A 72,089-nucleotide genomic window follows, 5' to 3' on the forward strand; every position below is an offset into this window, starting at 1 on the left:
ACCAGTAAGGTAGAACTTTCTGAGCCATAGGAATGACACTGTGGAGCAGCATGTCATGCTGCCTTTTGTTAAACTGCTAACTCATATCAAGATGACTTTTCAAGTCCCTGCTTCTTGGCTTCTGATCCAGCTCTCCATTAATGCACTTGGGAAAGTAGCAAAAGATGGCCCAAGAACTTGGGTCCCTGCCACCTAGAACCCAGAGAGGCAATTGGAGTCCTTATTATATATAGCTAATGACTTGATAAAAAAGATGAAGTGACTTGTTCAAGTCACATAACTAACTGCTAAGTACAAGTGAGAGATCCTGACCTTCATTACATAACATTGTATTTATGGTCTATTTAATAGCTTTCTTTCTTTACAAGAGTGATAAATAGCTTAATCCTTGATCACAAGGATGCATCAATCCAACAAGTCAAATATGACACAGCTTAGAATGTCCATTTAGGAAAGATGTTTGCCTTATTTGGTTTACACAGCAAGGAAGTTGAAATAGTTAATTTCAAAACTAATCGACATGAATTACATCTGATGAAAAACAAATAAGAAAAAAACAGAACAACCTCTAAATATTCTAAGCAGTTAAAACTTAATAATACAATTTAGAAACATGTCAAAATGTGTTTTGTGATTCAATGAAAAGAAATTCAAAATTCTTAATATCAAGTCAGCTTACCAAAAGATTAAGAAAGTAGAACATAAATCCAAGTAATGATAAAGCACTGTGATCATTAATCAACAAAATTAAAGTCCCTTTTTGCTCAACTTTTGTTTTAGGTCCAGTCGACATGAAATAAAATGGAATGTAACTAGGCCTAATGAGAAAGAGTTTAGTGTATACGTTCCATACTAGATTGCTTTAATAAATAGTAATATCACAATGGCACAGTATGTTCAGAAACTAAATATAGATATTAGTAAAATTTCATTAATAAACACAGAGAAGTATTTTGGATACACAGGTTTGATCTCTTAAATCCTTAAAGATGAAAATCTAATCCTTGTGAATTTCTTGTCTCACCCAAGGAGCAAATCATTACAGCCACAATAATGTGAACAATAAAAGTACTTATTTTTCACATATAAATTGATTCCATAGATAATTGACAATGAGTATATTAAATATTTATAACATCTTTGTGTTTTGTACCTAAGTTTGTATATTGAGTTAGGAGACCAAAAGGAAAAATCCAAAGGATAGGATCAAAAAAATGGAAATGGCATAGAAAATTAATTATTTTGAAAAAAAATTATGTAGGATCTCTGTCTTTAATGTGCTGTACATTGCTATTTTATGCTATAATTAGTAATCCAATGGTAGTTTTTTCACTTGATGTTGCTATATGGGCAAAATGTTGAAATCTTTACCTAATATATACTAAACTGATCTTCTGTATACAAAAAGAATTGAAAATGAATCTTTACACGAATGGAGGGGGAAAGGGAGCGGGAGGGGGGAGGGTTGCGGGCGGGAGGGAGGTTATGGGAGGGGGGAAGCCATTGTAACCCACAAGCTATACTTTGGAAATTTATATTCATTAAATAAAAGTTTAATTAAAAAAAAATTAAAAAAAAAAATGTGTATGTTTGAAATAATAGAGAATAAAACTTCAGATTTTTTTTCAATTTAGAAGCTTGATCTATGAAGCAAATAGAGTGACAAAAATACATTAAAAGACAATGCCAGTGAGAATTAAGAGAAATTCTTTTCCATAACGAACAAATTACAGATGATGTTTACCTCTTTGAAATTAAGAAAGGAAATTATAATGTATTACTTGAGATATAAAATTAGCCATGACAAAAAGAAAGTACTTAACAATATCTGTTAGTAAGAATGAGTCAGGGTGGGCATATTGGCACAGTGGTTAAAGATACCTTTGGGATACCCACATCCCATATCAAAGTGCCTGGATTTGAGACCTGACTCTGCTTCTGATCCAGCCTCCTGCCAAAGGAAACTCAGGTGGAGTTCCTGGCTTCTACTTTAGGGCTGACCACATCCTGGATGTTGCTGGCACTGGGGAGTGAACAAGAGGATAAAAGATCTCTCCGCCGGGATAACTCTATCATTCTATCTTTCAAATAAATAAATAAATAAAATATATCACATTGAAATTAAAGAGATTACGTGAGCCCTAGGGAATGCAAAAATAGATTTTTTATATATATTTATTTCACAGACATATATATCAATGACAATTTTAGATTTGATTGAATGAGTAACTCTGACTTAATTTTATCATGAATATAATCCATTATCAGTAATCAAAACTCATTAAAGCAAAACAAAATTATAAAATAAATCACCATTCTAACAACATTTAACTAATATATTGTTAGAAAGATAGCCCATGTCTTGGAATGAACTTAATTGGCAGATTGATAGTTATTGCATATACATTAGAATAAATGAAAACAGTCCCCAGCTTATCATGAATATTAGGAACAAACCAGTAAAAATGCAAGCTAGTTCATTGGTGAGTATATTAATTCAATCTCACTGTTCTCTGTGTTAAAAAATGTCTTTTAGAATTGAAATTTTAAATAACACTTTGAAATTAGTTGAAGATCATACTCTATATAAAACTGACTAGAATTGTTAGACGTTTTGAGAAAATAGATTTATGAACTCTAATAATTATCATCCTGTATATTTTTATTATTCACTCAGTGGGAATACTTAGCAACAGAAACAATGTTTTTCAAACGAGTGAGAACAAATCAGAACCATATATTCTAAGTGATTAAAATTAACCCATATTATTTTAATATTATTAATATTCTATTAATATGTCAGAATGCCAGAGTCAGCATTTTTTTTGTTCCTGGCAAGCATTTTCATGCATTTTGAAAGGTAGGAATATTTCAGTTCTTTTTTTTTTTTTTTGACAGGCAGAGTGGATAGTGAGAGAGAGAGACAGAGAGAAAGGTCTTCCTTTTTGCTGCTGGTTCACCCTCCAATGGCCACTGCAGCCGGCGCATCTCGCTGATCCGAAGCCAGGACCCAGGTGTTTCTCCTGGTCTCCCATGCGGGTGCAGGGCCCAAGCACCTGGGCCATCCTCCACTGCCTTCCCAGGCCATAGCAGAGAGCTGGCCTGGAAGAGGGGCAACCGGGATAGCATCCGGCACCCAAACCGGGACTAGAACCCAGTGTGCCGGCGCCGCAAGGTGGAGGATTAGCCTGTTAAGCCACGGTGCCAGCCAGAATATTTTAGTTTTTAAGTACAATTTTAATTATAATATAAATGATGGAATGCATTTTAAGCAAGATGCTAAAATTTGAAATGATGTATTATAAAAAGTCTCAGATTAATTAAGAATTAAAGCAGTACACATGTATTATTCTGTCCTATGGAACATGTTTGCATAGCTATTTATACGTAGTGTAAAAGTTTCTGTTTGTGAATCTGACAAAAATATTTCTTAAGGTGAGTTGAGTGTCAAGAAATCTTTATTCCTGGCTTAGCTTTGCAAGTACGTGGTTATGTGACAGTACACAAATTAGTCACCTCTCTACATTCATTTCACATCATTTTAAGTTATAAAATTCTAACCAATGAATATATTTCTAAGTTTTTAAATTGTCTTTTATATTTCTTAAGGTACAAAATAAATTCTAAAGTCATCCCCCAGGACAAATTGGTCATTATAAGCAACTAAAATAACCAATGTAAAAAAGCCAAATGCCTTACATTAGCCCTATCTATTGAATGATGACAGTAGGTTCCAGGAACTTCTAGCAAACTGTAAAGTCTACTGCAACTAGAAACATAATGTAAATAAATTGAGCTGAGGTGTAAAACAGTAGGAGTTGAGCTGTAGAGAGCATACTTAATAAAAAAAATGGGCAGGTTCATTTCACTGTGGCATTGGGAGGAAGTAGGCCTGGGATTTCATGTCTGGAATTTCTGCATAGAATTCATAACTCTGTTTCTTTTATATGAAATTACCAATTTTTAAATAGAGTAAATAAATTTATATTAAGAGAGTCAAACAAAACAAATCTACTGTCCATGGTGGTCCCATTGAAAATAATATTTTTCATGTACTTTTTCTTTTAACGATCTCTTTCTTTACTTGAAAGACAGAAAATGAGAAACACAGAGAACTTTCATGTACCAATTCACTCTTCTCAAGTGCCAAAAATAGGCGGGGTTTGGTCAGGCCTAGGTATGGAACTTGGAACTCCATCTGGGTCTCCCATGTTTGTGGCAAGGACCCAAATAGTTGGACCATTATCTACTGCCTTCCTGGGCATCACAAGGTTGCTGAATCAGAAGCAGAGTGATTGAACCAGCACTTCCATATGGGATGTGAGTGTTTTAAGGCACAGCCTAACCCACAGGGCCACAACACTCACACCTGCCACTTTGCAGTTAACAATTAAGAAATTTTAGTCCAATGTTACATAATAGAACACTTTATAGAAATATTTTAGCATGCTAGTTTTAACTAATGTTTAATTTATTTGAATATACCAATTTAACACTGAGGTTAAAGTAAGGTACTTTTCCAAACTTATGATATGCTTTGCTTCCTATTGAGATAATATCTGATTGAACCATTACCAGGTATGTGCATTTATAGATGCATTTTATCCAAAGAACTTTCCCACTTATCAGCCTCTAAAATGAAAAAACCTATATGTCTTTGGATCATAAGGAAGCGAAAATTGATTGTGAACTTGAAAAGGTAATGGTGAAGGTACTTCAAAAAGCTCAAAGGAAAATGAAATTAAAAGGTAAGTTCATTGTTGTGCAAAAAGATTGAATTACATGCATAGTTTTTTTTATTGGTAACACACATTTTCCACGAAGTTTTAGGAGACTGTTCACATGCATGGCTTTAAAACATTTTTGCCTTAAAATAAACTTGCATTGTAATCCCATTTTTCAGGACCTTTTGAAGTCCCTAGTATTATTTTAATGTAATTCTGTGAGATGCATGAAATATGTCAATGTAGCATACTGGAGTATAATACTTTTCCAGTAGTTCAATTTGGATGGTATTTGAAGTAGAAAAATAATGCTATAATTTACAGTGTTATGAAATAAGTAATGTTATATTTACAATTATTCAGCATTCCAAAAACTAAGCAACTGTAAACAAACACACACAACACTCTGCCCATAGGGGTCTAACAACAATGCTAAAACCATATTCATCTCCAACAAAATTTATTCAATAAAAAATTGAGCTCAATGTTCAGACTGTATTATTTGTGTGTGTGTGTGTGTGTGTGTGTGAAGCCCACTGTATATACAAGTGCCTAGAATACTGACTAGCATGTGGTCAGTGTTCAACAAATATTTTTGGAATATATAAATACATGACACTCATTTGAGGAATGGCTTTTGTCTTCCCCATGGGTATAAATGTACAATGGTAGCATTAGAGAAATTGTTGAGAATTGTAGTAGGCAAAAAACCTTCCCAGAACCATAGGCATTGTGGGAGGGCAACAACAGAAAAGACAGTCTTACAAACCCTCTGCACAGAAGGATCTGAAGGGAAGGGAGTTCGCTATCTCTATAAGAAGAGAAAGGTGAACGAAACAGGCCATGCGGATTATCTACAGCAGAGAAATAAAACAGCTTTTCTATCAGTGAGCTTATTGTATCTTCTGTTTGTTTTGAACCAAAAGGTGAAAAGAGTGCTGTGTTATTCAGGTTCAAACCCTTCACTGGCCTCTCAACTTTGACAAGGTACATTAACAACTTTAGACCTTTTAGTTATTGGTTCAAAGATAAAATGGTATGGGTGTGCACAGGGTTTGTCGCCTCAGTTGCAAATAACTTGCAGCAAAACTAATTCAATTTAATTTTACTCTGGCACAGTGAGTGAGTGTTGAGATTGGCCATTTGCAGCTCAAAGAAACTGAACTATGCTGTGCTTTTTGGATAAAACTTTTTCTACCACATGTATCCCATGTGATATACTTGTACCACACTTAAATAGCATTTCTTCTCATTGCCTATTAGGAAAGGGATTATAGTATTAATACAGCCTTGAAGGTTTTGAATGGAAATGTTTAATTTCAGTGAAATTTTTCAAATAACATGACACTATTTGTTAACTCTTACAAGGTTGATGGTATCTAAGGTGCCCACATTTCATTAAAATTACTAAATTCTTTAATTTCTACATTTTAGAATGTCAAATGACCCAGATATTATCTATTTTACCTGAAGAAACTCTGAAAAAAGTACAGACAATTGGTTTTTGGTGAATTAAAAAAACTGAATGTCCCAAGTTCTACAGTATAGAATGCATCTCTCTGGCTTTTTTAGTTATTTTTTTCTACTTTCTCTCCATGCGGTAGATAATTATTCCATTGCTCATTACAAGCTAGGAATCAGTTTTCAGAGAACAAAATCACCATCTGCATTTGCAGTATCAATCAGTAACATATATCTTTAGGTCTTTAGATCTGACAGAGACCTTGGATATCACCTTAGGCCAATTTGACATTTATATTTATGTGTGTGTGTGTGTGTGCATGTATATATCATGGTTCTACCATAGATCTACTATGAACTATACATACAGTGTTCCAGCTAGGAAGAAAAGTCAAGTTTAAGTAGATTTCTGTTCTCCAGAGATACTAGTCTAGTAAAGAATCAGAATTTCTCACTGCTATGATTTGAATGTGGTTTCTCTCCTCAGAAACTGATCTTGAAATGTAATCTCCATTACCAGATATTCCAAGAACAAATGTGGAACCTGTAATAGGTGAGTAAAGCTCTGCCCCCATGAATGGATTAATGCATGCATGCAGTCAAGGATTAATGTGTTGGATTTCCTCAAGGGTATTTTTTCTAATATCTTTATGAGAGTATTTTTCTCATACTTTGAATCAGAGTATTATTTTTCTAGAGGTTCTGGATGACACATTTCTGAGTTTCTCCCATGCCCCTGCCTTTGCCTAGGTGATGCCCTACACTGCCTCAGGACTCTGCCAGCAGGAAAGCAGTCCCCAACTGGGCCCCTATTGTTGGGCTACCAATGTCAGCCAGAATAAAGGTTTTCTTTTTAGAATTTATTCAATCTGTGTTGTTGTGTTGTTAGCAATGGAAGATGGGAATGAGAATAAGCACCAATATCAGTATTAAAATGTTAATTAAGATGTTGATGAAGTCACTTTGGCTCAACCATGGAGGTGATGAATGAGAATATTGAGTGAATGAAAATAGTAAGTTTGCTAATTCAACAAACCACTGATTTGAAAACCACTCATCTTGTTTAATCTCTTTATTATTTTAAGGCTTTTTAAATCCATAGGGAATTGGTATAGAGCAAAGGGTGATATAAAATCCTAGAATAGGGGCTTGTGTTGGGGCATAAATCCAGTTAAGCCAGCAAATCGAAGCATCTAATATGAGCACTTATTCTAGTTCAAGCTGTTCCACTTCTGACCTAAATCCATACTAATGCATGCTGAAAAGCAATGGAAAATGGCCCAACTGGTTGGACTCCAATACCCACACCAGAGACCCAGATGGAGTTTCAGAACCCTACTTTCATCCTGCCTCAACCCCGAGCATTACTGCTATTTGGGGAGTGAACAGATGATCTTTCTTTCTTCTCTCTTCTCCTTTCTCCTCTTTCTTTTCCTCTTCTCTCTCTCTCTCCAACTCTATTTATCTCAAATAAATAAATAATTTTTTAAAAAAAATTTCTGACAAAATATCTCCTTTAAAACAAGTCTCAGCAGTATAAGCACAGAAGTTTACACCATTAATGCTTACATTAAAAAAGAGAATTGGGGCTGGCATTGTGGCAAAGTGGGTAAAGTAGACACTCGAGATACCTCTATCACATATGGGTGGTGGGTAGAGTCCTGGATGCTCCACTTCCAATCCAGCTCCCTGCTGATGTGCCTGGAAAACAGGGAAGGATGGTCCTAGTGTTTGGGCCCCTGCACCCATATGGGAGACCCAGAAGAAACTCCTGGCTCCTGGCTACAGATCTGCCCAGCTGTAGTGGCCATTTGGGGAGTGAACCAGAAGATGGAAGATTCTCTCTCTCCCCCATTCTTTCCCTGTAAACTCCATTTTTTAATTTCTGTTTGCTGTGAAAGGTCTTTATTTCACCTTCATTCACAAATGAGAGCTTTGAAGGATATAATATTCTGAGCTGGCAGTTTTTCTCTCTCAGTACCTGGGCTATATCTCGCCATTATGAAAAACTCATGGCCAGCATTCTATTGAATGGGGAAAAGTTGGAAGAAATTCCACTGAGATCTGGTACCAGACAGGGATGCCCACTCTCACCACTGCTGTTCAACATAGTTCTGGAAGTTTTAGCCAGAGCTATTAGGCAAGAAAAAGAAAGTAAAAAGATACAAATTGGGAAGCAAGAAGTCAAACTATCCCTCTTTGCAGACGATATGATTCTTTATTTAGGGGATCCAAAAAACTCTACTACGAGACTATTGGAACTCATCGAAGAGTTTGGCAAAGTAGCAGGATATAAAATCAATGCACAAAAATCAACAGCCTTTGTATACACAGGCAATGATGCCATGGCTGAGGAAGAACATCTAAGAACAATCCCATTCACAATAGCTACAAAAACAGTCAAATACCTTGGAATAAACTTAACTAAGGACGTTAAAGATCTCTACGATGAAAAGTACAAAACCTTAAAGAAAGAAATAGAAGAGGATACCAAAAAATGGAGAAATCTTCCATGCTCATGGACTGGAAGAATCAATATCATCAAAATGTCTATTCTCCCAAAGCAATTTATACATTCAATGCAATACCAATCAAGATACCGAAAACATTCTTTTCAGATCTGGAAAAAATGATGATGCTGAAATTCATATGGAGACAAAGAAGACCTCGAATAGCTAAAGCAATCTTGTACAACCAAAACAAAGCCAGAGGCATCACAATACCAGATTTCAGGACATACTACAGGGCAGTTGTCATCAAAACAGCATGGTACTGGTACAGAAACAGATGGATAGACCAATGGAACAGAATAGAAACACCAGAAATCAATCCAAACATCTACAGCCAACTTGTATTTCATCAAAGATCCAAAACTAATCCCTGGAATAAGGACAGCCTATTCAATAAATGGTGCTGGGAAAATTTCATTTCCATGTTCAGAAGCATGAAGCAAGACCCCTACCTTTCACCTTACACAAAAATTCACTCAACATGGATTAAAGAGTTAAATCTATGACAAAAAACCATCAAATTATTAGAGAGTATTGGAGAAACCCTGCAAGATATAAGTACAGGCAAAGACTTCTTGGAAAAGACCCCAGGAGCACAGGCAGTCAAAACCAAAATTTACATTTGGGATTGCATCAAATTGAGAAGTTTCTGTACTTCAAAAGAAACAGTCAGGAAAGTGAAGAGGCAACCGACAGACTGGGAAAAAATATTTGCAAACTATACTACAGATAAAGGGTTGATAACCAGAATCTACAAAGAAATCAAGAAAATCCACAACAACAGAACAAACAACCCACTTAAGAGATGGGCCAAGGACCTCAATAGACATCTTTCCAAAGAGGAAATCCAAATGGCCAACGGACACATGAAAAAATGTTCAAGATCACTAGCCATCAGAGAAATGCAAATCAAAACCACAATGAGGTTTCACCTCACCCCGGTGAGAATGGCTCACATCCAGAAATCTACCAACAATAGATGCTGGAGAGGATGTGGGGAAAAAGGGACACTGACCCACTGTTGGTGGGAATGCAAACTGGTTAAGCCACTATGGAAGTCAGTCTGGAGATTCCTCACAAACCTGAATATAACCCTACCTTACAACCCAGCCATCCCACTCCTTGGAATTTACCCAAAGGAAATTAAATTGGCAAACAAAAAAGCCATCTGCACATTAATGTTTATTGCAGCTCAATTCACAATAGCTGAGACCTGGAATCAACCCAAATGCCCATCAACAGTAGACTGGATAAAGAAATTATGGGACATGCACTCCACAGAATACTATACAGCAGTAAGAAACAATGAAACCCAGTCATTTGCAACAAGATGGAGCAATCTGGAAAACATCATGCTGAGTGAATTAAGCCAGTCCCAAAGAGACAAATATCATTTGTTTTCCCTGATCGGCGACAACTAACTGAGCACCAAAGGGAAAACTTGTTGAAGTGAAATGGACACTATAAGAAACAATGACCTCATCAGCTCTTGTCCTGACTGTTAATGTATAATGTAATACTTTATCCTTTTTAGTATTTTGTTGAGGCTGTTGTTGTTCTAGTACTAGTGATTGAACTCTGTAATTAACACACATTTTTTTTTGACAGGCAGAGTGGATAGTGAGAGAGAGAGACACAGAGAAAGGTCTTCCTTTTTGCTGTTGGTTCACCCTCCAATGGCCACTGCAGCCAGCGCACCTCGCTGATCTGAAGCCAGGAGCCAGGTGTTTCTCCTGGTCTCCCATACTTGTGCAGGGCTCAGACTTGGGCCATCCTCCACTGCCTTCCCTGGCAATAGCAGAGAGCTGCCTGGAAGAGGGGCAACCGTGATAGAATCGGCGCCCAAACCGGGACTAGAACCCGGTGTGCTGGCTCCGCAAGGTGGAGGATTAGCCTGTTATGCCACGGCGCCGGCCAGTATTATTCTTGGGTGTTTAAATTTTAACTAAAAAGTGATCCCTGTTAAATATAAGAGTGGAAAAAGAGAGGGAGGAGATGTACAATTTGGGACATGTTCAATCGGACTTGCCCCAAATGATGGAGTTAGAAATGGGCCAGGGTATTCCAATACAATCCCATCAAGGTGGCATGTATCAATGCCATCTCACTAGTCCAAGTGATCAATTTCAGTTCAAAATTTATGGCTCTGATAGGTCTAAGAGTCAAAGGGATCACACAAACAAGACTAGTGTCTGCTAATACTAACTGATAGAATCATAAAGGGAAAAAACGATCCAACATGGGAAGCAGGATACACATCAGACTCATAGAATGGTAGATGTCCCTAATAGCACTCTGGCCTCAGAATCAGCCCTTAAGGCATTTGGATCTGGCTGAAGAGCTCATGATAGTATTGTAGGCATGGAAAGCCAAGACACTCTGGAAAAAAAAGGAGACCTAAATGAAAGATCTCTGCAAGTGAGATCCCAGTGCAAAGAACAGGGCCATCAAAGAGGGAGGTACTTTTCTCTGAAGGGAGGAGAGAATTTCCACTTTGACTATGACCCTATCGGAATAAGATCAAAGTCGGCAAACCCTAAAGGCTTCCATAGCCTTGGCAACTCATGACTAGAGTCTAAGGAGATTACTGATGCCATAAACAAGAGTATCAAATTGTTAAATCAACAACAGGAGTCACTGTGTACTTATGTCCTACGTGGGATCTGTCCTTAATGTGTTGTCCAATGTGAAGTGATGCTATAACTAGTACTGAAACAGTATTTTTGCACTTTGTGTTTCTGTGTGGGTGCAAACTGATGAAATCTTTACTTAGCATATACTGAATTGATCTTCTGTATATAAAGATAATTGAAAATGAAAAAAAAAACCTGGTGTTAAATTGGATATTGCATACAAAATTAATCAATTTTTTAAAAATATCAGGTAGGATTTCTGTCTTTAATGTGCTGCACACTGTTATTTAATGCTATAACTAGTACTCCAACAGAATTTTTTCACTTTGTGTTGCTATGTGGGGGAAAACTGTTGAAATCTTTACTTAATATATACTAAACTGATCTTCTGTATATAAAGAGAAGTGAAAATGAAACTTGATGTGAATAGAAGGGGAGATGGAGGTGGAAAGGGAAGGGTTGCAGGTGGGAGGGAAGTTATGGGGGGGAGGCATTGTAATCCATAAGCTATACTTTGGAAATTTATATTCATTAAATAAAAGTTAAAAAAAGAAAGAAAATAACACAGATTTATAATATGGAAACTGGGAATAAAATGAACAGAATTGGCATTTGTCTTAGTGCAGTTTCTAACAACACAATACAACAGACTGGGCCAAGTACACAGGAAAAAGACTTACCCTGGTTGTGACAGTGGCCCAAGTTTGGGAGGCCACATCTGGTGATGGCTTTCTTGCTGGTGCAGACATCATCTTGCAGGTGGAGGGCACCAGTCACTACGGAGCTTCTGTTGCTGGTCTGTTCTCAAGATAATCTGTTAACCCAACAATCACATGCATAGGTTAACCCAGTCATGAGAAGGTCCCACCTTGGTCCCATTTCTTAATATCTCATAATGGAGATTAAATTTCAACAACTGTTTCAGAGGAGGTAGATACATTTAGACAATAGCAACAATCTATAACTGTTTCAAATATCATCTGACCACGTGCTCTTCTTATAAAATTTTGCAGAACTCATTACTGAGACATTTTGTAAGCTTCACATGTCATGTTTTAGGTCCAACATACTTTTTAGTTTATTTTTGTTTATTACACATAATATTTTATTAAGCCATGAAGCTAAAATTATTACTTGTCATTTGTATAGGAATTATTTTGAAAATATAATGAGACTATAAAAATATCTAGAAATAACAGTTGCTGGAATAACCTTAATCTATTTCTCTGCGGTTTGAAGGATTTAAATGAGGTACATAAAAGAAGTGGTAAGATGGAATTGGGTGCTATCTATATATTTTATGAATTATTTTTTCATTTTTAAAAGTCAAACATGCAAAAGTACCCCAGGCTGTACTTGAGTTCACTCTACAAAGACTTTATGCCTCCCAGTAGATTTATGCTGGGAAGTGGCACTGAGAACTAGGGAAAAGGTGAAATAGGCAAATCTAAGAAAAAGAATAATTTTTGTGAATAATTAAATCACTAGGGATGAGACGAGCTAACAGCATGAAAATTTTCCAGAAGGAGCTTGCCTAAAATGGACTTGGAAATATTCAAGGTGCCTCCTTTGATGTTATTATGAAGTAGTCAAATTAAAATTAACCAGTATTTACAAAAGAATTAGTTTGTCAGATATGTTATTAAATAACACTCCCATTACATGGCATGCTTTTGTGATGACAAGTGTAATTGTCTCCCAGCGATTGAAAGTGAAGGGAGAAATGTGGATTTCCAGACCAGTGAGATCTCTTAAATAAAGGGAATTGAATGATCATTAGAAAAACAGACAACTAAGAGGGTCTCAGGATTAGACAATAAATTATATATAGTAAAAGTTTATGAGATCAGCATATTCTTTCTCTAGGAAATTGGACCAAATGCTCACAGAGCTAGGATTGAATGCTGAAAGTATCTAGAGTGGTAGTGCTATTAAGTTGTGGCAACTACCTGAAATTCCAGCCAGTGACTTCTCAGAAGTTTCAGCTGAGCAGTTCAACCCACAGCCAAAATCAGGATCATGAGACCACTGGAAATATTCCTGGTTGGACACAGAAAGAACCCTATGATAATGATGGGGTTGCTAGAAACAACATCTGAGGTTTGTTAATACATCTCTGTTTTTTAAGAAAGCATGGACAACACTTACTCTATCAGCAACTGAAGAATTAACCAGAGTAAAATCCATTTTGTGTGTATATTCCTCTGAGGAAATTCATAGACCAACTTTGTGATCTATTGTTTTTGGAACTGCTCCACATTAGGTATGCCTTCATACTTTATTCAAGAATTATTTTATTTGTAATAAAAAAAATTCAAGACACCAAGAAGAGAAATCTAGAACAAGGTTGGTTCATATTCAGTTTGTTATTGTGAAAATAAATACACAATACACACAATACAGTTATCTAGTATGTGCCTAAATGTTGAAAATAACAAGAGTTTGGGGCAGACATAGTGATACAGCAAATTAACCGAGTGCTTGGGATGCTTGCATCCCATGTTCGACTACCTGGGATCAAGCTCCACCTCTGCTTCTAATCCAGCTTCCCATTAATTAATCCTAGGAGTCTGGGGCTAATGGCCCAGGTGCCTTGACTTCTGCTATCCATACAGAACACCAAGGTGGATTTTCTGAGCTCCTGACTGTACTTTGGCCCAATTCTGGCTACTGTGGGCCTTTGGAGAGTGAATCACTGAGCCAAAGTTTCTATTTCTCCCTCTATCCTTCTATCTCTGATTTTTTTTCCTGTCTTGTTCTCACATTTTCTGTCACTCTGCCTTTCAAGAATGTGAAAACAAACAAGTAAAAAAAAAACAAAAACAGCAATTGTCCAGTTGGTCTTGAACCCCAGCTGGCATTCCTTGTTGAGGTAGTGATTTATGAAAAGGCAAGCATCTGCAATTTCCAAGAAAACTGCTGATCTTTACTATTACGAAATTCCTGGATACTAATGAATAACTTCTAGGACCTGAGAAGACAAGATTCACCTGTCTCAATCCCACTCACTTTTCGTTTTTCTGACAGATTTATTGTTTTTAGTTTATTTGTTTATTTGATAGACTAAGAAACAAAGATAAAGAAATCTTGCATGCATGGTTTCCCTTAGGAATTCCTGCCACAGCCAGGATTGGGCCAGTGTGAAGCCCATGCCTAGGAAAGCAGAGGGAGGCAGCCCAAGGACTTAGGACCCTGAACCCACAATGGAGTATTGCATAAAGTCCCTGGCTTCTGCTTCGGCCTGACCCAGTCCTGGCCTTTGTAGCCACCCGTGGGGGGAACTCCCAGATGGACAATCACTGAGAGAGAGAGACAGACAGACAGAGAGAGAGAGAGAGAGAGAGAGAGAGAACTCACGATGCCCCCTGCACTGCTTCTCTCCCCAAAAGGCTTCAATGGCTAGCCTGAGCCAGGCAGAAGCCAGGAAGCAGGGGCTCCAGTCAGGATTCCCACGACAGAAGCAGGAAGGGTCCAGAGTACCTGGGCCAACAGTGGCTGTGTCCCTGGGTCAAAGCCTGGAGCAGTGGGCCTAGAAGTGGCCCGGCGGCATTGACGTTGGATGAGGCAAAGCGCATAGGTGTCTGCCGGCACCATGGCGGCCTCCCATGAGGAGTGCGCCTGCGCTGATGCTGTGACCTGGAAGTGCAACCGCACAGGCAGCCTCTTCTGCCCCGCGGTGCTCAGGTGGGAGTCCGTGCCCATTCTCACCTGTCCAGGGCCTGCGCAAGCCCTGAGGTGCTGTCCTCCATGCTGCTGGCTGATGCTGCAGGCCAAGCCTGGGGGAGACCCAGCACCCCCAGGGTCAGGCCGGGATCAGGAGAGGCTGCGGCAGGAGGCGGCGGTTTTGTTTCCTTTGGCTTGTGGAAATATCTGGATGCGGTCCTCTTCTTCAGCCCCTGTGGAAGTCTACAGCTCAGGATTCAACTTTGGTTCCTAAGGAGCAGAAACGTTCTCTCTGCCAGGTGTTTAGCGCAGTGGCATTCCTGTCACTGGGTAGGCGGGTCCCGGGTGCACAAAGCGGGGAGGGGGTGTATGTGAGCGGGGTCGGAGGAGGAGCCAAGGGGGAGAACGAAAAGGGGGCGTGAAGGTGGGGAGGCGAGGAAGGGAGGGGGAGAGTGACAGGAGTCCCGGTGGGCGGCGGGGCCGGGGGGCGGGGAGTCGGGAGGTTGGGAGAGGAACTTTTCCCACAGCCCCAGTTCTGTTTTTTGGGGTTTTCTGTCCTTGAGTGGAAGTAGCCTTGACCGCGTCAGTGAGAAGAGGCCGTGATGGCCTCCTTTATCCGGGTTGTTCGGAAGTGTAACGTGTGTGCAGGAAAATGGGCACTGGGCGTTTGAATTAATTTGCACGTCATCTGGTGAATTTTCACAGACCACACACACTGAAGAGAAAGCTGAAACGTAAGAGGAACCCCAAGAATTGCTCTGTGCTCTGTTCCAGGCTTCTGACACTTCACAGTAAGTACTAGTTCTTTTTTTTTCTTTCTCTGTTTAAAGATTGGTTTGAAAGGCAGAGTTATACCTAAGGCGGTGTGGGAGAGATCTTCAATGTATGAATTCTCTCCCCAGGTGGCTACAATGGCCAGAGCTGGGCCAGGACAAAGCAGAAGCCAGGGACTTTACCAGTACTCCAGTGTGAGTTCAGGGGCCCAAGCCCTTGGGCCGCTTCCTCTGTTTTCCCTGGCATGTTAGCAGACAGCTGGATCACAAGTGGAACAAAAGGGAAGGGGGGGTGCGGAGAGCAGATGAAGCCACCGCATCCAGTACGAGCATCCCATATGGGTGTCGGTTCACGTCCAGCTGCTCCGCTTCCGTTCCAGCTCTCTGCTAGGGCCTGGCAAAGCAGTAGAAGGTGGCCCAAGTCCTTTTGGGCCCTGCACCTGTGTGGGAGTCCTGGAGGAAGCTCTTGGCTCCTGGTTTCAGATCAGCTTAGCTCTGGCTCTTGCGTCCATTTAGGGAGTGGACCTGCAGATGGAAGACTTTTCTCTATCTCTCTTTCCCTCTGCCTCTCTGTAATTCTACTTTTTAAATGAATAAGTAAATCTTTAAAATCCAGTTGGCCTCTATATGGAATGACATTGTTCCAGGCAGTGTCACAACCTGCCATGCCACAAGGCAGGTCCCTGTAAGTACTTTTCTGCCCACTGCTTCTTTTTAGCTGAACAAAAACAGGATATGTGAATTTAATCACTAATATATATTTAATAATTTTGATTATACTGTATAATTATGTTTCTATAGTTATTATAAATTATAACGTAGTAATTATGGAAGCATTGAAGTTTTTTGTTTCTCTTTGTGTGAATTTTGGCATATTCTACTTTTCAAGGAATTCACACAGTTCATTTATCTTATGAAATTTTTGGTCCTAGAGTTGTTCATACTATTCCCTTACATTATCTTGATCATGGGGTCCTGGTGTCACCGTTTCATTATTAATATTGGTAATTTGCACCCTTTTTTTCTTGGTTGGTCCTGATAAGAAGTTCACGAATTTTGTTGATGTTTTCAAAGAACCACATTTCAGTTTTGTTGATCTTTGTCTGCAGTTGTACTTTTTACAGTTCCATTAACTAGTACCTCTAACTTTCATGATTTATTTTCTTCACCTTGCTTTTTGTGGTTAAGTTGCTTTTCTTCCTCTCACTTCTAGGGTGAAAGTGTAGCTCATTGATCTTGGTTCTTCTTTTCTAAAATATGCATCCATTCATATAAATTGGCAGGATACAGTTTCAATTTAGTTTGAAATATTTTTTATTTGAGATCTATAAACGTGTTATTTTGAGGTTTGTTGATTTTTCTCCAAGTTTTTGATATTTTCCAGCTTTTTTGTACTGACTTCTCAGGTAGTTGCATTGTGATCTGAGAGCTTACATTGTGTGGCACCTCTTCCTTAGGAGTTGAGGTCTGCTCTACACCTACAAACGTGGTCAGAGTGGATGTGCCGTGTGGGTCTGAGAAGTGTGTCGTGTTCTGTTGCTGTGAACGGAGCATCCTCTAAGGATCCATTTGGCACATGGTTGATTTAGGTGCTTTTCTGTTCAGCTACATCCTTACTGATTGTCTAACTGCAGATCTGTTAACGAAAGAGATGTCTTGATGTCTGTGAGTGTGATAGTGCATTCGTTTATTTCTCTTTGTAGTTTAACAATTGTTGTTTATGTATTTTGGCATGAGGTTTGTTTTTGGACTCACAATCATACTCCATTGAAATGTGTATCTTCTGTTCTTTCACGAATCCCAAACCATCTTGGTTATTGTAAGTCTTGAGACGCAGTATTGTGATTTCACCCAGTTCATTGTTAACATTGTGGACATGATAGTCAATTGTAGGAGGTTTTCCTGATTACAGTCAGGTTTGTTTTTTTCTCAAAAACCTCTTGCTGGAATTTTTATTTAGAGTATCTTAAACCTATAGAACCATTTTACAAGATGTGGTATCTTAATAATATTCAACCTTCCAATGCTAAGCACAGCAAATTTACTTAGATCTTCTTTAGTTTCCTTCATCAGCCTGGCCCATTTGGTCTCCCTTAGGGCAGATCACTGTACAGAGCTGCCTGTAATAGGCCTGCCACCTATCTTTACATTGCTTCTCATGTCCAGTTTTCTTTTCCTCCTGGATCTTATTAAAGTAGACCAGAGAATGCAAGTCAAGGGAGTGCTCAGTCCCACTTCTAATTTTTGTTGTCTAGACTAGGAGTCCAGAGGTATAAGCATGTTTCTTATGAATATTTAGCTGGGCTGAGTTACTCTGCTTTCTGAACATGGTTGACCTTTAACAGAACTGACTTATGTCCTTACCCAAACAGCTATGCAAGGATACTGCCAGACTGTCACTACAAAATCTTACCAGTTACCAGCCATGCTTAAAACACCTTGCACCACCAGAGGCAAAACAGATATGTTACTGTGCATGGTGTTGCCTGGCAGCGGCTTTAATTTTCTACACTAGTCTTTAATCCAAGTAATTAAGTAATCTCACAAGGAATAATCATATATGGCAATAGGGTCAAAAAGGCAGGGCAGTTCTTTCATACACAAACATTTTAAGAGTAATATCAAATGAAAACTTAGGAAGCAGATTCAATTATTAGACAACAACTTAGGAAAACACCTACCAGAAGGTCCAATGTCCTTCACAAATTTTAAGAATACATGTACTCGGAAACATCTCTTAAATACCTAACATGGTGTAGCTTGTTTAACTGGCAAATTTAAGCACAAGTATATAAAATATTTTCAGTTTTTTTTCTTTTAACAAGTTTACAGATATTTAGGTTACATGAATTTTTGATCACCTTTAGCCTTTTACGCGAAACATTCTGTTACAGATTATAATATAATCAAACTCTACAGCAATATGTAACACTTGAAATAACTTTCTTGTATACGGAACATTTAGACCAGCAGAGACATACATACATAAATGATACAGAGGAGTGTGCCTCTCCAATTCCATGGGGAATATACAGTCACATCAGAATATGAAAAGGATAATAAAGGCCTTGTTCAAAAGCGCCGGGATGCTGGTTGCAGGAGAAAGGAGGGAGCAATTAGCACATATGTAAAATGAGAAATAGTAGTGACAAAGTGTCCGGACTACCCATTCTCTTTTTGTATTATGCGCTAACTCTACCCTATTATTGATAGGAATGCTTCAACAGATTATGCTTAGTTTACTTTACAAAAAAGTGTAATAATTACAAATAATAATAGGCTAATTCCCTCAGATATGTTTCAATTTATCCTTAAAACACATTGACAATTATTATGTTTAACTGCTGGATGTATGCTTGTATGAGAAATTTGTATTGTATTCTTACGATGTGTTAATTATGTCTACCTCTCAATGCAACCCTAGGGCCAAATGTAAGGACAAATTTTTGGGATGGAGAGGCTTGTATCTAGGTTCAGCTCTGGTGGACAAGTAACTTTGTTGCCAAATGACCTTCTCCTGCTCCTTGAGAGCCTGGCCAGTTCCCCAGGAGAAGGATAAAGGAATGTTTCTGATAAACAGATGGGCACGCTTCGTGTCTTGGCTCTCTGGCATCGAGATTCATTTTCAATTCTCTTTATATACAGAAGAGCTGTTTAGTATATATTAAGTAAAGATTTCAACAGTTTGCCCCCACATAGCAACACAAAGTGAAAAATACTGTTGGAGTACTAGTTATAGCATTAAATAACAGTGTACAGCACATTAAAGACAGAGATCCTACCTGATATTTTTTAAAAAATGATTAATTTTGTATGCAATATCCAATTTAACACCAGGTTTTTTTTTCATTTCCAATTATCTTTATATACAGAAGATCGATTTAGTATAAAATTAGTAAAGATCTCATCAGTTTGTACCCACACAGAAACACAAAGTGTAAAAATACTGTTTCAGTACTAGTTATAGCATCACTGCACATTAGACAACACATTAAGGACAGATCTCACATAGGATGTAAGTACACAGTGACTTCTGTTGCTGACTTAACAATTTGACACTCCTGTTCATGGCGTCAGTAATCTCCCTAGGCTCTAGTCATGAGTTGCCAGGGCTATGGAAGCCTTTAGAGTTCGCTGCCTTTGATCTTATTCCGATAGGGTCATAGTCAAAGTGGAAGTTCTCTCCTCCCTTCAGAGAAAGGTACCTCCCTCTTTGATGGCCCCGTTCTTTCCACTGGGATCTCACTTGCAGAGATCTTTCATTTAGGTCTTCTTCTTTTTTTTTCTTTTCCATGGTATCTTGGCTTTCCATGCCTACAATACTCTCATGGGCTCTTCAGCCAGATCCGAATGCCTTAAGGGCTGATTCTGAGGCCAGAGTGCTATTAGGGACATCTACCATTCTATGAGTCTGATGTGTATCCTGCTTCCCATGTTGGATCGTTTTTTCCCTTTATGATTCTATCAGTTAGTATTAGCAGACACTAGTCTTGTTTGTGTGATCCCTTTGACTCTTAGACCTATCAGAGCCATAAATTTTGAACTGAAATTGATCACTTGGACTAGTGAGATGGCATTGATACATGCCACCTTGATGGGATTGTATTGGAATACCCTGGCCCATTTCTAACTCCATCATTTGGGGCAAGTCCGATTGAACATGTCCCAAATTGTACATCTCCTCCCTCTCTTTTTCCACTCTTATATTTAACAGGGATCACTTTTTAGTTAAAATTTAAACACCCAAGAATAATACTGGCCGGCGCCGTGGCATAACAGGCTAATCCTCCACCTTGCGGAGCCAGCACACCGGGTTCTAGTCCCGGTTTGGGCGCCGATTCTATCACGGTTGCCCCTCTTCCAGGCAGCTCTCTGCTATTGCCAGGGAAGGCAGTGGAGGATGGCCCAAGTCTGAGCCCTGCACAAGTATGGGAGACCAGGAGAAACACCTGGCTCCTGGCTTCAGATCAGCGAGGTGCGCTGGCTGCAGTGGCCATTGGAGGGTGAACCAACAGCAAAAAGGAAGACCTTTCTCTGTGTCTCTCTCTCTCACTATCCACTCTGCCTGTCAAAAAAAATGTGTGTTAATTACAGAGTTCAATCACTAGTACTAGAACAACAACAGCCTCAACAAAATACTAAAAAGGATAAAGTATTACATTATACATTAACAGTCAGGACAAGAGCTGATGAGGTCATTGTTTCTTATAGTGTCCATTTCACTTCAACAAGTTTTCCCTTTGGTGCTCAGTTAGTTGTCGCCGATCAGGGAAAACAAATGATATTTGTCTCTTTGGGACTGCCTTAATTCACTCAGCATGATGTTTTCCAGATTCCTCCATCTTGTTGCAAATGACTGGGTTTCATTGTTTCTTACTGCTGTATAGTATTCTGTGGAGTGCATGTCCCATAATTTCTTTATCCAGTCTACTGTTGATGGGCATTTGGGTTGATTCCAGGTCTCAGCTATTGTGAATTGAGCTGCAATAAACATTAATGTGCAGATGGCTTTTTTGTTTGCCAATTTAATTTCCTTTGGGTAAATTCCAAGGAGTGGGATGGCTGGGTTGTAAGGTAGGGTTATATTCAGGTTTGTGAGGAATCTCCAGACTGACTTCCATAGTGGCTTAACCAGTTTGCATTCCCACCAACAGTGGGTCAGTGTCCCTTTTTCCCCACATCCTCTCCAGCATCTATTGTTGGTAGATTTCTGGATGTGAGCCATTCTCACCGGGGTGAGGTGAAACCTCATTGTGGTTTTGATTTGCATTTCTCTGATGGCTAGTGATCTTGAACATTTTTTCATGTGTCCGTTGGCCATTTGGATTTCCTCTTTGGAAAGATGTCTATTGAGGTCCTTGGCCCATCTCTTAAGTGGGTTGTTTGTTCTGTTGTTGTGGATTTTCTTGATTTCTTTGTAGATTCTGGTTATCAACCCTTTATCTGTAGTATAGTTTGCAAATATTTTTTCCCAGTCTGTCGGTTGCCTCTTCACTTTCCTGACTGTTTCTTTTGAAGTACAGAAACTTCTCAATTTGATGCAATCCCAAATGTAAATTTTGGTTTTGACTGCCTGTGCTCCTGGGGTCTTTTCCAAGAAGTCTTTGCCTGTACTTATATCTTGCAGGGTTTCTCCAATACTCTCTAATAATTTGATGGTTTTTTGTCATAGATTTAACTCTTTAATCCATGTTGAGTGAATTTTTGTGTAAGGTGAAAGGTAGGGGTCTTGCTTCATGCTTCTGAACATGGAAATGAAATTTTCCCAGCACCATTTATTGAATAGGCTGTCCTTATTCCAGGGATTAGTTTTGGATCTTTGATGAAATACAAGTTGGCTGTAGATGTTTGGATTGATTTCTGGTGTTTCTATTCTGTTCCATTGGTCTATCCATCTGTTTCTGTACCAGTACCATGCTGTTTTGATGACAACTGCCCTGTAGTATGACATTCATCATTTAAAACTTTGTACCAAACCTCCTTTGTAATCAAAAATAATTAATTTTTGAATGTATGTTTCATCTCTCACCTAATGTTGGGCTGGAATTGTACTCAGTGACGGGTAAGACGCTCAGCATCCTGTACCAACCTAAGACAGCGCTCTAGGCCAAGCTGCCAGAGTTACCGATGACAGGTAAGGACAATAATGACTGAGGGCAACCTATGACAGAGGCCATTCTCAATTAAATGAAAAAGGGGGAGATGTAGGCAGCTCATAAACAAGTCATAGACCTGCCTCCCTGCCTAGCCCTGCCTGTAGACTGATGTGAAGTAAAACAACCAAATGTTCCCACCGTTCCAATGTGTGCAGAGAGGCTATCAAAAGGACAGTACATTCCCTCAAGGACTCTCTCTAAAACAGGGGGCTGCGGTATGTGATATGCTATGGAAGCCTCGATCTCTCTCTTCCTAACTGCCTCATTGACCGCTTGCTCCTACATTGTTCTTAGGGTGGACCTGTAGTCAACAATGGGTAAGCACTTGCAGGCTTCTCTAGCAACCTAAGACAGAGGACAGGACATGCTTCCTGTATCCTTGATGACGCGTAAGCAGAGTAAGCACTGCAGGGCACCTAAGACAGGCAAGAGTCCACGCCATTCAGCGTTTAATGCGAGGGACTTGTGGGGGATGGATCCTCCCCCGTGGCCCTCTGGACAGTGTAGACACCGGTTACCATAAACACCAGGCCATTATTGTACAAACAAGAAGGGGGAGATGTCGGGGCTAGTGGCCCTGGCCATGAGATGCAGCAGGCTGAGGCTGTCCCTTATCTAATCCTGTTTCCTGTGCCTATTGTTCTGAAGCCACAAGACTCTTCGTCCCACATTCCTGCAGGCAGGATGTGACTTCTGATGAAGGTTTATGATGTTCTTTGCTCTATCAGCAGAGCTTGTACCCTGATCTTTGCTACCTTGTAAACTTGTTTTGTTCCTGTGCTATGCATGATTGCACACAATGAATGTTATCTGTATGGGGCCTGGGGTATATATCCTTGTCTTTCTGTGTGCTCCAGGCTGGAGGTTGAAGAGTTTCCCCAGGGAGACGGCCTCCAGTCCCTCATCGCCGCGCCCCCTACCTTGGCCTGGAACGTGATGAGGCAATAAACGTGGTGATGAATTGACTGAGTGCTGCGTCTCCATGTGGTTTGTCGGGTGGCCTCCGACAGAGGAGTTGATTAGATAGATGCATTTAGTTTCATAGCAAACTACAGTGTCATATACATCAGAACAATAAAGCAGTTTCAGTGATAGTTGTTAGAATCTTTAACCTTTTTTATAAATCACCAACTGATTTGAATTACTTTCTGATCTTAGGAACCTCAGTTAACTATACTTTTTTTCCAGTTGGTACCTGTAATACATTATTGGCTTTATCAGTTTACAGAGTCATCCCAAAGTACTGAATACAATAGATGTAGCTGGAAAAAGTCCATTGCAACTTATAGGAGGACAGTTAAACACAGAACCAACAATGCTTTAGTTTTAGGAGCAATAAATCTGATATACAAAACTGTGGATGACAAAAGACCTTAAGTTGTCATATTTAAAATTACAAGCTTGTAAACCAAGAAGAGACACTTGTTTAGTTTACATAGCATTTTTGAAAGCACCTGTAAGATTTTACAAGGCACACTTAACTCTTTTAGGCCTCTGGGGCCCCTTCACCAAGATGACTATTATGTTTAGTAACACTAGATTACCAGACTTTATAATTTTCAGACATTTGTATCAATACTATTTTATATCATGACATAATACTGGCCAAATTTGATCATTGTTACAAGGTGATTATTTAAATGGTGAAATGTTTAAAGTAAGTTGAAGAGGGTGTGTGGAAGTCACAAAAGGTTATAAGAAAAAGAAGTGTTAAACATGCTAACTGCTGCTCCAGGGGGTATCTGTGCCATGCTCCAGGAAGAATGTTGTCTCTGAGTCAATCAGACTGGACAGGTACAAACCCAAATTTGTACTTTTCCTGGACAATTCCAAACAGCTCCAGGGCCAGGCCAAGCAGGGCTGGGATTTCTGGCCTGACATCTGGTCATGGAAATCCTGACTATTTCCTCTCCTTGGCCCAATAACGTCTGTAATCTTGCTGCTTCTCTTTGGACTGTGTGTTTTTAATGCCCTTATTCCTTTTGTCTCTAACAGACCAAAGGCTGTCAAACTCCAAATGGTCATCAGACAAGCCTTCCAGCCCATTCCATTGGATGACCTGAGCAACCCTCTGGACCAAGCAGGACAGTCTTTCCAAGGCCACTGTTGCACACCATAAGACAGATAGCAAGAGGAAAATACCCAAATCTCCCTCGATGCCCACATGCCAGCTTTGAAGAAGTTACAGAAGACGGAACTCCATCCATAATCCCAAAAAGAATTTTGGGTATTACCTCTTGGGGGGGGAATGTTAGGTAGGAAGTCAGTTATGAGCTTATGTGTGTGTAACAGGCCTAAAGAGAAGACATCTATGTCCAGCATATGCATCTGCATCTCAAAGTCATCCCGATAATGTTTCAGGGGCAGCCTGGCCCTGGCATCCTGCCCTGCCCCCTTCTGCCTTCCACAATCTCCCAGGTGCAGCCTAGTATCTGCATCTCAAACACCCTGCTCCCTTCCTCTGGTCTGATAACATTTGCATTCATAAAGTCCTTTGTTTCAGACCTTCAAGAGAAGTTTTTCTATTTACATCCAAAAAACCCTTTGTTCCAAGAGGAGCAGAAGTGGGGAAGCCAAGACCCATCTCCTTAAAAACCCCCAGCCTCAACTGGACTGCGCGCTCAGCTCTCTGCATCTTTGCTGAGCCGCCCGCCTGGCCTGGTCAGGTGAAATCTCTCCACTCAACATGTAACCTGTAACCTCCCTCCCCCCCCCCCCCAGTCTCTCAGGCTCTGTCGGGAGAGGTGCCCATCCGTCCTTACAGATGTCCCTTCCTAATAAACCTTGCTGTTTTACCTCCCACTTAAAAAAATAAATAAATAAAGGTTTGAAAATTAGCACATGTTTAAATAACCCATAGCTCTTACTAAAAACTCAGTTGTTTTTAAACAATTAGAATTTAACAGAGACATCAAGAGAGCATAATAGATTCTTATTGCTCTAAAAGAGAATCAGTAATAGCTTTCGTATCCAAAATTTTTTTCTTATAACTTTTTGTGACTTTTACACACCCTCTTTAACTTACTTCAAACATTTTATTTTTATACTTGTGATGTTTTTCATCTGTCAATTTTCTTGCTTTACATTTTGAAACAACCTATTAAAATATTTAAATCAAGACAACATTTTTAAACAAGGTAACACATCAAATTTCAGCATTAATTACTTTTAAGTGATGTTGAACTATTTTTATATGAACAATCTATGAAAACATGTTAGCAAATTCAAGTAGTTTTTCTATAGAACGTAAGATGTTGAAAGCACCAAAGTTTACATTTAGATACTTACCTCATTTGTCTTTACCCAATTTAAATTAGCAGTTACACCTAAATGACTTAAGATGGTGATATTATATATATCTCTATCTGAATTTAATTTAATTTAATTTAATTTAAATTGTATTTATCTAAAACAAGTGCTAATTACCTACTACTATTTCACTGAGTACTGACCACCCAGAAATTTGTTAAAACAAATTGCAAAATAAGTTCAGCAAGCTACAAACATTATATCCTGGCTTGCATGAGATAAAAGAGAAGAGCCATCAGAAGGGTGGGATACCCGATTTGTTTCATTGATAAGACAGGGAGAGTAGACTTTGGACCAGACCTGGTTCTAAGGTAAAGTTCAAATTCTGAGATAAGGCAAGGGGGAGGAGAGTTACCCAGTCCACACCAGTCTCTAAGGCCAAATTTGAATTTTGTGCCAATCTTGCACGCTGCCACTTTGAGACCAGCCAACAGAGCCTGGCGATAGACATGGAGTCTTTCCTTTACAGAAATTAACCCAATTGTAATTGTACTTTTTAACATTTACATTGTTCCAACATGCCAGAGGCTGTTTACCTTGGAGACCTGCAGTAGATATGGGTATGGCCTGGCGAGAGATTTACACCCTCTTCCCCAGATTTTTGAGGGCCAGCAAGAGCTCACCGGATGCTGCAGCCGGCCCCCAGGGCTCCTGCTGGCTTCTCCGCGCTTCACTGAATTTTACTTTGACATTCAGAGCACTGGGCAGAAATCACATTGTGTCAACACCCGCCACCGGCCCTCACTATGCTTTGTTTTACTTAAACAGTTGGAATCCTCTGGTCCGCACCAGTTCTAAGTTGGCTGCTAGGCGTTGGCCAAGGCGAGGCACCTGGCAGTACTGCGGCCCCAGGGGCGGACCCGGGGCAAGGGGGAGACTGCGCGGCACCACAGCGCCAGGGGAAAAGGAGAGGAACAAACACGGGCCTGTACAGAATTTCCGCGGACAGATTTAGATGGTCATATTACAGAAGGTCTCAACTGCTCCAAGGGCGAACCTCCGAGAGTGAACCTCCGAGAGTTTGAAGGAGATCAAAGACCTTACAGATGGGACAAGAACTCTGCAGCAGTCCTACTTCGTCCCCAGATACAGATTGGATCTTCCCAGGTGCCCAGATACTCCTTTTTATAACTGCTCACTAAACATGGGTTCCAGATTGCCCCTGAAAAGGTTCAAAAGGTACACCCCTTTAAGGTTCTTGGGGCTGTCTTAGAACTAGATACGGTCTCCCCCACTCGACTGCAGCTTCAAATCCAACAAACCTATTCTTTATCTCAGCTACAAAAACTCCTCGAGGAAATTAATTGGATGAGACCTTGGATCCCTATTAGTACCATGGAGTTTACTCCCCTGTTTGACCTCCTTAAGACAGGTACCTTGTATAAGACTATTACTTTAGAAAAAACACACCAACACATTCTCCTTAAGCTCCAACAGGCTATAGATTGTTCCTGCCTGAGGTGTTATGACCCTTCCACATCCCTATTCTTCTATATCTTCAGCAGAAAATCCCTCATCACGGGCCTTTTGGCACAAGGGGGAGAGCCCATCCACTGGGTTCATCTGTCCGTGGGAGGGGCCCCCTGGATCTATGCCACCCTAGACCACCTCGGTGACTGCATCATAAAGGGTAGGGAACTGTCTAATCGTCTCTTTGGTCATCAGCCACATACCCTTGTTGTACCGTTTCGGTTGACTAATTTCGAGTAGTTACAACAAAACAATACCCGCATTGCAATTGCTCTAGAAGGCTTTGCAGGAAAGATTGATTGCCACTATGGCCCCTATAAATTGGTAAACTCCTTCTCCAAACTTGACTGGATACTACCCAAATTATTTTTGGCTGAAGCTGACCCATCCTTTCACACTGTGTTCACCTACAGGGGAAAAATAGGAGCAGCAATTGCCATATTTCTGCCCCATATGCAGGGACAAGAAGTGCCAAAAACTGTAGTTCATTGTGTTCAAGGGTCGGCCCAATTCAAGGAACTTTATGCCATTGTCCTGGCCTTGAAAACAATACAGGGACCCTTTAGCCTGTTTACTAACAGTCTTTACCTGGCCAATCTACTCCCCAACCTCCCTTGTTCACACATTAAACTTGATGATAACCCTATCACTCCTTTAATGATTCAAACCAGAAACTTTCTAAAGTCAAGGACTAAGCCTATATTTTTACAACACCTCCAGGGACATCAACATCTCCCAGGTATTTTGTCTCAAGGTAATGCCATTGTGGATTCATTGGCGTCCTCATCCCAGTGCTACCTTACACAAGATGAGGCTATCTCCTTTCACGACCTTACTCACGTCAACTGGAGGGGATTACAACATTGATACCCCCTTGTCCCAACTAAAGAATTAAAAAAAATTGTCCAAACGTTTGTAAGACCTGCCCACCATTCATACAGCTACCTCCCTTACAGGGGCCTGGGGCCAACCCTCATGGACTGGCACCCAACCACCTCTGGCAAACTGACGTCACACATTTCACTTCTTTTTGAAAGCTTAAGTATATTTTTGTAACTGTTGACACCTTTTCTCACACCTGCTGGGCTACAGCCTACACAGGCGAAAAGGCTAAACACGCTAACAATCATTTATTGCAATGCTTTGCGGTTCTTGGCATTCCTAAACAAATTGAAACTGATAATGGACCTTGTTTTACCAGCGCCTCATTTGCTACCTTTCTAAAGTGTTGGGAAATTAAACATGTCAGTGGTATCCCCTACAACCCTATGGGCCAGGCAATCATTGAAAGACAAAACAAAACATTAAAGGCCCAACTTTTAAAACAAAAAGGGGGAGCAACACCCCCCATGACCAGCTAAAGATAGCATTATGCACCTTAAATATTTTAAATTTTTCAAAGACTGACAACTTCCCTCCTTTCCAGAGACACTGGACAACTACTCTTAAGTACTCCACTGTTAAGGTCCAAGGTCCAATGGAGAGACCCAAAACACCTTCCCCCCACTGACCTTAATGACCTTAACCCAAGAGCCCAGCCCTCTTGAAGCCCTGTCTCTCTCTCTCTTTCACAGGAATGATGAGATACCTATGGCTACCTGTTGCAGGGGCGGTCCTCCCAACCCTGCTAGTGGAACTGTCCCCTGGTGAGACGTCATCCGGCAGGGGACACTGGGAATATCGGATCTTGGCTATTGGGATCAATCCTCCACTAGTCCTCAACACTTCCAAATGTACCTCAAAGGAAGTTGAGCTTTACTTTGATGCTTGCCAACACACCCCAGGTGGGGATCCTGTACAGATTGGGAAAAAACTTATGCAACTAACCATAAATACATATGCTAGAAAACATTACAAAAGGGAGATTGTGTGAATAGCCACGAATATATTACCCCTACTGGAGCTGCCCACATTCACACACAGGGTTGCTTAAGAGTCCTTTAGAGCTAACTCCACCCAACGGGGAGCTCCTGTAAAAGAAGAACTTGCAACCCAGTAAAGTATAAGAAATTCCAATGATCCTAAATGGCTCTCAGGAGAGGATGCAGGAATTCGAGTGGATGGGAAAGGAAGAGACCCATATGGCCTCATTAGAATAATAAAGGTATGGATCCCTGCTCCTACTTCCTCCCCCATTGAGGAAGTACTTCAACAAGCAAAAATACATCCCAGCTAATCAGTAACATGGAAAACGAAAATAGCCCATAACAGTCAATAACCTTTTTGACCTTACTAGAGACGCTTAACCTTACTTACCAGCTACTTAACACCTCCACGTTACCTGTCCAGCAAGGCTGTTGGCTATGCTTACCTCACCAAAGGAGACCCCCTATTATGCTCTCGTTGGCATGGAGTTAAATGCTAGCTCTCTTCTCCCATGCCCCCCTGACAAATTCCCTGACCCTTGGGCAGGGGGCGTGTCAACCAATGTCTCAAAAATAGATAATACAGCCGGCACCACAGCTCAATAGGCTAATCCTCTGCCTGGGGTGCTGGCACACCGGCTTCTAGTCTCGGTTGCTCCTCTTCCAGTCCAGCTCTCTGCTGTGGCCCGGGAGTGCAGTGGAGGATGGCCCAAGTCCTTGGGCCCTGCACCCGTAGGGGAGACCAGCAGAAGCACCTGGCTCCTGCCTTCAGATCAGCGTGGTGCGCTGGCCGCAGCAGCCACTGGAGGGTGAACCAACGGTAAAGGAAGACCTTTCTCTCTCTCTCTCACTGTCCACTCTGCCTGTCAAAAAAAAAAACCATAAAAAAATAGATAATACAACTCTACTGCCTAATCGGTCTTACTGCACACCCGGAAATGCTTCCTTCCAATGCCAGCATCTATTAACCCGTACCATGAGAGGTGATAAAACCTGCTCCCCTGTCTTGTTGCTTCTCCACAGGCTGAAATTGCCTTGGCTACTGAGCCCCTTCCTATTCCCCTCACTGGAAAAGCCCAGATAGCCCGGGCGTTGGCCCTTATCCCCTTGCTTGTGGGGTTGGGTGTTTCCGCTGGGGTGGGTACCGGTGTGGCTGGGATCTCCTCCGCCTTTTATCTCAACAACCGATTACATTCTCAGGTTGTCAAGGACCTGCGAGAAATAACCCAATTGCTTAGAGTCTTACAGGAACAGATCTCCTTCCTGGCCTCAGTAGTCCTTCAAAACAGAAGAGGATTGGATGTACTAACGGCAAAGGAGGGAGGCCTTTGTGTCTTCCTCAAGGAGGAGTGCTGCTTTTTTGTTAACCAATCTGGAGTCATCCAGGATTGAATTAAACAATTTCAAGACAGCCTTGAATGTCGCCGGTGACGCCTAAAGGACTCTTATAATGGCTGGAGAGGGATGTGGGGAGGGTGGCTGCCCTACCTCCTGCCGTTGTTTGGTCCAATCACTGCCATTATTGCACTTCTGCTCATAGGCCCCTGTGTGGTTAACGCCTTAGGTTCCTTTGTTAGAAAACAGTTTCGTTCAATCCATGTCAACCAGCTGGAAGTCAGGTACCAGGCCCTTGTTAGTCAACAGGATACCCCCCGGGTTACTAGCCAAACCTCTCTGCTTACCCCCTCATCTCCTAAATAGGGGACTGGTAGCCAATGACAGGTAAGATCCCCCGGGAATGGTCAACCTAAGACAGGATGGCCAGGCGGGCAACTTCCAGCTCCTGGTGGGGACAGCATAAGACAGGCACGGTTACCCTCAAAGTAAAAGCAAAGTGGGAGATGCGGGGGGCTCCAACTGAAAAGGAAACAAGGCCACTAAGCCTTTGCTAGAGTTTGCCACACTTCTGCATTCCAGTGACTCAGCATTTCCAACAACTCAAGATGGCCCCCGGGGGAGGTACCTAGCCTGAAAGGAGACTTCCATACAGTATGTGTCCTCGGCTGTGATAGGCCCTTGAGGGCATGCCCAGCTCGTGTCCTGCCTGACCTTTCAGCTGGTTGGCTAGGTTCCCTGTGCCTTGGACAGCCCCCTTTTTGTGTCTATAAAAACTTTTCCCCCTCCCAATAAAGTCGAGAACCTGGCTGCATGCGCCCTGGGCATTAACCGATCTCCTGGCTCTGGTGTGGTTCCTTTGCTGCTGACACTCATCATCCCGCTTGGCCCCCGAGCTCCCTAGGCTGGCCCTGAGGAGCTCCATCGGAACTGCTGCCCCATAGTGAGCAGCAGGCAGAAGCAGAAATAATGAAGGGTCTGCATCACCCTCACATTATAAAACTTTTGCAGGTAAGGCACACGACAGAGAGAGCCTACACTTTCATGGAATATGCTATCAGGGGGGACCTTAGGTGGTACATGATAGAGCAAGGCTGCCTACAGGATGAAGAGATACATTGGCTGTTTAACCAAACTTTATTAGCTGTGCATTACTACCATGAGCAGCGTATCATGCACAGAGATTTAAAGTTAGAAAATATCCTTCTAGCTGCCAATCTAAATATTAAGTTCATTGATTTTGGGCTCAGCTGCAAATTGGCTGATGGAGAAAACCTGAAAGATTTGTGTGGGACATTTGAGTATTGTACCCCCAAGGAATTCTTAGAGGAGAAGTTCGGTGGGTACAAGACCGATGTCTGGAGTCTGGGCATGGTCCTGTACACCATGGTGACATGGGCACTACCTTTTCACGGGGAGGATTTTGTGCAGCTCAAGGAAAACATCTTGTCCAGACACTACCAAATTCTCACCTATGTAAACCTAGAATTTAGTAATCTGTTGGAAAGGTTACTGACCCATGACCCGGAGGTGAGGCCCACAGTGGCAGACTCCATGGACTACCAGTGGCTCAGTGTAGGACATGAAGTACCTGAAACAAGTGAAGAGTTTCTGTCTCTCCCCCAGGAACAGGAAATACAGGAATTCCCAGGGGGCCTATGCTCTCAACTGTGCCTTAAAGAACGGATGACCCCTTGTCTTCTGTGCCACACTGGGTGAAATCCCAACAGCAGGGCTATAGCATGCATGAAATCATGCATGAAATACGTGGACATAGTGAAGTGGAGCCTTTAGTATCTCCTCAGGGTCCTGAAGCTCTAAGGTCTTTTGAGGACCTGGGATTCCAGCTGGACCATAAAGCAGGCTCCCTGCCACTCAGGCTCCAAGCCAGTGCCTTGTCCCCAGGACTTCAGAAGAACCACAACAAAGTGAAGCCCATGCCTCATGCCATCCCCAGTGTTCAAAGCTGCCCCATTTCCATTGCCTCCAGGGACACTCAGGCTGCAACAGCAGAGCCCGTGAGTGTGCTTCTCTCAGCTCCCAACCACTGATGCTTGCAGGAGAACAATCGGGGCAGAATCCTTGCCATGGGACTCCCAGTATGAGTAGCAGTGAGTCCTGCAGGACAGATAGTTCCCAACTGGTCATGTTGACAAGGACCCCCACTGCCTGTGCAGTCCTTAGCCAGGATCCTCTGACCTCCCTCTCCACCACACTGAGCACCAACAGCAGTGAGGATGATTTAGAAGTCAGGAGCTGCTCCCAGGCAGCATCAGAGAAACAGAGCATCCCAGGCAAACAGCAGCAGGAGGAGGAGCAGGAAGAGGAGGAGGAGGAAGCAGGGACCTCAGACACTCAGGCTAAAAAGAGCAAGGGTCACCCGGGGATTGGCAGAAGGATCATCAAATTCTTCACCTGGATGTGTTGTATCCGGCCAGCCCCAGAGGAAAGCCCTTGAGTCCAGAGTAGAAAGTGGCCTCTCAGTAGCCTCTTGGGTAATGCCCAAGAGGAGGGGCCCTTATATGAGAAGTGAAACAATGAAGGGGTATTCATGGAATCCTGTCTGGGAGGAGGGAAGGTGAGGAGGTAGTAAGAGAAATTATAGGCAGAGAGGGAATATACTGTCCCATTTTTCAGATGGTCAATAAGGTAACATTTTTTCATGGTTAGGGGTCATGACCATTTCCCAAGAGAGAAGATACAGACACGTGGTATTCGATTCTGTTTAGAAAATGAATCCATTAATATCACTCCCTAATTAAACTTCCTGTACCCAGGCCTTATTGGACCCCTCCCTTAGTCCCCCTCCTGGCTAGCAGGAGTATCGTTTTCTCAAGAAAACCTACTTTTGCTTTTGCTCCCCCACCCTCATGATCCATGTTGGGATTATTTACTGCTGTGAGACAAAGAATGGACTTGAAATTCCTGCAGCATCATTGGTGCCATGACTTGGATGGACTCAGATACATTGGAAAGGTGAGTAAGGCAGACTGTTTCTCTGGTTTTTGTTGAGGGACTATGTAAATATTTAAATATCAACCATACAACTGGTACTCCATATTGCCCACAACCCCAGGGAATGATAGAGCTAGCCAATCAAACATTGAAAAGTACGATGGACAAATTTACAGACAAGGTACAGACTATTGAGACTCAATTACAATTGGTACTAATAGCTCTTAACAAAAAAAGAAGGGGAGGAATGGGAGGATACACCCCAATGGAGAGATATTATTATCAACAGTGGACTGTTTCTACTCAAAAGCTAGCATTACAAAAACTACATGTAGAAAAATATTCTTGCTTTTATCGATTACCAAACAGTAAAGAGTGGAAAGGGTCCACTGCCATCCTCTGGAGAGAGAAGGAACAGTAGTGATTGACACACCTGAAAAGGGGATTATTAGCTTGCCCCAATGACATGTTAGGATAGTTCCAGCTCCAGAAGACACAAGTTAGAGACTGCACAAGAATAGACCACAACCGAATATGTTTATAAATTAGAAGATCCATACGAAATCTTCCATGGAAATTTAATGAAAAATTGTATGATCATTGGCCATGGACTAGTGCTATTCTAACAACCAAAGATCCTAGGACTATAATAATAGCAAATGGAAAATATGGGAAATTTGACAGGGATGTTAGACCATCAGCAGAGCAACAATGGGTACCTGGAATATATGGGCTTGCTTTGAGGGCAACTAGTTGCTGGTATTGCAAGAAAAATAAAAACTGGAAAAAGGTGACCAGAACAGGAAAATTGGAAGAAGGTGTGATATGTAGAATATTTTTGGTGTGCTGCTTAACACCTCAAGGAACATTGCAAAGATTGGCAGCCTTAGCGTACACATTGTAACAACCATTGATTTTCCTTTTGAAGCATGGACACATAAAGGAACCCTTGGATATTCTCGCCTATAAGGACATATATAAGTGTTGGTCTTACCTCAAGAATTGGGAATTTCCAATTAGGCACTAATGGAATATCAACTGCAATTATCCTGTCAAAAGAATTCATGTGTTTGTAAGGAATGTAGATACCACTGTCAGTTGTGCTTTTTACAGAAAGAATTAAGGATTTCATATTCCAGAGCTAGGACTAAAGAACTCCAGAGATGGCAACAGCAGCAGCAAATGGAGAAATGTACATTAAAAGAAGAGAAGCAAAAGACCACTATGAACAGTATATACTTAAACAATTAAGTGAGGAAGAAAATCCACCACTTGTAAATCCTTTTGAGGGAGTGTCTGAGGACCAACAAGATGAATTAGCAGCCCGACTACAAGAGCATCTACAACAGGTAAAAGAAGAACTAAAGAGATGGGACCCAGATAAAGGTAAGTTAATTGAAGGTAAGCAAACACTTAAACAATTTAAAGTATTAGGTAACTTAATGAGATTGTGGGAAAGATCTGAACTACCTATGCTCAGAGCTTATGGATTAATAATGACAATTATCATCTTAATTATATTACCCAGTGTAAAAACAGAAGAACAAGTGTTAGGCTTAGTAGAAAACCCACCAGCCTATACACACCCTGATATTAAAAATGTACCCTTTACCTGTGAATCAAACATACCAAGGTCAGGATGTGAGCCCACAGAGACTCTATCCATCATTCAGACAAAAGTTAAAAATTATACTATTCCTTGGGTAACCCATGCTAAGGAATTGGTGGGACCTTGGAGAGATTTAATTGAACAATTTTTCTCTAGCAACTGTAAAAGGTCTGAAATAGAATGCGGTAATTATACTTGTCATGCACACAACAATTATACAAATTGGACATGCAGTGGTGTAGTACCAAAATTGACAGGGCCCTTAAATCTAATAACAAAATAAAGTATATCCTTTTGACTGATGCAGGACCCATGGAATGTATAGACATTACAGAGATTAAGAAAAATACCCCCTTAACTTACACAATGAGAGGATGCCCACTGGAAGGAACTATTTATGAAGCATGTGATGAGTTGAAACAAACAATGTTTGAAGCAGGATTAAGTAGACTGTGTGTCAGAAACCCATTTGCATTAATTAAATGCTTAGAATATAAGACAGATAGCCTCAGCAGAGATGACAAATTTTACTGGGGAAAGCCTAACTGTACTTCGTGGGTAGCAACAATGTGCACAGAAGAAATACCTTTCTTAGGGCCAGATCTAACCCTATTAGGATTAGAACATTCATATTTAGACCATATGTTAATAATACTAAGGAGAGGATGGATTACTCAGAATGGGAAACTGCATTTGCCCGTGACATAGATCCCAGTCTTACTATAACAAAGATTCAGGGGCATATCAATTGCTCCCGGGTAGCTGTAAAGGACTCTTTAGTGTGGATGACCTTCAAACAAAACAGGGGAGTCCAAATAGGGGAGGGACAAGAAAAGGATCTAGAGAGAATTAGTCATGTAGAGTGTTCCTTCTATTATGAAAATGAGAGTTACTACCTTAATGAATCAAACATACCCTACAATTTATCAACTCCAGACTTTGGATATAGCATGTATATGAATGAGACATATAAAATACAATGGTCAACAATTCGAGATGAGTTTTCTGTCTCTTTTATTTGTAAAAATGGCTCACAGCATAGATGTATTAGATGCAGACCTCCAAGTAATAATCAGTCAACACACTGTTTTTGGCAGGCAGAATATGAAATGTTCCACAAACATTTTGTAAAAACTCCAGTAAGAGAAGACCCAGGAAACTGCACATGCAGGACCGAAGGGGAGGTATTGTATGCTAGATGCACACACTCATTAGATTCTAAAAAGGAGATCGGTTGTTATATAAGGGACCTGGAATGGCAAGAGAGAACGATAACATTCTTGGTTCCATATGTGGTGGTAAAGGAAACTCCATTCACATATGTACCAGTAAATATGTCTGATTTGACTATACCAATAAAACTGATGTGCAAAAAAAGAGACTTTGGAGTAACAGCAGCCATTGTCACTACAGCAGTGTCAGCAGCCGCGGTAGCTGGCGCTGTGACTGGAGCATTGGCTCTAAGCACTACCCAAACACAGGTAGATGCTTTAGAGTCCCTCCTGAAGATAATTCAGGAGCAGCAGGCTCAGCTAGGTGAGCAGTCAGCACTGCTTAAGACACATGCTATGGGGCTCCAGATGCTCGAAGCACGCACGGTAAAAATAGAACAGATAATACCATACTAGCTTTGGAAAGAGAACTCAAGTGTGAAACTATTGGAAGAGTTTGCATTACCACCATTCCGTGGAACGATATATCCATTCCTAATGCAACACAACTAGCTGATATGTTCAAACACAACGATTCTACCTGGCTAGAGTGGGTAAATGCAACCGCTCATCTTGAGGCTAACATTACTAAGAGAGCTCTACATGTCTAATACAGCTTCAAAATACAGCAGCATTTAAGACAGGTCAAGTCAAAACAGTGGAACAAATAAATACTCTGATGACACAGTTTCCTCTTGGCTTCCATCCTGGAAATGGTTTAAAATAGGAGCAATATTTTGTATAGTCCTTGTATACTTGCCTATCTTACAGCACCTCTTCTCAATTGGACAAAATTTCACCAAGGGATACCTGGCCTTCCGAGAGGAACCCAGCCCACTGGAAATAGAAGAAGAAGAAGACCTCAAATCTGGAAATCAATCCGGGATATGCTCAAGAATGTTCATCCCTTTGGCCCAACAGCTCAACCGGCTTTACAGGGCTATGAGAGCATTTAAAGCAAAAGAAAAGGAAGGACTGTTAGGGATCAATTTGTGATGAAATGAAACTCATCATTTATCAGGGAAAGAAACTGCACTGTAGCAAAGCTTGCAAGAGGAAATGGCCTAACCGCAAATTGTTGTTATAACTATGTAACCGCTGCTGCCATGACTATGGGGCCCAAAGGGAGCGAACATAGGCAGGGCTGACCCTAAACAAGTGTATATAAGAAGACCCTCAGATCCTTGTAAATCGGAGCATTACTCAGCCTCCCTCCTCTGTCCAAAAAGCCTAGTGCCCACTGGGAGAAGCTCCTGGTCTGTAAAGCCTAGTGCCTGCAGGAGCCAGCTGAGTGGCCTTCCCTCCTAGTGCCGGTGTAACAATAAAGAGCATTTAACCTTCTCAGTCTCCTCTGTGAACCCTTCGTCAGCATCCTGGCCAGTCGTTGGTGGCAGGAAAGCTGACAATCATCAAAGACACATGAAAATGGAAAGACATCCTCTGTTCATGAATTAGAAGAATTAACATTAACATGTTCATATTCCTTAGGAAATATACAGATTCAAAGCAAGTCCTATCAAAATACCAATGGCATTTTTATACAGTCAGAAAAAAAATTCAAACATTCATATGGAACTACAGAAGACCCAGAGCAGCCAAAGTGATCCTACACAAGAAAAAACATACAAAGCTGGGGGCATAACAATACCTGATTTCACAAAGGTATAGTAAATAAAATAGGATGAAACTGGAATGAAGATGGATACAAAGATCAACAAAAACAGAGAAAAATACATAAATGCAAAATACATACATAACAGCTAACTGATTTTTGATGAGAATCCCATAGTCTTTTCAATAAGTGGTGCTAACAATAACGGATATACATATGTAGAAGAATGAAATTAAATGTCAACGTTTCACCACACATAGAAATCAACTCAGATGGATCAAAGACCTAAATCTGAGACCTGAAAATATAAAATTGCTGGAATAAAACATAGGGCGACATCTCTTAAAAAGTGGTAGAGGCAATGACTTTTTGGTTAAAACTCCAGAAGTTCAGGCAGCAAAAGTAAAACTAGATGAATGGGACTACATCAAACACTGAAGCTTCTGTACAGTAATAGACTGAATAAACAACCAATGGAAAGGGATAAAATACTTGCAAACTAGTTATCCAACAAAGGATTAATATTCAGAATATATCAGGAACTCAACAAACTCAAAATCAGGCATCCAATGCAGTTAAGAAATGGGCACAAGGGGCCTAAAAAGACAATCCTCAAAAGAAAAAATACAAATGGCCAACAAATATATGAAAAACACTATTACTAGCCATCAGAGAAATGAAAATAGGGGCTTGCAATGTGGCACAGTAGGCGAAGCCTCTGCCTGCAGGGCCGGCATCCCATGTGGGCACTGGTTCATGTCCCAGATGCGCTTCTTCTTATCCTGCTTTCTGAATATGGCCTGGAAAGCAGTGGAAGATGGCTGAACTGCTTGGGTCCCTGCAACCACATGGGAGACCTGGAAGAAACTCCTGGCTCCTGGTTTTGCATGGGCTCAGCTCTCACCATTGCAAACATCTGGGGAGTGAACCAGTGTATGGAAGACCTTTGTGTGCTTCCTTCTGTGTCTGTTAACTCTGCCTCTCAAATAATTTCAAAAACTCTTTAAAAAAAGAAATGCAAATCAAAACCCCAAAAGACTAGTATTACCTCATAATGATAAAATGCCTATCATAAAGAAAAAGTAAAAAAAAAAAAAATCCCGCAAGGATATGCAGAAAGCAGAACTCTTGTATACTGAGCATGGGAATCCAAATGAGTACAACCACTGCAGCAAACACCGTGGAGATTTCTAAAAACTAAGAATAGAACTGCAATATGACTCAACAATCTCAATACTCAGTATATGTCCAAAAGACATGAAATCATTGTATCTAAGAGAAACCTATTCCACCATGATTACTGCAGCACTGTTAGCAATGGCCAAGATATGGATTCAACCAACATATCCATCAGCAGATGAAGACATCAAGAATTTGCTGTGTATATACTAAATGGAATACTATTCAGCCATTTAAAAATGAAATCCTGTCCTTTGCAGCAAAATGTATGCAACTGGAGGGTATTGTGTTTAGTGCAAAAAGCCAGACACAGAAAGACAAATAATACATGCAAACCTTCACATAAGCAAGCTAAAAACATGAATGCATAATGATTAATAAAGGATGGCAGGCACTGCAGGGGATGAAGGGAGTTTTGATGATGGGCACAAAATCAGAGTTAGATCAAAGGAATAAATTCCTATTGTTACACAGCACAGTGAGGAGACTAGCTCACAATAACCTAGAATGTATTATATGAACATACACAAGAAATTCCAAGTCTTCCATCATAAAATATTGACAAAGGAAAGGAAATGTTGATTATCTCATTTTTCATCAGGACACATTGCAGACATGCACCAAGACATAATACTGTAGCCCTTAGGTAGGTGAAATTATTGTTAATGTCAAAATTTTCAGAAAACAGAACCATACCATCAACCAGCAACACCACCACTGGGTATATGTCCCACAGAAAGGGACTAAGTAGTTCACCTATCTATAGTCCCATATTTGAAGCACATTTTCAGCCATGAAGGAAAGAGCAGGGAGCAGTCTGGTGTGGTTATCAACAATAATAATCACTTGCCTCTTGCAACAGCAGACCAATAAAATCCACCTGCCAGGTGGCATGTGAGAGTAATCACCTCTCCAAATGCCACCATGGGAGAAAAAGGAATGATGTAAGTTTTGTCTGCAAAGCAGACATTCCTGGGGGACTTTCCAACTGAGTTGGATGGAATAGGAAAACCACAATCAGAAATCCAAAATGACAGCCATAAGATGTCCCCAAATCAGATATGCCTGGGACAAGAAACTCATTCTGGTACCACAATAGGAAAATGTCCCCAAATCAGATATGCCCAGGAGTTCAAATTCATTTTGATACTACAGTCTCCACTATGAGGGCAGGAATGCAGAAAAAGTAGACTGCACTTTTGTCTCACTACAAGGGAATAGTATCTTGGCAAACAAAATGAGTTGAGAGTTCATCAGACGAAGGGGTCAAGAGTTTGTTGTACATATATGAAATAGAATACTACCCAACAATTTGAAAAGAATGACACCCTGTCACTTAAGGCTAGATGTATGGAACTGGAGGTAAGTGAAAACAATCCAGACACAGAAAGACAAATACTGTACCCACTCCCTCACAAACACAAGCTACAACAATCGGGGGCCAGTGCTGTGGCATGGTAGGTTAAGGCTCTGTCTGTGGTGCCAGAATCCCATGTGGGCACTCATCAGTTCATATCCTTGCTGCTCCTCTTCTGAACCAGTTCGCTGGTTATGGGTTGAGAAAGCAATGGAAGATGGCCCTAGTGCTTGGGCCCCTACATCCACTTTGGGAGACCCAGAAAAAGCTCCTGGCTCCTGGCTTTGAATTTACTCTGATGCAGCTGTTGCAGCCATTTGGGTAATGAATGAGCAGAAGGAAAATATCCCTCTGTCTCTCCCTCTCTCTCTAGCTCAGCTTTTCAAATAAAAATAAATAAATCTTTAAAATACACCTATCAGGATACAGAATAATTAATAAAGGATGTAAGAGGATGGAGGGAAAATGCAAGGAGTTTGGATGATGGGTACCAAGTCAGAGTTAGATCAAGGAGTAACTTCCTAATGTTACACAGAAAAACGGAGAGGATAGCTCACAATAACTGAGTGTGTATTGAATGAACATATAGAAGAAATTCCAAGACTTCAATCCTAAGTACTGACAAATAAAGGGGAATATTGATCATCCCATTTTTAATCAGGACGCATTGCAGACAGGTACCAAAATGTCACACAGTAGCCTCTGAGTATGTACAATTATTCTTAATTTCAAAATTTTCAAAAAAAACCCCTTCCCATGAACTAGATACTCCATCACCGTGTAATCACCAAATGAACAGGAACTAAGTATTTCAGATACTTTCAGTCCCATGTTTAATGCACCAGGGATGAAGTACTTAGAATCTGGTGACAATTTCAGCCATTAACAAAGAAGCAAAGAGAAGTCTGGTGTAGGCTTACAGAACAGTAAGAACCTGCAATTTGCTATGGCAGGTCAATAAAATCCACTTGCCAGGTAGCATGTGAATAATCACCACTACAAATGCAACAATGTGAGAAGGAGGAATGATAGTTTTGTCTGTACAGCGGGCATTCCTGGAAGACTTCCACAATTGACTTGGATACAACAGGAAATCTACAAGCAAAAATCCAAGTTGATAGGCCTATGATGTCCGAAATTATACAAGCCTGGGAGGCTCCACTATGAAAGCAAGGATGTAGATAATATATAGTGCAGTTTTGCTACATTAAAAGGCAGTAGAATTTTGGCAAGCAACATAGCTGAGTTGGTTAGGGAGGTTAGGCCAGTAGCACAGATATCAACAGTGACCCACCAAAGGAGGTACTCCAACTTAAGGGTATGGATGGTCCAGTTTGAGGCCACACAAAGTCCATTAGCAATTGGTGATGTCCCTAGAATTGGTGGACATGTGAATTTCAAGACGGCCTTGAGTGAGGGTGGACTGCTTAATGTCAAGTAGGATGATCACAAGTTATGCCCCTTGAGACACATGACACTACCCCTGTATCTGGAAGGAGGTATCTGATGTGAGATGACTGATGATGGCTCTCCAAATAGACAAAGTGTCAGTGGCTGACATCCTCATTAAGGGCACAGACTCCTCAGGGTGTGAGTTTGTCTGGGCTCTGAAAATACCACTTCCATTTAACAAGAGATTCTCAGTGGCTGGAGGCCAGGACCCATGTGGCTCTTGATGCTAAGGGAGGTAGTTCAAACTTTCTGTGAGTCAAACAGTAGCGTCACTAAAAGCTCAAAGCTAATTTGAAGTCCTTTACCCATGTGACCCTCAGAACCAAAAACTATCCACAGAGTAGCCCTTAGCTTTTTCTTTGGAAGTGTGCCTGACCAAGGTGCATCCTTGTGGGTGACTGGTGATATAGGTGGGTCTTAGCATTCACTAGAGGTGAGGATATTGGTGTTATCAGAAAGTGAAAATGTGCCGGGCTTACTTGGTTGAAACCGAATCACTGAGGAAAAGGAGATATATGTGGATTTCTTGAGGATTTTTTCTGAATTCCTTTTTCAAAATATAGACCAGAAATTTGAGGTTGCAAGCTCTCATCTTGTATGGAACTAAGGTCCACACCCACTTGGTCAAAAATTCAGGTGCTGATGTTTGAGGCCCATTTTTCCTCCTCCTCTTGATTATCCATTGAAACGATGTCCTCAACATAGTGTCACAGGTGGTTGCTAGGTGACAACTGAAGGCCAGCCAGATCCTGTTAACAGACCATGAGCCCTAGAGGACCATACTCTCATAAAGGTGCATTGTTGGCCTTTAAATTAGAGTAAATGGTGGGGCTGGTGCTATCGTTCAATGGATTAACACGCTGGCATGAAGTGCCAGCATCCCATATGGGCGCCGGTTTGAGATCCACTTGCTCCACTTCCCATCCAGCTCTCTGCTATGGCGCAGCAGGTAAGGCTTCAGATAATAATGCTTCCAATGTCATTTTGTAGTGCTGGGTCATGCCCCAGCTACTGTATTTCCAGTCCAGCTTCCTCCTAATGTCCATGGATAGACAGTGGGCGATGTCAGACCTCAGGACTCTGCTACCCATGTAGGAGAAGAAGATGGAGTTCCTGCTCCTGGCTTCACCTTGGCTAATCTGTAGCTGTTGCAACCATTTGGAGAGTGAGGTAGTGGGCTGGATGAAATCTCTATGTCTCTCCCTCAATAACATTTTTTCCAAATAAAAAATCATTAAAATATAACAATGGCCAAGGAACTGTGACAGAGTTGTTAAGATGCCATTTGGTTTACCCATGCCCCATATCAGAGCTCCTGGATTTCAGTATAATCTTCCTGCTGTCAGATTTCCTGCTAATGTACACTCTGATGGAGAGCAGGCATTGGGTCAGTTACTTAGGTCTCTTCCACCAATATGAGAGAACTGGATGGAGTTCTTGGCTTCTGACTTTGGCCTAGCCCTTCCATAATGTTTGCCGGCTTTAGGGGTGAGGCCAACAGATGGAAACATCTTTCTCTATCTCACACTGCCATTCTAATCAGAACATAAAGGCATGAATACATTGTATTTGGCATGGCAATTAAAAACATCATTTTTGGTGGCAGCATCCCATCACAGAGTATCTAGGATCAATACCTGTCGCACATTCAAATCCAGGTTCCTGCTCATGCATACCCTGGGAAACAACAGAGGATGGCTCAGATATTTGGGCCCTTGCCACTCAAGTGGAGTGATCCAGCAAATGGGAAATCTGTTTTCTTGTCTTTCAATGAAACATAATGAATAATGCTTAAGTAAGTAGATAAATAATTCCACTGGGTCCAACGTAGCTTGTTTGGGACTGTCCTAGGGGCAGCTTTGCCATTCAGGGGTGTTGGCTGCACATACTCACTGAAGAATGCCTAACAGCCTCAGTAGCTCTCTTTTGTTCTTAATTGTACACTGTCCATTGAAACAAAGAGGCTCCTGCTGTAGTGTGGTGTTTCACATGCTCTGGACACCCACTGCAGTAGAAAAAGGGACAGTTTATGTTCACCCTCCATGCCAACATGACACCATCTGTTTGTGCTTTCCAGACAAGTTGGACAGGATCTTGAAGTAGTTCAGTGAGAGCTGCCAGCTGCCAACTCTGTTGCCCAGTGATTTACAGACTACTTCCTGTCAGGAACACAGCAAGGTTGCCCTTCTCAACGTGGCCCTGTCCAGTCTTTGAGCAGGCTTTGTGTCTCCATCCACAGCAAGGTGTGTACATCTGTGTGGACTTCCTTGGTGTCTGAGATATGGCACTTCACCATCTGAGCCAGTTGCAGATGAGGCATCAACTTTCTTAACCATGTCCTGGGTGGTACTTGGCAGCATGTGAGGGGCAGCCAGCAGTCATCTGGTGCATCTAGACTCACCATCCCACAGCACACAAGACTCTGCATTGCCCAGGTGGAGGTTCCAATGTCTGAAATGATCCCATGAGATCATGATACTTATATGCTGCTGCCAGTAACACTCTGCAAACAACCTTGAGTATAGGCCTTCCCTTAAGAACTCTCACTGTCTCACTGGGAGTCTGTGGAGGGACACGGAAAGCAGTGATAAACCAAAATATTGAGGTTGCAAGCTCTCATCTCGTATGGAACTAAGGTCCACACCCACTTGGTCAAGAAGTCAGTTGCTGATGTTCAAGGCCCATTTTTCCTCCTCCTCTTGTCACAGGTGGATGTTAGGTGACAACTGAAGGCCAGCCAGATCCTATTAACAGACCATGAGCCCTGGAGGACCACAAAGGCAGCTCACTGGAAGCTGTGTGGGTGCATGCACCCATTAGCAATGGTAGTCCACAAGTCTGCCAGGTACTACTCTAATTCCCATATAGCAAATGACAGAGAAATTTTCCACAGGTAACCTTTAAGCCTTTTTGACATGCTCTTATATTTATGACATTACATATTCCTCAACACAACTGTTAACAATAACTGAATTCAACAACATTGTAGAATACATAATGCTGTGCATGGAGAAATCTAAACACTCCACCAAAAAATGGTTCAAGATGAAAAGCCAATTCAGTGACATTACAGGTTACAAATCAACATACAGAAACAGTAGCTTTTTGATATTCTAATAACCAGCTTGCCAAAAATGAAATCTAAAAATTAATCCCATACACAATAGAGACAAAAATAAAATATTTAGGAATAAATGCAACCAATTAAGTGAAAGATATCTACAATGAAAATTCTAAAATGCTGAAGAAATAAATCATCAAGGACTCTCAAAATGGAAAAATATCACTTGCTCATGGATTGGAAGAATTAGTATAATTAAAATGCCTATATTACTTAAAGCAACCTACAAAATAAATGAAATTCCTATCAAACACCAATGAGATTTTTTACGGAATGATAAAATAATCCTAAATTCCCTAAAAAATCACAAAATATCAAGAATAGCCAAAATGATCCTGAGCAAAATAAAAAAAAAAAATCAACTTGGAGGCATCAGAATACCTGACTTCAAAGCTTACTACAAAGCTATAACAATCAAACAGCATGACAGTGGAAATTAATTAATTAAGTAATACAAACAGGTAGAGCCAATTGATTTTTCATGAAAATGCCCAGACTATACACTGGGAAAAAAGTATAATCTATTCAGCAAGTGTTGCTGGCAAAATTGGATGCATACATGTAGAACTGAATATTACCGTACTAAAAAAAAAAATGAAATCCTGTTATTAGTATCAAAATCATTGCAACTGGAAGACTTCATGCTCACTGAAACTATCCTGACACAGAAAGACAAATATTAGATGTTCTCCTTTATACATGGGAGCTAAAATTTTCTTTTAAACAATTAGACAAAAATAAAAGAAAATCAGAAAAGAAACTAATGCTTATGTGTATCACTATTGCTGCAAATGTGGTTTTGTTAAACTTTGTTTTGTATCTTTTTCAAATTCTTAAGAATGATCATTTTAAAATTTACTGTGTATGAGTATAGTAGACATTTTTATAGAAACCTTTGATTTAATAAACATAAATCTCGTAAGTACAACTTTCGGATTATAGCAGTTCTTCCCCCCATACCCGCTCTCCCACCCACAAACCATCCCAACTCCTACTCCCTCTTCCATCCCATTCTTCATTGAGATTCATTTTTAATTATATACAGAAGATCAATTCTATACTATGTAAAGATTTCAACAGACTTCACCCACACTGAAACACAAAGTTTAAAGTACTATTTGAAGACCACTTTTACCATTAATTCTCATAGTACAACACATGAAGGACAGAGGTCCTACATGGGAAGCAAGTGCACAGTGACACCTGTTGTTGATTTAACAACTGACATTCTTATATTTGACATCAATGATCACCCTAGGCTCTTGGTCTTGAGCTGCCAAGGCTATGGAAGCTCCTTGAGTCCACAAATTCCAACATTATTTAGAAAAGGCCATAATCAAAGTGGAAATTCCCTCCTCCCTTCAGAGAAAGGTACTAATCTCTTTGGCGGCCCTTACTTTCCCCTGGGATCTCACTCTCAGAGACCTTTCATGTGGGTTATTTTTTTCCATAGTGTCTTGGCTTTCCATGCTTGAAGTGCTCTCATGGGCTTTTTAGCCAGATCCAAATGCCTTAAAGGCTGATTCTGAGGCCAGAGTGCTGTATAGGGTATTTGTCATTCTATAAGTCTGCTGCGTGGCCTGCTTCTCATGTTGGATCATTCTCTCCTTTTTTTTCTTTGACAGGCAGAGTGGACAGTGAGACAGAGAGATAGAGAGAAAGGTCTTCCTTTGCCGTTGGTTCACCCTCCAATGCCTGCCATGCTGCAGCCAGTGCACCACGTTGATCCAAAGCCAGGAGCCAGGTGCTTCTCCTGGTCTCCCATGCGGGTGTATGGCCCAAGCATTTGGGCCGTCCTCCACTGCACTACTGGGCCACAGCAGAGAGCTGGCCTGGAAAAGGGGCAACCGGGACAGAATCCAGCGCCCTGACCAGGTCTAGAGCCCGGTGTGCCAGCGCTGCAGGCAGAGGATTAGCCTATTGAGCCATGGTGCCGGCCATTCTCTCCTTTTTAATTTTATCTATTATTATCAGCAGACACTTGGTCTTATTTATGGAATCCCTTTGATACTTAATGCCATCTTACTAGTTAAAATGATCAGTTTAAGTTCATAAGTGATCGTAAAGAGAGGACTTTTAGTGTTTGATTATTTTTATTGCCCTTACCTAGATTCTTCCTTACTAGCTGAACTCTTGAGTGATTATAAAGCTCTTAAGAGGTAAATTTAAAAATACACTATTTAAAAAATAAAATATTTAAAAAGAATTACAAGCCCTCACTTTTTATTTTTTTTGCATTTTCATTACCTATTTATTTATTTATTTATTTACTTTTATTTAATAAATGTAAATCTCCAACGTACAATTTATGGATTATAATGGTTCCCCCTCATAACTTCCTTCCCACCCGCAACCCTCTAATCTCCCACTTCCTCTCCCATTCCATTCACATCAAGATTCATTTCCAATTCTCTTTATATACAAAAGATCAATTTAGTATATATTAAGTAAAGATTTCAGCAGTTTGCACCCACTCAGAAACACAAAGTGTAAAATACTGTTTGAGTACTAGTTATAGCATTAATTCACATTATACAACACATTAAGGACAGAGATCCTACATGAGGAGTTAAGTGCACAGTGACTCCTGTTGTTGACTTAACAAATTGACACTCTTGTTTATGGCTTCAGTAATCACTCTACGCTCTTGTCATGACTTGAGAAGGCTATGAAAGCCTTTTGAGTTCGCCAACTCTGATCTTCTTTAGACAAGGCCATAGTCAAAGTGGAAGTTCCCTCCTCCCTTCAGAGAAAGGCACCTCCTTCTTTGATGGCCTGTTCTTTCCACTGGTATCTCACTCACAGAAATCTTTCATTTGTTTTGTTTTGTTTTGCCAGAGTGTCTTGGCTTTTCATGCCTACAATGCTCTCATGGGCTCTTCAGCGAGATCCAAATGCCTCAAGGGCTGATTCTGAGGCCAGAGTGCTGTTTAGTCCATCTGCCTTTCTAGGAGTCTGCTGTGTATCCTGCTTCCCATGTTGGATCCTTCTCTCCCTTTTTAATTCTATCAGTTAGTATTAGTAGACACTAGTCTTGTTTATGTGATCCCTTTGACCCTTAGACGTATCATGGTCAACTGTGAACTGAAATTAATCATTTGGACTAGTCAGATGGCATTGGTACATGCCACTTTGATGGGATTGAATTGGAATCCCCTGGCACGTTTCTAACTCTACCATTTGGAAGCCCTCACTTTTTAAATTTTTGGTTCGTTAACGATAGTGTGCAAATTGAAATGCCGCTGTAGTGATTCTCACAAACTAGTAAAATCCCAAATATGAAAAACAGCTTATCTCGGATTCATTGTATTGCTCTGATACTATTCAATTTCACATACACATGAAAACACACTTCCAATTTTCTTAATTAAAGGAAACAATCTAAAATAAATATCCATCACCAACTTAAAACACAGCATAGCATAGTAGCCTTTCAACTGAGCATGACAAGAAAGAACAGTTCAGTTATTTACAGGCTCTGGTTTTGCTTGTCTTAATTAACGATTTTCAAATACCATAATATTAGTTGTGACATTAATCATTTAAACCCCCTAACTTCATACACCAAGTAACATGTTGCTATTTTTACTTACATTTTATCAAGAAGAGTTGTACATATTTATGGGCTAGTGTGACATTTCAGTACTCATATAAAATTTGTAATGATCAAATCTACATTAATCTTTCGACATTATTTTATGGATAGAGCCTTGAGCTAACCTTTATTTCATTTTCTAATAACAGATATAATTGGATTACTGTGAGCTACAAACATCCACCTGTATGATTCTAGGAAATTACTCAATAATCTAATGCTAATGCAATAATCATCTGTGTCCATATTTTCTACCTAGTTTTAATATGGCAATTGGTTTCAATCAATAAGGGGGAGGTGGAGAGAGAGAGAGAAAGATAAAGACACCACCCATCTATTAGTTCATTACCCAAGTGCCCAAAATACTCAGGGCTGATCTGACCCAGGCTGAAGCTGGGAGATGGTCTCCAATGTGGTAGCAAGAATCCAACTACTTAAGCCATCACTGGCTGCCACTGGTATCCTGAGCATTGTCTTTCCCACTATTGCCAAATGTCTACCCTTCAAAAAACTTCCTGACATACCCTCAAATGGCCCTGGCTTCCAGAGCAGGAGGCCACAGTCCCCTGTCTTAACCCCATTACTGCATGGTCTCCTACTCCCCAATCACCACACATGCCAAGCTCCTGCTCAACTCCAGCCACAGCATCTGGTTTAATGGATACAAATGAAGACACTGGGGACCCTGGCCCACCAGGGTTACCAAACATGCAGTCACTGGACATAAAGGCCCACATCTGAGGCAGAAGCAACCTGGATAACCACATGCCCCAAACTGAAACTGGATCATTGTTACACCACATATTAAAATCAACTCAAAATGAACTGAAAGTCCACACAGAAGATCTGAACACTTACAACTTATAAAATAGAAAATTCCTTGACATTAGCCTCAAGAGTGGTCGCTTATGTGTTAACAATTAAACACAGAGAGCAAAAGCAAATAAAAGGAAATGAAACTACAACAAACTAGTAAAGCAATAAAGCAAAGATCAATGAAATGAAAAGACAAACCAATGAATAGGAGAAAATATTAGCAAACCATATGTGTGATCAGGGAGTAATACAAGGAATGCATACACTAAGAAGCAAAGAATAGAATTAAAAAAGGACAAAGGAAAACAGAACATACAGTATTGGAGGGAATGTAAATTGTACCATCCATTAGGAAAAGCAATATGGAAGTTCCTCCAAGAAAATTAAAAAAGGAACAACCTTTATTAGCCATGAATCCAAAAGAAAATCACCATCTCAAAGAACTGTCTGCACCCCCACATTCACTTCAGCATCATTCATAATTCCACGATATGGAAATAACCCAAATGTTTGTTGACGGAGCCATAAGGAAAAATGGGATACACACACTGTGGAATCCTCGCCAACCCTTAAAAAGAAAGGAAATACTACTACTTGTCACAAGATGGATCCAAAATATGGAACTATAGGACATTACAAGGAGTGAAACAAGACACAGAAATAAGAAATACTACATGAGCACACTTACATGTGGAATATACAAAAGTCAAACTAACACAGTCAGAAAGCAGGATGGTGTTTGTGATGAACTGGGAGCAGGAAAATGAAGAGATGTTAGTCAAAACATAGAAATGTATGGTTATGGTGCTGGAGCTGGGGTGTAAAAGCATGAGCCTCCACCTGGACTGCCACCATCTCCTTTGGGCACCAGACCGAGTCCCACCTGCTCCACTTCCCATTTACCTCCCTGCTATGGGAAAGCACTAGAAGATGACCCCATGAATTGGGCCCTTGTGCCAAAGTGGGAGACTTGGGGCCCAGCCCTGCCAATGAGGACATTTGAGGAGTGAAATAATGCATGAGATGAGATATCCCTCACCCTCTCTCTCACTCTGTCTCTGTCTTAAACTTTCTCTGTTTCCTGCCTTTCTTTTTTTTTAATTTGACAGGTAAAGTTACTGACAGTGAGAGAGAGACAGAGAGAAAGGTCTTTCTGTTGGTTCACTACCCAAAAGGCACCTATGGCTGCGCTGATCCGAAGCCAGGAGCCAGATGCTTCCTCCTGGTCTCCCATGCGAGTGCAGGGGCCCAAGCACTTGGGCCAATCTCCACTGCCATCTCAGGTCACAGCAGAGAACTGCACTGGAAGAGGAGCAACCAGAACTAGAACCTGGCGCCCATATGGGATGCCGGCACTACAGGAGGAGGATTAACCAAGCGAGCCACTGTGCCAGCCCTTGAGTTTCAAATAAATCATTAAAAAATCAAATTTACAATTATGAGATAAGATTTTGAAAATCTAATGTAATCATTGGGTAACCAGTTCACACTATATTCTGTACTTGTAATTTCCTAGGTAAATATTCTTAAAAAACATTATAAAAAGGATAGGAGTGTAAACGAGAAGGCAGGTATCGTAGGAAGAATGACTATGCAGTTAAAGCTATATTGATTGAATGCACGAAGTATGTATACCTAAAATAAAAGCTTTCTGGAAAAATACATAAATAAATAAATAAAATAATGTAAAAAACACTCTAAGAGTGATAAATTTTTGAATAGCTTCACTGTACTAATCCTTTCATACTGTACCGTAAGTACCAGGAGAGTTGCAAGGTTCGTGTGAAAATGCATTATGAAGATCAGACTCATATCAAAACGCACATTATGTGCCTTGAATATATACAATTTTTATTTCTCAGTTATACTGTAATAAGGCTGGAAAAATAAAACATGCAAAAATAGGTTCCTATTCTAAAGATGTAAATAAAATTAAGTAACTTAGGTTAATATTGTGGGGTTTTGGTAGGCTTCATGGGACAGAAATGATTTTTTTGACAGGCAGAGTGGACAGTAAGAGAGAGAGAGACAGAGAGAAATGTCTTCCTTTGCCGTTGGTTCACCCTCCAATGGCCGCCTCGGCCGGTGTGCTGTGGCCGGTGCACCGCGCTGATCCCAAGGCAGGAGCCAGGTGCTTCTCCTAGTCTCCCATGGGGTGCAGGGCCCAAGCACTTGGACCATCCTCCACTGCACTCCCTGACCACAGCAGAGAGCTGGCGTGGAAGAGGGGCAACCGGGACAGAATCCAGCACCCCAACCGGACTAGAACCCAGTGTGCCGGTGCCACAAGGTGGAGGATTAGCCTATTGAGCCGCGGCACCAGCCCAGAAATGATTTTTAAAACATTCATGATTGGGGCTGGCACTGTGGCGTAGCAGGTGAGGCCACCAAATGCAGTGCCAGCAACCCACATGGGCACTGGTTCAAGTTCCGGCTGCTCCACTTCCGATCCAGCTCTCTGCTATGGCCAGGGAAATCAGTAAAGGATGGCCCAAGTCCTTGGGCCCTTGCTCCCATATGGGAGACCTGGAAGAAGCTCCTGGCTCCTGGCTTCAGAGCAGCACAGTGCTGGCCATTGCGGCCAACTGGGGAGTGATCCAGCAGATGAAATACCTCTCTCTTTCCGCTTCTCCTTCTCTCTCTGTGTAACTCTGACTTTCAAATAATTACATCTTAAAAAAATTCATGAACTTGACTGAACTAAAATTCACGCGGTTTATATCTTGAAAATACAGATTCAAGAATTCTATCAAAAGAAGGCCGGTGCCGCGGCTCAATAGGCTAATCCTCCACCTTGCGGCGCCGGCACACCGGGTTCTAGTCCCGGTCGGGGCACCGATCCTGTCCCGGTTGCCCCTCTTCCAGGCCAGCTCTCTGCTGTGGCCAGGGAGTGCAGTGGAGGATGGCCCAAGTGCTTGGGCCCTGCACCCCATGGGAGACCAGGAGAAGCACCTGGCTCCTGCCATCGGATCAGCGCGGTGCGCCGGCCGCAGCGCGCCTACCGCGGCGGCCATTGGAGGGTGAACCAAGGGCAAAAAAGGAAGACCTTTCTCTCTGTCTCTCTCTCTCTCACTGTCCACTCTGCCTGTCAAAAATAAAAAAAAAAATAAAAAAAATAAAAAAAAGAATTCTATCAAAAGAATACTTATGACAATATCCAAGTAACATATTACACTGTCATCTCACCTCCCTCAAAATGAAAACTCAGAAATAGAAAATGAAAGGAAGTGTATCTGAAGGAAACCAGGAAAGTGAAAAGTGAAATGAGAATTATAAATTACTACATGCTATTCTCCCACCGATGGGTGTACATTCCTATGTCCATGTAACAGTTACATATTACAGGCAAGTTGAGAATTAGCCCAACTAAACCATGGAACTGAAAATGCAGGGCCTGCTTCATCAGGATGTGACCAGTGACACTGAAACTGTACCAAACTCTAAAGAGCATACTCCCTGCTGTCGAAATTCTTACTGAATTTAACTTGAATTTGTGCTTCGTAAATGAAGTCTGATAGGAAGATGGGGCCAGTGCACAGTCTGAGCTCTCACTGACTCACTGGGACAGGTCTTGGTCACAGTCCTCAGGTTCACTGCCCTAAAAAGCCTTCCATTTCCCATCACGGGTGACCACTATGGCCCTTGGTTCAAAGCAATACTTGGTTGTGGGCACATTATGTTTACAGAACACACGTTTGGGGAGGCACCATGGTAGTGTATCACCTAAACTCAATCTAAATTCCTAGGGTTTCCACATTTAAATGCAGGACAATTTTTAAACAACACAATCTGCATTTTCAGTTCCTACTAGGAGCTACACATTATGGAGTTAGTTCTGTCAAGGTTTAGAATTTACACTTTAATTTTCACAATGATATTCTTTCAGTTCATTTTATAATCACAAGAAAGGAAGGAAGAAGGAGGGCAGGATGCTGGGGGGAGGAGGGGAAGGTGGGAAGTATCACCACACTCCTCAATCTCTGTATATGAAATACATGATATCTGTTCACCTTTATATAAATAAAAATTATTTATAAAAAGAAATTTAGCTGTGAAAACTGCAAGATGAAATATACAAACCAAATGGAGATTCCGTGTATTTAAGTTGAAGAACAAACCAAAACATGACAATACCAAAATATTAAACCAGGATGCTCACAGCAGTATGGCAGGGCCTTCTTCGTGGAATGAGTAGCAGCACAGATCTACAGCATCTTAGTCACCAGGGGTGTAGCCTCTGCCAGGGTTAGAGGTGCTCCCTCTGGACTTGTTTCACTGGATCAATAGGTGGCAATGTATTCACTGTTCAGGTTGCTTTACAGCCCATTTTCATAAATGGCAGGACCCCAGCAGATATCATGAGATATTTTACTGGAAAACTGTGGATCCCATTACATTTATCATGTTATCTCTATGTACCTCAAAATACAGGGGTCTGCCAAGAATTACTCAAATTCTACCTGCACAGAGCAGAGGGCTATACACCATGAACATTAGTCTACCACAAGAATATTTCTTGGGGACGGCACTGTGGCAGAGCAGGAAAAGCTTCTGCCTGCAGTGCTGGCATCTCATAAGAGTGCTGGTTTGAGTGCCCACGGCTCCACTTCTGACCCAGCTCTGTGATATGGCCTAGGAAAAATGGAAGATGTCCCAAGTGCTTGGGCCCCTGCACCCATGTGAGAGACCCAGAAGAAGCTCTGGGCTCCTGGCTACATATCAGCTCAGCTCTGGCCACTGCGGCCTTATGGGGAGTGAACCAGCAGATTGAAGACCTCTCTATTTCTCTCTCTCTCTCTCTCTCTCTGCCCCTACTCTGTGTAGCTCTGCCTTTCAAATAGATAAATAAATCTTCAAAACAACCTTTCTTTCCCCGTTTGGCACTCACATGTCATCTTCCACAGTAATCAAGGGGGAAATCAAGCAAGGAGATTCATTAGTGTAGAAGATTGTTACCAATCACATAAAGCTCAATGTTTGTTGAAGAAGCAATTTGAAATTTAACATCATATGTAAGAAACTGTTTACAAAATTTAAATGTCTTTGAAAGCTGAACTCTAAAAACTACACATATAGCAAGTCACTGAAGGATTTCCTGGACTCCATGCCTGTTCTCTCACTACAGCACTTCAGTGGAAAGCTTCAAAATATTTCCAATATCGAACTGCAAGTCACAGTTTTAGTTTTCCCATTCATAATTATTGAGGCCTACATAACTCACAAACAAAACTGTATAAAGGTGAAGCAAAGGCATTGTTTGTAGCAAACTCTCCATCTAGTTTTCCCTCAAAGATCTGACTTTAGTTAAACAGAGGAAAAGCATCTTAAGATGTCTGGCATAAACCATTCTAATTTTGGAATTTCCCCAGAAAGCATCTATATTTTAACTTCTTATTTGTACTGCACTAGAAATTGCTAACCAAGGATTTTTGTGGGAGATGCTAAAGTTTAATGGTGGTCACAGGAGCAGAGGTGTAGAAAAGGTGACAGAATTGAGACATAAAAGCAAAAAGCATCACATATTTGTGTGGCTTCGAGAAGGGTGTAGGGACCAGCCAGCCTTTGAGATGCCAGGTGATTGTTATCAGAGAACATCTGTGGATGGGGAGCATGAGAAAACAAAAGAACAGATTTTTCTTGGTGTGTTGTGTGTGAGGGAAAGGAATTATCGAACCAAGGAATCAAGTTTTAAAATTGCCAAAAGGAGAAAACCATGGGCAATATAAACAGGTCTAGCTAATGATGGGAGAAAAAGCCAAGACCTTCCTGAAACACAGTACAGAGATAAGGCTGTCTAGGATGGGAAGAACAGTGTGAACAAACAGTTAGACGTAACATGGGGTCATTTCAACTTCTGGATCTGAACAATCAGGACCAACAGGATCAGCAAGAGTGGATAATGAGGAAACTGGAACATCCATGAGGGCTTGCCCCAAAGGGTGGTTTCTGAGTAGTCACTGGTAGCATCTCATTAGATGAGGTTCAAGGAATGATCCTTGGGTGTCAACACGAGTAACTGCTAGCCAGAAGGAAGGGAGACTTAATTCACCACATACTGTAAGAACCAAACCACAAAACACAATACCTACGGATTTTGAAATTCTGTGCTGTTTAAAACACAAGAACAAATAGGGATTTCATTTCATCAACCAAAGTTTTAGAACCAACTATATGGCAACCATTGTAGATACTATGCAGAAACAATGCCCCTGCCTTCTCAGAACTAAAAATGTTCTAAACATATCATAATCCAAATGATTTCAATATTTCATATTTCAAAATCTAATTCAGAAGTAAAAAGAACCTGTATTCAGTATTCAGAACCTTATAGTTTTATAACTGCAACAAATATACTTAGGAAGTAATGCTGACTTCTACAAATTTCGGTGCCATCCTCTGATCTAGGTGCTTCTGATGATAAACAGAGTCCCCATATTCCTAGTTAATGCAATAATATGACTGGGACATGTAAATTTTACATGATATGTCTCCCCACATAACCACATTCATTAACACAATATAACAATGTATTCCTCAGGAACTTTTTCATAAAATTAGGGAAACACTGGATAGCATCAGATTTCAGTGGGGCAATGACAACAATATACAACCATCTTTTTGGGTTTACCACTCAATGCTATCACTGCTGTGTGGCAGAACCTTCAATGCCAACTGTGATAAACTATCTTAGCAAATTAGGAAAAACAGGAAGCAAATCCTGAGAGCAGAAACTTCCTTTCTGGAGGACCAGATCCATTTTCTCAGCTCCTATACACTAAGTAGAACTATAAACCCAGAAAATAAAGCAAGAGACCTGGAAATTAACACAGTCACTGGGCATCTTAATTGCCCACCCAAAAGAAGATGACTCACCTGCTGGTTCACCCATCCTGGCATCAGAATTCAGCCAGGCAGGCTCACACCTCCTGGAACTGTACATGATACCTCCAAGCACATAGATGTTTTACAATATACAATTTAAAATCTATTTAGAACATATGATATGAAATTCACAATATGTTTCTAAAATATATAATATATAATAAAATATATAATAATATATAATATTCAATTTATAACATACAATATAATACACAATTTTTTCATTTTTCCCCCTGGATCCTGAAGGCCCATGTGTCTCCTGCCTGCATCCGAACAGCATATGATACGCACAAACATTTCAAGAAGACTCACCAGGTGAGGATGGTCAAACCTGAGGGTCCTGTTGAGTCCACTGCCACTCCCCGACACCAGCAGCCTGACCCATCCTGCAGTGTTGTTTTCGGCTGTTCACCTCCTTATTCTTAGTGCCAGGGCTTAGCACATGTTCCAATGAAGAATTCCACATCGCTGGACACCAAGAAGAGAAAAGGGAAACAGCAGCACTGAGCACCCTTTTTATAAACTCAGAATTCAATGGCATGCATCAGTTCTGATTGTCCAGTCAGAAAACAAAGACCAAGCCTGCACAGGCCTGCACAGGAGGTATGGCCGAAGGCTTCTCCTGAGCTCCTGCTGTCTGTCCCAAGTAGGAAGCAAGGCCAGGCTCCAGTGTGTTGGGGACACAGGTCGATTGTTTGTTTCACTTTTGTCATGGAATTTATTCCACCATTCCATTTAAAATTTGACAGAGTTTTTCTCTTTAGGTACCGTATATACTCATCTGCTTTTTCTCCTGAGAGTGTTAAATAAAGTGAAATTGCTTTCATACGACTCATGCCTTTGGAGTGGTGGTTGGTTTTCAACCTCTGGATTACAGAAAGAAAACAAGTATGGGATGCTGGCATTGCAGGGGGTGGCTTAACCCACTGCACAACACTAGCCCCTACCCACAGAATTTTAGAAGCCCAATGATTCAGAAACTGATTGTCTCATATGTGGAAGGAATGCAAATGCATAGTTCCGGTAAGTCAGAATTATTTTCATTGCAGTAAACAAGAAAACAAAGATATTTCAATTAGATATGGGGTAAAAGATATCACACAAAGGATTCATTTAGGATCATCGTTACCACTGCTGTATCTTTTCCTCTAACAATTGGTTTAGACGCTTGCTTTAAGTTTCTGGCCAGCCTTGGAAAGCTGGAAATCTTGATGCTAAACAGATGTGAGATGAAATTTAAAACAGAGGCATACCAACCAGAACCACAGCCTAGACCTAATTCTATAGTGTTTACCTCTTGGCAATAATTGGAAATCATAAAATATATATAAGTAAGAAAACACCATCTCCAGATTCCACATTAAGCACCATGTGCACTGACCAATAATGCTTTACTCCCTCCTCTTTACTAAAAGAAGAATAATAAAAATAAGTCTATGATTGCTACACTATGTTTATAAGATACCTCTGCTTAAAGAACCACCATTAAATACAAAATTTCAAAATTGTATAATTACTCTAAGAGGTTTCTAACTCAGAGAAAGTTCCAGGAGGCAAGGTTAGGCCTATCCTTCTCTCTAGAAAAGTGGGCAAACCCTCAGGGCCGCAACTATTCCCCCAACCCCCGAGGGGAATGAAAAACATGTGAGTAATATTGAAAAGTCACAATTTGAGAGACTGTGCACTAATGGAACCCTGCAAACCATCTAAATGAAAAGAGAACCATCATGCAGACATTGTGCAGATACCACACCACCTGTGGGTAAGACATCCCAGGTGTGCACAGCACCAGCCCTGGAAATGCCAGTCACAGAGTGTAATGGTGCCCACGGGAGCTGTGCAGTTTGACCACTTTGCCAGTAATAACATCTTTACCCAAGAGCTCTCGAGTAGCTCAAGAAAATAACAGGTACATCGTGTAAAAACTAGCAGAAGTGATTTTAATACTTTCAAAAATATCTACCAGCGCACCTCACACAAGTCAGTATGTGTGATTTCTGGTGAACACTTTATCAGCAAACTTCAACAAAAATTTCAGTCAAGGTTTTAGGTCAGTGAGTACTGTGCGTCACCAAGATTCTTTTTCTTTCTACTTGAGCCTTTCTTTGAATGGTTAAAGGTTCTTGTTTTAAAATATTTCATATGTTTTAAAGGCAGAGTTACCGAAAGAGAGGCAGAGATACAGAAAGAGAAAGGTCTTCCATACACTAGTTCACTCCCCAAAAGGACAAAATGGCCAGGGCTGTGCCAGACTGAAGCCAAGAGCCAGGAGCCTTGGAACGTACACCTCGGCCTGACAAGGCTCTTTCATGAAAAGCCCACAGAGCGCTGACATCACAGCCAACGCGAGGAACCCGAAGCTGGCCTCCGAGACCAGCAAACAGACATGCGCTTTCGCTCCCCATCCTCCCAGCAACAGTCTTGGAGGTCTAGAGCAGGGCGGCTGGGCCCTCAGAAAGCAAAGCGACGGGAACGCGGGGCCCTTCCGGGAGGAGACCGAGCCACCTCTGCTCTCGCACAGCTGCTCGCACCCTGGGGACCCTTCCAGACCGTCCCCACAGCACCACCGCGACTCCACCCGCGCCTTCGGGACCCAAGAGCAAGAGGCACGCGGGCAGCCAAGACGCCCAGCCGGTAACCGCAACAGCCGCGCGCGTCACTCACCTCCGACGGGGGCCCGGGCTGCTGCCGGGTCACAGGTCCGCGAAGGCCGTTGCTTCCGGAAGGAACCAAAGAAGAGCCACGCGCCTGGGAAACGGCGCGGAAGCCTCGGACACGCAGCCTCTCTGATCCCAGCCTGACCCTGGGGCCGCTGGTTCTCCGTCAGGCCTGGCCAGCAGCATCAAGGACGGCTCATCAGCTCACCGCTTGCGCAGGCTCTCCAGCAGGAGCGGACCCGCAGCGCTGACTGCCAGCGGAGCACCGTGGGGCCGTTGGCGCAGGGCGTGCGGGTGCACTTCCGGGTCACAGCGCCAGGCGCAGGCGCACTCCCCACGGGCCGTCACCATGGCACCCCAGGACGCACCTACACACTGCTGCATCCAGCGTCCAAAGCCCCAGGGCCGCTTCCAGTCCGCCCCTCCAGGCAGCGACCAGGGACGCAGACGCTGATGGCCCAGGTTCTTTGGGCTCCACCTTCCTGCCTCGTGGCAGTCCTCAATGGAGCTCCTGCCTCCACGCTTCTGCCTGGCCCAGCACTGGCCTTTCGTTGCAGCCGCTTGGGGAGACAGGCAGTGCAGGGGGCATCGCCAGCTGTCTGTCTGACTGTCTGTCTCTCTCAATCTCTCTCTCTCTGTCTCTGAGTGATCGTCCTTCTGGGGGTTCACCCCCGCGGTGGCTACAAAGGCCGGGACTGGGACAGAAGCCAGGGGCTGAAGCAGAAGCCAGGGCCTTTACCCGGCACTCCATTCTGGGCCCCAGGGGCCTAAGTCCTTGGGCCGTCTCCCTCTGCTTTCCCAGGCAGCTTAGCAGACAGCTGGATCCCACGGCGCACGGCTTCCGGGAAGGTTGGCACTGTGAGGTAGCGGGTAAAGCCACCGCCCGCAGTGCCGGCTTCCCATATGGGCGCCAGTTCGAGTACGGCTGCTCCACTTCCGACGCAGCTCTCTGCTGCGGTCTGGGAAGGCAGCAAGAGACGCCCCAAGTCCTTGTGCCTCTGCACCCATGAGGACATCTCAGCGAGGCTCCTGCCTCCTGGCTTCAGATACTCTCAGCTACGCCCATTGAAGCCAATTGGGTAATGGACCTGCAGATGGAAAACTTCTTCCTTCCCTCCCTCACTCCCTCCTTCCCTTCCTCCCTCCCTGCCCCCCTGCCTCCCTCTCATCTCCTCTGTGTGTAACTCTCAAGGTCGAATAAATAAAAGAGATCTTCAAGAAAAGTAAAGAAATTCAGAAAGGAAGACATTGCTACAAATAAAATACCACATCAAGGCCAGCTACTAGAGTTTTTTTAGAATTTGGTATTATATGCATTACCTACCCTATTAACCCAGAATTTGAAAAAGAGTTTAACTCGCTCTTAGAAAAGATTGTGGCACCCAGTCATTCTCTTCTTCCTTACAAACATTCTGTGGGGCATTATCTCTGACTTGCACATGAGGAAATGTTTGGAATTTACGTATTCAGACACTTAACGTACCCACTGGCACAAGGACTTGAAACACCTGTGATCTACAGAGTTCTCCACGGAACACAGGTCTGCTTCCCAGTCACCGCCCTCCACAGTCTAGCCCTGCCTTTAAAGCATGGATCCTGTTGGAAATAGACCAAATCGTGCCTTCCACAAAGCAAGAGAGAATACAGAAAGGAAGCATCTGAGGTCACTGTGGACATTTTCGGCGTGCACATTATCATGTTGGTACTTTTTCCTCTCACTGCTCAATGTTCGTTACATATTCGGAGGGGGGAAGTCCAACTATCCCTATTTGCAGATGACATGATCTATATATATATATATATATATATATATATATATATATATAGGAGATCCAAAAGATGCCACTAAGACACTATCAAAACTCAGAGGAGGGTGTGCTAAAGTGGCAGGAGAGAACATCAGCAGCCTATTGTATACACAGACAATGGCATGGCTGAGAAAGGACTTCAAAAGACCAATCCCGTTCACATAGCTACAAAGACAAGACAATAGCTTGGAATCAATTTAACCAAGGATGTGCAATAGCTGAGAATCACAAAAGATTAAAGAATGAAATAGAAGAGGACACCAAAGACAAACAAACAAAAACAAACCACCACCACAACAAATTGAGCAGCTTCTGCATTGCCAAAGACACACTCAGCAAAGTGAAGAAGCAAACTCACAGTTGCAAAGCATGCAACTGATAAAGAATCAACTGCCGCAAACTTTCAAGAAACTCAACACCAGCAAAACAAACCACCCACTCAAGAAATGGGCAAGGGACTTCAACAGGCTAAATATTTCAAGAAAGCAAATCTAAATGGCCAGCAAACACATGCAGAAATGCTCAGGATCACTAGCCATCAGGGAAATGCAAGTCGATACGACAACGGCCTTGAGGATGTGGGGGGAAAGGCACCCTCATCCACTGCTGGTGGGAATGTAAACTGGTATCGCCCCTGTGGAAGGCACTATGGAGGTAAGTCAGAAATCTGAATGCAGGCGTACCATATGAGCCAGCCATTCCACCCCTGGGAATACACCCAAGGGAAATGAAATCAGCATACGAAAAAAAGAGTGATCTCTGCGCACATATTCACTACAGCTCACTTCACAACAGCAAAGATATGCAATCAGCCAACATGCCGATCCCCTGAAGACTGAATAAAGGCATTATGGGCTATGGACACCATGACATGCATATACAGACTGCATAGCCTGGCTACTGTGCATCCTACTGCAGTAATAAGCAGAGGCCTGTGAAAACCTCTCTGTCTACACCATGACTTCCTTTCCTTCAATATGTTCCCAGTAGTGGCTACATCCATACAGTTTTCCATGTTGTCAGGACTAATTTCACATGAGAAACTGTATTGCTATACAGGTATATATTACAGAATGCAGACATCCGAGGAGCCATACACCCAATTTTGCCTTCAAACACTAGAACAGCGAAGTACATCTTAAGAAACTGGAAGGAGGAAAAAGATTCACGGAAATCAACCCAACGGCACAGCAAATATCACAACAGACATTCAGTGAGACCAAACTACAGGGCTTGAAAACTCAGTCAACCTGACAAAACGTTTATCCACAGGAAGCAGGGGGGGCGGGGAAGGAGAACAGAATCAAGGGACTTGACAACAGAAATGACAGAGAGGACATCACTACCAACCTTGCCAAAATAATCATCCAAAAACACTATGGAAACAACAAGCCACCAGGATTTGGTCAACCTAGATAGAGTGGATGGACTCGCACAAAGACGCAAACCACTAAAACTGGATACAGTGAAACAAGAAACTCTGAATACACCTATAATTTGCAAAGACACTGTAGTAGCAGGGAAACCGAACCAAACAAACCAGACAGACATGAAGAAAAGTCCAGGACCAGATGGCTCCACCGGTGAGAACGCCCATGGAAAAAGACGATTAAAATCCGTGATTCGCAAACCCTTCCAACACGCAGATGAAGAGGAAAAGCCTTCCATTTCATCCCATCAGAGCAGCCTTATCCCAGCATCCAACACAAGCACATCATAAGGAAAATGGCACACACAGATCCGTCACGAATGTGTCACATGCCTCAACAAAATATTACCAGACGCCATCCAGAAGCACAACCAAAGCTTAGCACACTGTGCGCAACCGAGAGTTACTCTGCAAATGCAAGGGTGGCTACCCTACACAATCAATCGATCCCAGAACAGAACACACATGGGCAAAGCCCACAAACTATCCCGACAGACACAGCAAACCTCGTTCATAAAAACCTCCGTGACTTTTGCGATACTAAAACACAAACCATCAGATCAGGAACGGAACGTACACCTCGGCCTGACAAGGCTCTTTCATGAACAGCCCACAGAGCGCTGACATCACACCCAACGCGAGGAACCCGAAGCTGGCCTCCGAGACCAGCAAACAGACACGCGCTTTCGCTCTCCATCCTCCCAGCAACAGTCTCGGAGGTCTAGAGCAGGGCGGCTGGGCCCTCAGAAAGCAAAGCGACGGGAACGCGGGGCCCTTCCGGGAGGAGACCGAGCCACCTCTGCTCTCGCACAGCTGCTCGCACCCTGGGGACCCTTCCAGACCGTCCGCACAGCACCACCGCGACTCCACCCGCGCCTTCGGGACCCAAGAGCAAGAGGCACGCGGGCAGCCAAGACGCCCAGCCGGTAACCGCAACAGCCGCGCGCGTCACTCACCTCCGACGGGGGCCCGGGCTGCTGCCGGGTCACAGGTCCGCGAAGGCCGTTGCTTCCGGAAGGAACCAAAGAAGAGCCACGCGCCTGGGAAACGGCGCGGAAGCCTCGGACACGCAGCCTCTCTGATCCCAGCCTGACCCTGGGGCCGCTGGTTCTCCGTCAGGCCTGGCCAGCAGCATCAAGGACGGCTCATCTGCTCACCGCTTGCGCAGGCTCTCCAGCAGGAGCGGACCCGCAGCGCTGACTGCCAGCGGAGCACCGTGGGGCCGTTGGCGCAGGGCGTGCGGGTGCACTTCCGGGTCACAGCGCCAGGCGCAGGCGCACTCCCCACGGGCCGTCACCATGGCACCCCAGGACGCACCTGCACACTACTGCATCCAGCGTCCAAAGCCCCAGGGCCGCTTCCAGTCCGCCCCTCCAGGCTGCGACCAGGGACGCAGACGCTGATGGCCCAGGTTCTTTGGGCTCCACCTTCCTGCCTCGTGGCAGTCCTCAATGGAGCTCCTGCCTCCACGCTTCTGCCTGGCCCAGCACTGGCCTTTCGTTGCAGCCGCTTGGGGAGACAGGCAGTGCAGGGGGCATCGCCAGCTGTCTGTCTGACTGTCTGTCTCTCTCAATCTCTCTCTCTCTGTCTCTGAGTGATCGTCCTTCTGGGGGTTCACCCCCGCGGTGGCTACAAAGGCCGGGACTGGGACAGAAGCCAGGGGCTGAAGCAGAAGCCAGGGCCTTTACCCGGCACTCCATTCTGGGCCCCAGGGGCCTAAGTCCTTGGGCCGTCTCCCTCTGCTTTCCCAGGCAGCTTAGCAGACAGCTGGATCCCACGGCGCACGGCTTCCGGGAAGGTTGGCACTGTGAGGTAGCGGGTAAAGCCACCGCCCGCAGTGCCGGCTTCCCATATGGGCGCCAGTTCGAGTACGGCTGCTCCACTTCCGACGCAGCTCTCTGCTGCGGTCTGGGAAGGCAGCAAGAGACGCCCCAAGTCCTTGTGCCTCTGCACCCATGAGGACATCTCAGCGAGGCTCCTGCCTCCTGGCTTCAGATACTCTCAGCTACGCCCATTGAAGCCAATTGGGTAATGGACCTGCAGATGGAAAACTTCTTTCCTCCCTCCTTCCCTCCCTCCTTCCCTTCCTCCCTCCCTGCCCCCCTGCCTCCCTCTCATCTCCTCTGTGTGTAACTCTCAAGGTCGAATAAATAAAAGAGATCTTCAAGAAAAGTAAAGAAATTCAGAAAGGAAGACATTGCTACAAATAAAATACCACATCAAGGCCAGCTACTAGAGTTTTTTTAGAATTTGGTATTATATGCATTACCTACCCTATTAACCCAGAATTTGAAAAAGAGTTTAACTCGCTCTTAGAAAAGATTGTGGCACCCAGTCATTCTCTTCTTCCTTACAAACATTCTGTGGGGCATTATCTCTGACTTGCACATGAGGAAATGTTTGGAATTTACGTATTCAGACACTTAACGTACCCACTGGCACAAGGACTTGAAACACCTGTGATCTACAGAGTTCTCCACGGAACACAGGTCTGCTTCCCAGTCACCGCCCTCCACAGTCTAGCCCTGCCTTTAAAGCATGGATCCTGTTGGAAATAGACCAAATCGTGCCTTCCACAAAGCAAGAGAGAATACAGAAAGGAAGCATCTGAGGTCACTGTGGACATTTTCGGCGTGCACATTATCATGTTGGTACTTTTTCCTCTCACTGCTCAATGTTCGTTACATATTCGGAGGGGGGAAGTCCAACTATCCCTATTTGCAGATGACATGATCTATATATATATATATATATATATATATATATATATATATAGGAGATCCAAAAGATGCCACTAAGACACTATCAAAACTCAGAGGAGGGTGTGCTAAAGTGGCAGGAGAGAACATCAGCAGCCTATTGTATACACAGACAATGGCATGGCTGAGAAAGGACTTCAAAAGACCAATCCCGTTCACATAGCTACAAAGACAAGACAATAGCTTGGAATCAATTTAACCAAGGATGTGCAATAGCTGAGAATCACAAAAGATTAAAGAATGAAATAGAAGAGGACACCCAAAACAAACAAACAAACAAAAACAAACCACCACCACAACAAGTTGAGCAGCTTCTGCATTGCCAAAGACACACGCAGCAAAGTGAAGAAGCAAAGTAACAGTTGCAAAGCATGCAGCTGATAAAGAATCAACTGCCGCAAACTTTCAAGAAACTCAACACCAGCAAAACAAACCACCCACTCAAGAAATGGGCAAGGGACTTCAACAGGCTAAATATTTCAAGAAAGCAAATCTAAATGGCCAGCAAACACATGCAGAAATGCTCAGGATCACTAGCCATCAGGGAAATGCAAGTCGATACGACAACGGCCTTGAGGATGTGGGGGGAAAGGCACCCTCATCCACTGCTGGTGGGAATGTAAACTGGTATCGCCCCTGTGGAAGGCACTATGGAGGTAAGTCAGAAATCTGAATGCAGGCGTACCATATGAGCCAGCCATTCCACCCCTGGGAATACACCCAAGGGAAATGAAATCAGCATACGAAAAAAAGAGTGATCTCTGCGCACATATTCACTACAGCTCACTTCACAACAGCAAAGATATGCAATCAGCCAACATGCCGATCCCCTGAAGACTGAATAAAGGCATTATGGGCTATGGACACCATGACATGCATATACAGACTGCATAGCCTGGCTACTGTGCATCCTACTGCAGTAATAAGCAGAGGCCTGTGAAAACCTCTCTGTCTACACCATGACTTCCTTTCCTTCAATATGTTCCCAGTAGTGGCTACATCCATACAGTTTTCCATGTTGTCAGGACTAATTTCACATGAGAAACTGTATTGCTATACAGGTATATATTACAGAATGCAGACATCCGAGGAGCCATACACCCAATTTTGCCTTCAAACACTAGAACAGCGAAGTACATCTTAAGAAACTGGAAGGAGGAAAAAGATTCACGGAAATCAACCCAACGGCACAGCAAATATCACAACAGACATTCAGTGAGACCAAACTACAGGGCTTGAAAACTCAGTCAACCTGACAAAACGTTTATCCACAGGAAGCAGGGGGGGCGGGGAAGGAGAACAGAATCAAGGGACTTGACAACAGAAATGACAGAGAGGACATCACTACCAACCTTGCCAAAATAATCATCCAAAAACACTATGGAAACAACAAGCCACCAGGATTTGGTCAACCTAGATAGAGTGGATGGACTCGCACAAAGACGCAAACCACTAAAACTGGATACAGTGAAACAAGAAACTCTGAATACACCTATAATTTGCAAAGACACTGTAGTAGCAGGGAAACCGAACCAAACAAACCAGACAGACATGAAGAAAAGTCCAGGACCAGATGGCTCCACCGGTGAGAACGCCCATGGAAAAAGACGATTAAAATCCGTGATTCGCAAACCCTTCCAACACGCAGATGAAGAGGAAAAGCCTTCCATTTCATCCCATCAGAGCAGCCTTATCCCAGCATCCAACACAAGCACATCATAAGGAAAATGGCACACACAGATCCGTCACGAATGTGTCACATGCCTCAACAAAATATTACCAGACGCCATCCAGAAGCACAACCAAAGCTTAGCACACTGTGCGCAACCGAGAGTTACTCTGCAAATGCAAGGGTGGCTACCCTACACAATCAATCGATCCCAGAACAGAACACACATGGGCAAAGCCCACAAACTATCCCGACAGACACAGCAAACCTCGTTCATAAAAACCTCCGTGACTTTTGCGATACTAAAACACAAACCATCAGATCAGGAACGGAACGTACACCTCGGCCTGACAAGGCTCTTTCATGAACAGCCCACAGAGCGCTGACATCACACCCAACGCGAGGAACCCGAAGCTGGCCTCCGAGACCAGCAAACAGACACGCGCTTTCGCTCTCCATCCTCCCAGCAACAGTCTCGGAGGTCTAGAGCAGGGCGGCTGGGCCCTCAGAAAGCAAAGCGACGGGAACGCGGGGCCCTTCCGGGAGGAGACCGAGCCACCTCTGCTCTCGCACAGCTGCTCGCACCCTGGGGACCCTTCCAGACCGTCCGCACAGCACCACCGCGACTCCACCCGCGCCTTCGGGACCCAAGAGCAAGAGGCACGCGGGCAGCCAAGACGCCCAGCCGGTAACCGCAACAGCCGCGCGCGTCACTCACCTCCGACGGGGGCCCGGGCTGCTGCCGGGTCACAGGTCCGCGAAGGCCGTTGCTTCCGGAAGGAACCAAAGAAGAGCCACGCGCCTGGGAAACGGCGCGGAAGCCTCGGACACGCAGCCTCTCTGATCCCAGCCTGACCCTGGGGCCGCTGGTTCTCCGTCAGGCCTGGCCAGCAGCATCAAGGACGGCTCATCTGCTCACCGCTTGCGCAGGCTCTCCAGCAGGAGCGGACCCGCAGCGCTGACTGCCAGCGGAGCACCGTGGGGCCGTTGGCGCAGGGCGTGCGGGTGCACTTCCGGGTCACAGCGCCAGGCGCAGGCGCACTCCCCACGGGCCGTCACCATGGCACCCCAGGACGCACCTGCACACTACTGCATCCAGCGTCCAAAGCCCCAGGGCCGCTTCCAGTCCGCCCCTCCAGGCTGCGACCAGGGACGCAGACGCTGATGGCCCAGGTTCTTTGGGCTCCACCTTCCTGCCTCGTGGCAGTCCTCAATGGAGCTCCTGCCTCCACGCTTCTGCCTGGCCCAGCACTGGCCTTTCGTTGCAGCCGCTTGGGGAGACAGGCAGTGCAGGGGGCATCGCCAGCTGTCTGTCTGACTGTCTGTCTCTCTCAATCTCTCTCTCTCTGTCTCTGAGTGATCGTCCTTCTGGGGGTTCACCCCCGCGGTGGCTACAAAGGCCGGGACTGGGACAGAAGCCAGGGGCTGAAGCAGAAGCCAGGGCCTTTACCCGGCACTCCATTCTGGGCCCCAGGGGCCTAAGTCCTTGGGCCGTCTCCCTCTGCTTTCCCAGGCAGCTTAGCAGACAGCTGGATCCCACGGCGCACGGCTTCCGGGAAGGTTGGCACTGTGAGGTAGCGGGTAAAGCCACCGCCCGCAGTGCCGGCTTCCCATATGGGCGCCAGTTCGAGTACGGCTGCTCCACTTCCGACGCAGCTCTCTGCTGCGGTCTGGGAAGGCAGCAAGAGACGCCCCAAGTCCTTGTGCCTCTGCACCCATGAGGACATCTCAGCGAGGCTCCTGCCTCCTGGCTTCAGATACTCTCAGCTACGCCCATTGAAGCCAATTGGGTAATGGACCTGCAGATGGAAAACTTCTTTCCTCCCTCCTTCCCTCCCTCCTTCCCTTCCTCCCTCCCTGCCCCCCTGCCTCCCTCTCATCTCCTCTGTGTGTAACTCTCAAGGTCGAATAAATAAAAGAGATCTTCAAGAAAAGTAAAGAAATTCAGAAAGGAAGACATTGCTACAAATAAAATACCACATCAAGGCCAGCTACTAGAGTTTTTTTAGAATTTGGTATTATATGCATTACCTACCCTATTAACCCAGAATTTGAAAAAGAGTTTAACTCGCTCTTAGAAAAGATTGTGGCACCCAGTCATTCTCTTCTTCCTTACAAACATTCTGTGGGGCATTATCTCTGACTTGCACATGAGGAAATGTTTGGAATTTACGTATTCAGACACTTAACGTACCCACTGGCACAAGGACTTGAAACACCTGTGATCTACAGAGTTCTCCACGGAACACAGGTCTGCTTCCCAGTCACCGCCCTCCACAGTCTAGCCCTGCCTTTAAAGCATGGATCCTGTTGGAAATAGACCAAATCGTGCCTTCCACAAAGCAAGAGAGAATACAGAAAGGAAGCATCTGAGGTCACTGTGGACATTTTCGGCGTGCACATTATCATGTTGGTACTTTTTCCTCTCACTGCTCAATGTTCGTTACATATTCGGAGGGGGGAAGTCCAACTATCCCTATTTGCAGATGACATGATCTATATATATATATATATATATATATATATATATATATATATATATATAGGAGATCCAAAAGATGCCACTAAGACACTATCAAAACTCAGAGGAGGGTGTGCTAAAGTGGCAGGAGAGAACATCAGCAGCCTATTGTATACACAGACAATGGCATGGCTGAGAAAGGACTTCAAAAGACCAATCCCGTTCACATAGCTACAAAGACAAGACAATAGCTTGGAATCAATTTAACCAAGGATGTGCAATAGCTGAGAATCACAAAAGATTAAAGAATGAAATAGAAGAGGACACCCAAAACAAACAAACAAACAAAAACAAACCACCACCACAACAAGTTGAGCAGCTTCTGCATTGCCAAAGACACACGCAGCAAAGTGAAGAAGCAAAGTAACAGTTGCAAAGCATGCAGCTGATAAAGAATCAACTGCCGCAAACTTTCAAGAAACTCAACACCAGCAAAACAAACCACCCACTCAAGAAATGGGCAAGGGACTTCAACAGGCTAAATATTTCAAGAAAGCAAATCTAAATGGCCAGCAAACACATGCAGAAATGCTCAGGATCACTAGCCATCAGGGAAATGCAAGTCGATACGACAACGGCCTTGAGGATGTGGGGGGAAAGGCACCCTCATCCACTGCTGGTGGGAATGTAAACTGGTATCGCCCCTGTGGAAGGCACTATGGAGGTAAGTCAGAAATCTGAATGCAGGCGTACCATATGAGCCAGCCATTCCACCCCTGGGAATACACCCAAGGGAAATGAAATCAGCATACGAAAAAAAGAGTGATCTCTGCGCACATATTCACTACAGCTCACTTCACAACAGCAAAGATATGCAATCAGCCAACATGCCGATCCCCTGAAGACTGAATAAAGGCATTATGGGCTATGGACACCATGACATGCATATACAGACTGCATAGCCTGGCTACTGTGCATCCTACTGCAGTAATAAGCAGAGGCCTGTGAAAACCTCTCTGTCTACACCATGACTTCCTTTCCTTCAATATGTTCCCAGTAGTGGCTACATCCATACAGTTTTCCATGTTGTCAGGACTAATTTCACATGAGAAACTGTATTGCTATACAGGTATATATTACAGAATGCAGACATCCGAGGAGCCATACACCCAATTTTGCCTTCAAACACTAGAACAGCGAAGTACATCTTAAGAAACTGGAAGGAGGAAAAAGATTCACGGAAATCAACCCAACGGCACAGCAAATATCACAACAGACATTCAGTGAGACCAAACTACAGGGCTTGAAAACTCAGTCAACCTGACAAAACGTTTATCCACAGGAAGCAGGGGGGGCGGGGAAGGAGAACAGAATCAAGGGACTTGACAACAGAAATGACAGAGAGGACATCACTACCAACCTTGCCAAAATAATCATCCAAAAACACTATGGAAACAACAAGCCACCAGGATTTGGTCAACCTAGATAGAGTGGATGGACTCGCACAAAGACGCAAACCACTAAAACTGGATACAGTGAAACAAGAAACTCTGAATACACCTATAATTTGCAAAGACACTGTAGTAGCAGGGAAACCGAACCAAACAAACCAGACAGACATGAAGAAAAGTCCAGGACCAGATGGCTCCACCGGTGAGAACGCCCATGGAAAAAGACGATTAAAATCCGTGATTCGCAAACCCTTCCAACACGCAGATGAAGAGGAAAAGCCTTCCATTTCATCCCATCAGAGCAGCCTTATCCCAGCATCCAACACAAGCACATCATAAGGAAAATGGCACACACAGATCCGTCACGAATGTGTCACATGCCTCAACAAAATATTACCAGACGCCATCCAGAAGCACAACCAAAGCTTAGCACACTGTGCGCAACCGAGAGTTACTCTGCAAATGCAAGGGTGGCTACCCTACACAATCAATCGATCCCAGAACAGAACACACATGGGCAAAGCCCACAAACTATCCCGACAGACACAGCAAACCTCGTTCATAAAAACCTCCGTGACTTTTGCGATACTAAAACACAAACCATCAGATCAGGAACGGAACGTACACCTCGGCCTGACAAGGCTCTTTCATGAACAGCCCACAGAGCGCTGACATCACACCCAACGCGAGGAACCCGAAGCTGGCCTCCGAGACCAGCAAACAGACACGCGCTTTCGCTCTCCATCCTCCCAGCAACAGTCTCGGAGGTCTAGAGCAGGGCGGCTGGGCCCTCAGAAAGCAAAGCGACGGGAACGCGGGGCCCTTCCGGGAGGAGACCGAGCCACCTCTGCTCTCGCACAGCTGCTCGCACCCTGGGGACCCTTCCAGACCGTCCGCACAGCACCACCGCGACTCCACCGGCGCCTTCGGGACCCAAGAGCAAGAGGCACGCGGGCAGCCAAGACGCCCAGCCGGTAACCGCAACAGCCGCGCGCATCACTCACCTCCGACGGGGGCCCGGGCTGCTGCCGGGTCACAGGTCCGCGAAGGCCGTTGCTTCCGGAAGGAACCAAAGAAGAGCCACGCGCCTGGGAAACGGCGCGGAAGCCTCGGACACGCAGCCTCTCTGATCCCAGCCTGACCCTGGGGCCGCTGGTTCTCCGTCAGGCCTGGCCAGCAGCATCAAGGACGGCTCATCTGCTCACCGCTTGCGCAGGCTCTCCAGCAGGAGCGGACCCGCAGCGCTGACTGCCAGCGGAGCACCGTGGGGCCGTTGGCGCAGGGCGTGCGGGTGCACTTCCGGGTCACAGCGCCAGGCGCAGGCGCACTCCCCACGGGCCGTCACCATGGCACCCCAGGACGCACCTGCACACTACTGCATCCAGCATCCAAAGCCCCAGGGCCGCTTCCAGTCCGCCCCTCCAGGCTGCGACCAGGGACGCAGACGCTGATGGCCCAGGTTCTTTGGGCTCCACCTTCCTGCCTCGTGGCAGTCCTCAATGGAGCTCCTGCCTCCACGCTTCTGCCTGGCCCAGCACTGGCCTTTCGTTGCAGCCGCTTGGGGAGACAGGCAGTGCAGGGGGCATCGCCAGCTGTCTGTCTGACTGTCTGTCTCTCTCAATCTCTCTCTCTCTGTCTCTGAGTGATCGTCCTTCTGGGGGTTCACC

General features: G+C 43.2%; 1 long non-coding RNA gene across 1 annotated transcript; it reads right to left on the minus strand.

Moving 5' to 3' along the window:
- Positions 1–12,112: 12,112 nt before the first annotated feature.
- On the minus strand, positions 12,113–58,939 carry LOC133754318 (uncharacterized). The gene is made up of 3 exons (XR_009865192.1): positions 58,853–58,939; positions 56,501–56,656; positions 12,113–12,142 (listed from the first exon to the last, which is right to left on the minus strand). It is a non-coding gene; the product is annotated as an uncharacterized LOC133754318 (long non-coding RNA).
- Positions 58,940–72,089: the final 13,150 nt, after the last annotated feature.

This window comes from Lepus europaeus (assembly GCF_033115175.1).
Source record: "Lepus europaeus isolate LE1 chromosome 21 unlocalized genomic scaffold, mLepTim1.pri SUPER_21_unloc_1, whole genome shotgun sequence".
Lineage (NCBI taxonomy): Eukaryota > Metazoa > Chordata > Mammalia > Lagomorpha > Leporidae > Lepus > Lepus europaeus.